At 40.2% G+C, this 72,089-nt stretch overlaps 2 protein-coding genes across 2 annotated transcripts; both read right to left on the bottom strand.

Annotated features, from left to right (window-relative positions):
* Nucleotides 1-17,814: 17,814 nt before the first annotated feature.
* On the bottom strand, nt 17,815-18,504 carry olig1 (oligodendrocyte transcription factor 1). The gene has a single exon (XM_033986471.1). It carries the CDS (start codon nt 18,502-18,504, stop codon nt 17,815-17,817), a length of 690 nt encoding a protein of 229 aa, XP_033842362.1.
* Nucleotides 18,505-41,256: 22,752 nt separating this feature from the next.
* olig2 (oligodendrocyte lineage transcription factor 2) lies at nt 41,257-42,501 on the bottom strand. Its single transcript, XM_033987233.2, has 2 exons — nt 42,435-42,501; nt 41,257-42,277 (listed from the first exon to the last, which is right to left on the bottom strand). The coding sequence occupies exon 2, from the start codon at nt 42,266-42,268 to the stop codon at nt 41,501-41,503; it is 768 nt and encodes a 255-aa protein (XP_033843124.1). The 5' UTR covers nt 42,269-42,277; nt 42,435-42,501; the 3' UTR covers nt 41,257-41,500.
* Between the last annotated feature and the right edge of the window lie 29,588 nt (nt 42,502-72,089).

Here is a 72,089-nt window from a genome sequence, read left to right as displayed (position 1 = left end):
GAAGATCCCGCTAAACCGGGGTGGGCTGTTATTTTAACTCCGGGGCCATTTTCAAATCCAAGTATGTGGCGGAGGGCGTTTATTGGCGTTACAATTGCTCATATTTCAAGTCAAATATAGACAAAATTTCCACATTTGCTCTGAATGACAATTTTTCCTATTCCTAATACTACTACTGCTATGTCTAAGATTAGTATTATGCTATTTAAACATTTTAAAAAGGATGAATTGTCTTGTTCTTACATCCAATAGTGCATAGATTCGAGTTTATGGTTACAGACGCCATTTTGGGGACTTTTGATCATTAACGATACAAGAGAATGTTTTGTTTCAGATCCAATCTTGTCTAAAAATGCTCAAAATGAAACTCCGATAAAAAAAAAGAACGCCATATTAGCTTTGATAAATCACTACAGGGGGATAACTACATTTAAACTTGATAAAACAGCAAAGCAAACATGGTACAGGCGCTAAATTAACATGTTAAGTGAGCACCCACATTGAAGCCCTTAGATCCCCCAACCAAATCCCCATAATCCCACTCTTAAATTGCATAAATACAGCCTTTAAAAAGTGTCTTGCATCATTCTCTTTCCATCATAAAACCTGCTCCTGACCGCACCTGTCTGCACCTATCCGTACCGCTGCCGTGTGTATTTTGTGTGCATCTTGTGTGTAGGCTGTGCACCCCGCGTCCTGCGCAGAGAGAAGGGCACAGCCTCTCCCAGCGGGTGTCATCGGACCTCTTCATTTACATACATTAGCATTAGCGTTAGCATCGTGTCAAACAGAGGCCTGACAGCTCACACCACTGCTCCCCGGCCGTCCTGGACCACAGCCCACTTCTGTACGCGCACGAAAACTAAAGAGAAAGAGCTGCTGATGTCATTATGTGGATATTTTGTTTTATAGAGCTGCAACTAACGATTATTTTAGGAGTCGACAAGTCAAACGATTATTTCTGTGCGTGGGGGTGACAGTAGCTCAGTTGGTGGAGTGTTTGATCTGAAGGTTGCCGGTTCGAATCCCGACATAAACATCATTGGTTGAGCAGTCAGATGCACTGAGTCACAGGTCGGCGGAGCGATTCCAGGTCCCACAGATGAATCCTGGTATTGTGTCCTTCAGCAAGACACTTAACCTCCTTGATGTAAAGTGCTTTGAGTGTCTTGAAGGTGGAAAAGCGATATATAAAAATGTAATCGTACACATTGACATTTTAAAATATATATTATCAGCCAAATAAAGATTGAAATATGGAGACTGAAGATTTTTAAATAGACATTGATTAAAATCCGAAATGGTTTATTCTTTTGACATTTAGATTGAATAATGATGCCGTCTTTGTCATGTGCGTTAGAGTCTATATACTCCACATAACGATTACCATTGTCAAAATATGTCTACTGTTATTTTTATAGTCAAATAGTCACAATTATATGTTTATATTTTTGTTAATTATTCAGTCCGATGAGCCACTCTGGCCTTTTGTATAGATTATTATATTAAAGCTTTTGTATCTGTTTGTACGGCCAATAGAACCTTTCATCTTTTTTCTAATGTGCACCATATTTTAGTTACATTTTATACCAATCCAACCTTAACCAATTTAAATGTTTTATTAGCAGTGGTTTTGTTACTTAAGTAAAAGTGCATATACCAAAGCAAAAAAAACCCCAAAAAACTCACGTAAACACAAAAGTATCACATGAAAAAATCTACTATTAAAGTATCTGTTTAAAAATGTACTTAATAGTTAAAAGCAGTATTTGTTTTTGTACAGATTTTGAGATCTAATAAAATTTGTATATAAAAATGTAGTGATTTTGATAAAGATTTGTGCTGAAATTTGTTCAACCGAAAAAATTGATGTGATATTTTTATTCTCCCTGTTTTTATTTGTGTATTTGTTGGTATATTTCTTGGTACTCAGACTTTTCAGCAGATCTCGAGCAGTAATACAAATACTTTTACTTTTCAGTCCTGTTAAAAAATGTAGTGAAGTAGAATCTACAGATACTGCTCTCAAATATAGTGAAGTAAAAGTAAAAAGTATCTGCTTCAACATTAACTTAACTACACTTTTGCACATTACTAATTTTACTTGATTACATTCCACCACTATTTATCAGCAATGTGTATTATTCTAAATTGGATAATGTCATAATTTCAGACAGAGGACAGAGTAACGCTATGGGAAATTTGCAGTTTTTGTAAGAAATCTCGAAAATGATGATCCACAAATGTACCGTGTATGTACGTGTAGAACTGTATATGGGACTGGCTCCACAAACTTGCCATATTAATTGTATTTTTATTTTTTTATTTTTTTTTGACAACAATCACATCTTTGGACTTGAATATTGGCACCACTTTCTGAAGTTGTTGTGAAGAAAAATAAATGCAACATTTTTCATTTTTACTTATACTGACAGAGAAGACGTTGAACTTTGTGTCAGTTTTTGTTTCATGTGGATTGTCTCAGTAATTACAGAGATCTGAGCCATAAACCAGGTCAACAAATCTGCAATCTAACAGTTAAACAGCACAATTTCACCATCTGACCTGTCCTCCAGCTCAGTTTAAAATATTCATGCGCTCCAGCTTCCTGTTATGCGGCACCATTTTGAGGACGGGTGATCATTCAAAAGATATAATTCTTTGTTTAATTGTTAATCGCTATGCTAATCGTGCTAACTTTTCATCAATCTGGACCCACAGATAAAAAGTTAAGATACTACGTGCGCACTACCTGAACGTCTTTGTGAAATTCATATCATATTTTTCCACGCTGAACCAACCTGCCGCTGTACAGTTGCCCATATGTTTGCAGCCCTGATCGGAGGCGGCCATGTTGGAACTGTCACCTCTCTGCGAACGTCCACAGATGGGACTTTTTGCACGGTGAAATAACTTTGGACCAAATCTCCATAATCTGCCCGATTGTCCTGATTAAACATGGAGAGTTAGCGCGCGGCTATTAGCATGCTGTCAGGGAGAAGTCTACGGGTCTGTGTATCTGACCGAGAGCGACACCACCTCCCACTGTCGCTACAGCTAACGGTAAACAACAAGTGTGTTTGGAGCAGCGGGGGATACATACACCTGTGGAGAGGAGAGACGGAGAGAGGGAGGGAGAGAGGTGAAGTGGAGGGGTTGAGGATGGAGAGGAGGGGAGAAGGGTTGGAGAGATGAGATAAGGGGGAGACAGAGAGAGGAGGAGAGACTAGGAGAGGAGAGGTAGGAGGGAGAAAGAGGAGGGGGGCATAGAGAGAGATGAAAGAGAGCAGAAAAGGGGAGAGAAAGAAAGGGGTGAGAGAGAGAGGTGAAGTGGAGAAGAGGGGTAGAGGATGGAGAGGAGGGGAGAAGGAGGCTAGAGGGGGTGGAGGGAGGGAGGCGGGGTAGAGAAAGTTGAGAAGGGGAGAGAGATAGAAAGAGAGAGAGAAGATAAGTGCCAGGAGAGGAGAAAGAGCACAGAGAGAGGATAAGAAAGCGGGAGCAGAGAGAGAAAAGGAGGAAAAGAGAGACGGAGATGGAGAGGTGAAGAGAGGGGTGGAGCATAGAGAGAAGAGAAGAAAGAGGGAGAAGAGAGAGAGAGAAAGACAGGAAGGGTAGAGGGGGTGGAGGGAGTGGGGAGATGAGATATGGGGTAGACAGAGAGAGGAAGAGAGTGTGAGGTAGGAGGGAGAAAGAGGAAGGGGGCATAGAGAGGGAAAGAGAGCAGAAAAGAGGTAGGAGAGAAAGAAAAGAGAGGAGTGAGAGAGAGGGGGAAAAGGGGTGGAGAGGGGGGTAGAGAAAGTTGAGGAGGAGAGAGAAAGAGAAAAAGAGAGAGAAGATAAGAGGCAGGAGAGAGTAAGAAGAAAGGTGGAGAGATGAAGGAGCAAGAGGGGAGAGAGGGAGAAAAGTGAGAAGGATAGAAAAGAGAAAAGGGATGGAGACAGCAGAAAAGGAGGAGAGAGAAAGAAAGGAAAGGGGTGGGGGGAGTTGAGGAGGGGACATAGAAGAAAGAGGGAGGAGAAGGAGGGAAAGAGAGAGAGATGGCAAGGTGAAGAGAGAGAGGGGGCACAGAGAGAAGAGAAGAAAGAGGGAGAAGAGAGAGAGAGAAAGAGAGAGAAAGATATGGGGGCATAGGGAGAAGAGAAGAAAGAGAGAGGAGAAGGAGAAAAGGGTGGAAGATGGAGAGGTGAAGAAAGAGATGGGGGCACAGTGAGAAGATAAGAAAAAGGGAGGAGAGAGAGAAAGATTGAAAGAGAGAGATGGAGAAGTAGAGAGAAGAGAAGAAACTGGGAGCAGAGAGAGAAAGAGAGAGAAAGAGACAGAGAGGTAGAGAGAGAGATGGGGCACTGAGAGAAGAGAAGAAAGGGAGGAGTGAGAGAGGGAGGGAGGGAGGGAGGGAGGGAGGGAGGAAGGGAGGGAAAGAGACAGAAAGATGGAGAGGTGAAGAAAGAGATGAGGAGCACAGAGAGAGTAAAAGAAAGAGGGAGGGGAGAGAGATGGAAAGGTGGAGAGAGATGGGGCATAGAGAGAAGAGAAGAAAAAGGGAGAAGGGAGAGAGGGAAGACAGAGAGAGAGAAAGATGGAGAGGTAGAGAGAGAGAGATGGGGCATAGAGAGAAGAGAAGAATGAGAGAGGAGAGAGAGAGAGAGATGGAGGGAGAGAGGGAAAGAAAAACTGACCCTGCCAAACCCAGTGGGGAGAAACAGAAGGTTAAGAGCAGGGGGAGGTGCATTTTACAAACCTCAGCTTCACTTCACCAAGTTTCAAGGTTAAAGAGTTAAACTGATTTATATTCACACCAGCTCTGGACTCTAGTGCAAGGTTATCCAACACATCCACCCAAATACTACACACTAACTGACATTTAACCATTCTTACATTATTATTATTATTTTTTTAATAATGTATTTCTAGTGGAGTAGTGGACCCCAGAGATAACGAATGATTGTCAGATGCAGAGGACACATTTCAGTTGATTCTTGAGTTTGATGATGTCAGGGATAAGACACAGTTTTCTTTATTGGTATAATTGAAATCTGACATAATATCCATAATATGTTTAACCGAAACCCCCGAACCAGTGGTAGAAAAAGTACTTGAGTTTGTGACTTAAGTAAAAGTACAGATACCTGAGCTAACAAAGAAAATCTCAAGTAAAAGCAAAAGTACCACCTGAAAAAAATCTACATAAAAAAGATCTAATAAAGCTTCAAATGTTTTGATTTGGATACAATTTGTGCAGAAGTTTGTTCAACAGAAACAACTAAATTGATAGTTTTTTCCTGGCTGTTTTTTTATTTGCATTATTTTGTTTGCTCAAATTATGAACTTAAAAATAAACAAAAATAATCCTTCAGCCTTTTTGACAGGTTTTAGACAATAGACTAATAAAAATACAATAATTTCCAGTCCTGTTCAAAAATCTAGTATAGTTGAAAGTACAAATACCTGCTCTCAAATGTAGTGAAGTAAAAGTTAAAAAAAAAAAGCTCTTAAGTAAAGTACAGGTACCTAAAATTAAGTACAGTACTTCCCCAACTCACTATATTACAACAAAAATCTACATTTTCAATCAGCAGTATTACTTTTAGCCGCCCCTCGTCCATATTAAAGTAGACATATTATACTTGTTCAGTTTTTTAGCATTAAATTAGATCATTATTTAACATTTTGTTCATTTTAAATTGCAACATTAATCAGCTAAAACGGCTAAACAAGTCCATTTGTTGTTCAAAACTGCAGACGCAAACATCAATCAGTACTCCATTATAACATGGCTCAGAGTTGATAAAAGTTGATTTTACATGATACTTTAAATACTATTATTGTATAGAATGTTGTGATGCCATCTGAAACCCAGCCAGAGCAACAATAATACAATCAAGTAGAATACATTTAAAACCAGCCCGTGCCACCTACTGACCCACTGCCTTTAATACACCACATGCATTTACTTACATATTTTCTATTTATAATTTCATCAAAATTCCCCACACTCTCCATTCTCCTTGTTCTCGTGAAGTGTTTTGACTGGCGCGGTGACCCTGCCTTCTGCTTTTGGCATTCGACCCTGCCCCTCCCAAACCCTCCGTCCCCCCCCCTGGCACTCCCCCCCACCCCCCCATACCCCTGTCCCATTCACACACGCGGCCTGCCCTTGGTCTTAACTGTCCCGTTCGCACTGGTCAGCAAAAGCTCGCCTTCTGCTAGCACGTCCATTTGGGGGTTGTAGCTGTCAGTGGGGTCCTTAGGGTGCGGCGTGGAGGGAACGGAGGGTGAAGTCTAGTGGCTCCGATCCAAAATGGCGTCAGACGGTGATCTTAAAACCAGAGCGGGAGGATTTTAGCAGCGGTTAAAAAAAAAAAAAAATAGTGTTTTTGTAGATTTTGTCCTTGGAGCAGACGAGCAGCAGATGGACAGGTTCAGAGCAGCGCCAGGAGAGGTAAATACAAACAGAAGGACGAATGTAAAGTGAGTGACAGGTTAGACTGCGCTTGATTATATTAAAGCTTTATCGTGTAACTTTTTAGCTCAGTAAACCACTGAAATAAAAGCATGTTTTTATTGCGCTGATAAACAGAGGAGGGCCTAATCATGCTGTTTCCAGGCAGATGTTTCTTTGGCTTTACTTCATTCCAAAGTCTAGTTTAAACTTTCTGTTTCCATGGAGTCACTCAGAATGTTACACAGTGTTGCTTTAAGAGTCAGTGAGGTTCATAATATTACTTTCTGGTTGGACATGAACAGCATATGTGACTTGTAGAGATAATAACTCTTATGTGTTAATGTGTCCCTTGGGCTTAAAGTATCCCTGCTTTTTGGATGTTTTTTTTTTTTTTTGTTAGGGTTTTTTTGGTAGGCGTACTGATGACATGTGAGATTTCTTGCATTGATAATCCCTGCTTTTTTTTACCTTCACCTTTAAGATAAAAAGGAAAAGCAATAACAATCGATATCAAAAGATCAGACCTGCTATGGATCACACCTGGACAGCTGAGGAATTACACAGGTAAAAGTTAATCATATATTTTGTTGATCATAACGTGATTTGTAATAAAGCCCATGTTTAATCCATTGTAAACATTGTGGTTTGACTATAGCTCTGTCCTGTCCACACTGAAGGTCTGTGTGACTGATGGTCTCACTGTGAGTGTGTGAGTTTGCTCAGCTCTTCAGCACCGCTACAATGATCTGCAGACAAACACTAGACTCTACACATGTTATAATGGGACACACACTTCACATACTTTTAGTGATATCAACTCTGATGATTTAGTCTTAATTACAACAATAATAATAATAATAATAATAATAATAATAATAATAATAATAATAATAATAATGATGTGAAGAAGAAGAAGAAGAAGAAGAAGAAGAAGAAGAAGAAGAAGAAGAAGAAGAAGAAGAAGAAGAAGAAGAAGAAGAAGGACTTGTTTTTATAATGAGAAACACTGGACATGAATCTCCATACATTTACTATTATTTGGTCTTTCATTATTTGTTACTGCTTATCATTTAATGTTCCACAGTGTGGCATTATCTATCTTAGAATTATTCAGTTACTGTTATTAATATTACTGTGGCATTTCTTCTTTTTTATTGCTCAAGAAATGCATTATTACCTCTCCATAGATCTGACCTGTAACTTGGCTTGGTTGTGTCACCTGCTTGTCTCCATAGAGATAGATTGGTTCATTGCTATAGTATGAAACTGTAACATCACCATGGACACAAGCAAGTGGCGAATACTCCACCAGAAAAAGTGACATACTGCAACTTTACATTATGAGCAGAAAAATATTCCACACGGGTCGTATCCCGCTCAGAGCTGTAAAAGTATCTGTAAAGTAGATTTTGAATACTTTTTTGAAAGACATTTATTTTACGTCAAATGAAATCTTATAATGACCTTTTCACCAAATTCTACACCACTGAAAAAGAAAGCCATAAAACTTTAATACATACTACACGCATGTACTACTGTATTTGTATTTACACAGTGGTTATTGGTGGGTTTTGGATGACATCACATCATATATTTCTTAATCCAATTTTATGACTTTTACTGTAGTAGTACAAGTAAAAGTAGTAAATCATTGTAAAAGTAATTGTATAGTTTGCAATACCTCTGATACTTTAGCTCTCTCTCCCCCTCCCGCTGTGGGGCGAGTGCAGTGGAGCAGCAGTAACACTGAAAAACTAACCCGTCTCAGTGTGGGACAATGGACCCCCCTCTCACCCCCCCCACGCCCCCCTCCAGCCCCCGGGACTCCCCACATCGACGACAAGCCCGCCTGCCAAACTACTCCATTAACCCCAAAGAGCATCCCAAATACAGGGGAGGGGCCGTGACAGAGGGGAGGGGCAGTGGTGCGGTGGCTGTCAGGACGTCCCGAACTAGAATAGGCCAGAATAGAGCGGCCAATGTGTGATGTGTTAACTGGAATTCCTCTGTTCCAAGGCCAAATCGGGGCCAGAGGTGAGAGCAGGGGTTGCGGGTTCAATGCCACAAACACTAAGGAACACTGAAAGACGTGGGATTGGGCGTATTTGCAATTGTAACATTCTACAGCATAAAATTCAAGTTCAAATGTGTCTATTTTGAACCAACCTTTCTCCAAGTTTCTCACAAGTCAGGGTTAAAGGTTTACTGTCTTAAAAATGTGAAAAACAGAGCTAGTTCATTTTAAAGTTGTTCTGCACTGACTTTATTCATCCCAAACATGCTTTTCACTGCTCAGAGGCCAGACTGGAGTTTTGCTGTGACGGCAAAGCTGGCAATAACTAGTATTTTAACACACATTTCCTGATTATTGCAGAATAAACCGCTTTATAATCAGATGCAGACATTACACAGCTCTACAGTGTATCAATTTTGCTCAAAAAACAAATCGGGAACAAAGCATTCAAAGGCATTAAAAGCCTAAATATGCAGGGTTTGTGTGTTAAACATGTGTGAATAAAACAAAACACAACTTTGGCGATCATTTTTACGCTATTTTAGATAATCAAATAGCATAATATGGGCCCTTAATATAATGTGATGTACACTTTGTCAATCATCCCTGGATTTTTTGTCAGAACAACAGTGGAGTTTATAAGGTCATAAGGTGCTCTATGCCACTTGAGGGTCTGCCACTGTCTATGAAGATGTTATTCCTTTGCCTGTAATGTTCCGCAGTGGCATTAAACTTGTCTGTCTCATTTATAAAGTATGTGCGTACAGAATGCTATTGTCTGATCTATGTTATAATGTTTTTTCCTCATCAAAAACAGACCTGGAGTTGTGTTTTGTTTCATTCACGCATGTTTAACACACAAACCCTGCATATTTAAGAGAGTTCTTCTCTCAAACACTCCGTTCCACCTTGTGATGTCATGTGGTAATACAGAAAGTGTGCCACTGTGTTTTTAAACTCCATACATCTTCACTAGAATCATTTGGATTATTTCATCCCTGAAATTGCCGATCTTTATTGAACTAAAGGTAAAAGGAGCTGCTAACTTGAAAACTATTGCTACTGTACAAGACATCACAAGGTGGAATGGAGCATTTTGAGCTTTAGAGATGTAGACAGATAATAAAGGGTTACTCAAACATGTGTGAATGAAACAAAACACAACTTGGGTATGTTTTTGATGAGGTAACAGCATTCCAACATGGCTTAAAGCTCTCAAGGGTAAATTTTGCATAATATAGGACCCTTAACATGAAAGTGAGCGGTGTAGACCAAAAGCTCTGAACTTTGGACATCGGGGCTTTCAGAGACAGACGGAATATGAGCTCAGAGAGACGAGAAGTGAGCAAGTTTGAGTTTTATCCATATGTACACTTTTAGTAAGATTGTAGAACAGGGGTGTCAAACACATTTTTACAGAGGGCCACAACAGCAAAATGGCTGCTCTCAAAGGGCCAGATGTAAAATAAATCTAACAAATTTTTACTTGTTAGTTAACTGTTTCTGTATTTAATACTTATTCAAGTTACAAACTTTGCATATGCACTTGCGTAGAAGTAAAAATATGGCTGTGTAACTGCGTATCTCCTGATAAAATGATATTTTTAGACCATCATACCTTTTAATTTACCCTGTTGAGGGCCACATTTGAGTTTCACAAATGTGATGTAATAGAAGAATATAATGACATCAGATCTGTGGAGAGGCAAGTCCGTGCACTTACAGTAAGAGTGTAGGTTTTTCATTATTTGTTCAAGCAACAAAAATATAACTGAATAAATACAAGTGCGATATTTCTAAGCAGTAATAACATTTCAATAAGACAATAACAAGTGGACTCACACCAGCTTTAATCCATGCTAGGTACTTCTGACCAAGGTCCAGGCTCAGATTTGGAGGAGGGTCGCTGACAGGTTTAACCCTAACATATGGGTCAAATGCATGCACACATTTCTGCATGTCCTCCCTGAGTCTCCTCCTCTCAGTAAGGAGGTTGCAGGATCGACTCCTGATCTCTCTGAGCGGAGTGCGCATGTCCTCCCCTGTGTTGCTGCGGCAGAGTGGTTAACATTTAGTCGTGAATAGGCATTAGCATTAGTGTGGTAACTGTTAATGGCACCAATAAAACCAGTGACTAATCTCATGGGCGCTGTTTCCTTTGTGGTTTGTTTGAACAGCTGAAGTCAAAATCATTTACATCAAATTTGCACTTTCACATTTAAATGACAGGCTATGGGAGTTTGAACAGTTATTTTTAATTTGATCAGTTGCATTTTCCTATAAGAAGCTAGTCAGACTCATGAAGGAAGTGGCACCTTAATATTAACACTATTCTATCGCTTCATTAATATTTTATTCATGATACAGTTATATGTATTATTTTGGTTATATGAACTTGTACACGTGAGTAACACAGCACGGAGCAGGTGCAAACTTCCCTTTCTGGGTCACTATAGGAGCCGCTATGCAAATTCCTCTACTGTGTGTAAACCATGTGATGTCTCATTTATTTCAATACAAGATAAGATGAGATAATCAATAAAATGTATTTAAATAAAATCAAAAATATACAGAGGACTATATTTTTTCTACATTCTACATTCTAATAGTGCCTGTTGGTCACAAAATCTTGACTTTTTTAATTGCAGCCCTACACCTGAATAGTATACATGCCTATCTATGGTATTAAATCTATCTAAACTTAACGATGACACCACCAGGACAAGTTATGAGTCAGATCTGTGAAGACGTGAGCCCACATGTAGTAAGAATGCATGTTTTTCCTCGATATTTCTCAGAAATTAAAACACCTGTAATTATATAAATGCAAGATAGAAGTTTAATTCAATGTGATAAACTCCAAGCTAAGCAATGACATATCCCATGGAGACAGCAGGTGAGGGTTTAAGTTTCGTAGTACATCTTTAAATCCCTCTGAACAGTTTCCCATGTTTGGAAATCTGTCTGGGATGCGGCTGTTCGCTGGTGGGCCGCAGTTGAAATGTTTTGGCCCTCCTCGGAGCGGTGAATGGGACAGGAGGGATGGACCAGGGAGGAGGCGAACACGCTGGTTAACGAGCCCTCCCTTCACCCCAATGTCTCCCCAATGTGTCCCAAAGCAGGGGTTAAGGCCGGGCCGTGATTTAGGACTCGCCATGAATGGGGGTCCCGGGAGCGGTGCATTGTGGGTGGGGGGGCTGAATTTATGACACCCGGGACACTTCCTCCGAGGACCCAAAGGACTCCCCACGATGCCTGGTTAAGTGCGGTGAAAAGGGGCTGGAGAGGAGCGGGTTGGTGGGACAGTGGAGACAATAAGGCGGACGCATGTTGTAAAGTCAGGCTCTGATTTGGACAACAAAACAGGTCCAGGCGGAGATCCAGTTAAGACTATTCAAACGCACAAGAGGTCCTCCATGTGAGAGACCGCAGGGCACACAGTTTGGCATTTAAGTTATTTATCTGACAAATATTCAGTTACAGGTGTTTCCACTGCTCAAAAATACCTTGGATAATCAGGATGTGCACATTAGCAAGCTAGTTGTTGTTAACTTTCCCCTGACAGCTTTAAACTTTGCGCTGGTCTCTGAGAGTTGTGGAAAAAGAAAGGAGGGATGAAAACAATAACAAGCAGAGAGAGAAGGTGAGATAAGGAGAGATAGTTAGAAGAAGACAGGAAGTGGAAGGAAATGAGAAAGGAAAGAAGAGAGAGAGGGAAAGATGAGAGAGACATTCAGGACACAAAGGAGGGCTGAACTTTAGCGCCTTGAGAACAGAAGTAACGAGGCACAGGCCAGAACAGAGACAGAGGAGAACAAGATGCTTAATCCTCATCGACATAAAGCAGCTATATGTAAATGAATCTCTCTCTCTCTTTCTGTCTCTCGTTCTCTCTCTCTCTCTTCTATCTCCACTCTCTACTCTACATCCCTCTCCTCATTCTCCCCCTGCTTCTCTCCTTTCCTCTCTTTCTTTTTCTCGCCACTACTTTATTCTCGATCTTATATCACTCCCTTTCTCCAATCTGTTTCCTGTTTTTCCCGCCACTCCCTCTGCCTCTTCTTCCTCTCTTCTTCCTCCCTTCCTCCCTCATCCTTTCAGACTTTTTCTTATTTTGTACTGTCTCGCTCTTTCTCTCTCTCATCTTTCCTCTGTCTCCATCCTTAATCTACCCCTCTTCTATCATCTCTACCCTTCCCCTCTTTCTCTCGTCTCTTTTTTCCCTCTGTTCTCTATTCATTCCCCCTCGCTCCTTATTCTATCCCACCTCTCCTCTTACCTCACCCTTTTGAGTTTGCAAAGGTGCACTGTGTTATTGCTTTACCATTAAACATTAATTAATTTCATGTTGACAAGCAGGCGATGCCACCAGGCCAGGTTACAGGTCAGATCTGTGGAGAGGAGACTCTGCTCACTTCACGAAGAATGTAGCAATGATGTAATCGCATACATAAAAGATTATTAGCTTAATGCCATACGGTGAAACATTTCAGACAAAGCGTTAACATCCTCAGAGAGAAAAGCAGCTGGGGGGACTCCTCACCAGAAATGTTGCGTAGTGTACCTTTAAATGGCCCATCTTATGATATTTTCAAATTAAGTAATAATGTTGTTTCCTCATCACAAACAGACCTGGAGTTGTGTTTCGCTTCATTCACACATGTTTGACACACAAACCCTGCATATTTACCTGAATCCTTCTCTTAAACAGAAAACGCTCTGTTCCCTCTTGTGATGTCATGCGGTGATGCAGGAAGTGCTCCACTGTGTTTGTAAACTCAATACACCTTCATGAGAATCCTTTGAATAGTTTCAGCCTAATAAACAAAAGGTAAAAGGTAGTGGTTAACTTGAAAACTACCTCTTCATGACATCACAAGGTGGAACAGAGCATTTTGAGCTTTGGAGATGTAGAGAGACTAATAATAAAGTGTTACTCAAACATGTGTGAATGAAACAAAACACAACTCCTGCTATTTTTTTGTGACAGTAACAGTACTATAACATGAGTAAAAGTTCACACGAGCCAATTCTGCGTAACATATCGGACCTTTCAGGGAGATTGTGGCCGTCAAATACACAGATTGGCAGTCATCAGTCTGCCCCGGGGCATGTCCGGCTGTAAAACTCACACCAATTTTAACCAAGTGCTGAATAAACACCAAATGTAACGCGACTTTGAGCATCTTGAAAAGTGCTATACAAGACTAACGCATTATGTCGTATTGTTACAGCTGTTGAACTGCCTGGTCTCATTTTCGAGTCTCTTCTATGCGATTCATGCATTACAAAACACTATTATAAAGCAGCTATATGTAAATGAATGGCATCAAGTTTCCACCATGTAACTTTGATGTGTGGACCAGCCTCTCCTGCTCCTCTTGGGCAGAATCAAGCCTTATTTAACCTAATCTCACTTAATAGCATCCAACTCAGCTATTGTCCAACGCCTGGTGCATTCACAGGTCTCCTTTCACCCGGACTAATCCTCCTTCTGTCCAGCCAGGCCAATTATGGAGCATATTTAATCTACGACACGATTATGACCCAATGTAGAGCTTGTTGCCATGTTGAGGGAGCAAAAAACTCCACTGTGCTTTCAGTTTTTTTGATCTAGTTTGACACACTGTAAAAAAAAAAAAAAATGTGATAATAAATAATATACATAGTTAAGTTTTTTGAGTAGTTAAAATTGTCTAAAGGTCACGCTGTTGTATTTTTTTAATACTACTACTACTACTACTACTACTAGGTCTTAAGATGTTTGTATTAACCCGCTCTACATGATCATGGTATTTTTATTTAATTATTGTGTCTATAAATCAAGATATGAACATTAATAACAGACAAATCAGCTGCCTTCTTTCACCGAGGTCCCGCCCCCTAGCGTTAGCAACAGGTTTGATTGACAGTGTTGCTAAGCACCTGCTCCCTGCTCAACCAGCGGTGCAGGTGGGAAGGGGCGTTACCTTCAACAGCCTCGCTCCTGATTGGCTTTTTGGTTGCTCTGATACTCGTGGTGCGAATTCCTAATATGTAACTTGGCTCCAAATTCACCCTTATAACTGCCACCATCGATGAGCTTCGTTTGACTGGAGCTGAACGCTACGGGTGACGTCACACTCACTTAGTCCACTTCTTTATACAGTCTATGAGAAAGAAAGGAAGGAAGGAAGAAGGAGAATAAAAAGAAAAAGAAGAATAAGTTTTGACGCTGTTGCTAGGTAAAAGTTAGGGCATTACCTCTTCATCTGTCACATCTCTTGCCACGAAGTAAATTATATGTAACTTATAACTATGTTTTAGTGCAATGAGTAGTCTAAGTTGTGTTCCCAATATATTTTTGTCGCTTATTTAAATTTTTAGTACAAATACGTGACAAAAAAAGGTATAGACCTACCACTAACTAAATCCAGTCTAGTTTAAACAACCAAGCATCTTTCATTGCGCATTGGTAACACGTTTTCTGGTATAAATTCAGATCTAAACATGGAAAAACACATTGAATCCAGTCAGAAAACGTACTTCCAACTAACTCAATCTAAATCAGTTAAAACTACTCATTATTTTTGCAGAGTAGCTCATCCATCGCACATTTAAGATAAGAAAGAATATTTGCAACCAGCCAGAAAATCCAACCAGAAAATTGTACTTCCAGCTAACTCAATCCTACCGTTTTTGCAGTGCATCTCAGTCCCTGCGCATTGGCGACACGTTTTCTGGCCATTTCAACATATTGTGATTGTGAGCGAGCGGGCGCCCACATCTCCAACGACACACAGAGAAAAGAGAGGGGTGAATGATCAAAATACGTGCTCTTTCTTTGGGAGCTAATTGCAGGGTGGTTTTGATCTTTTGCTTGTTTGGAGTTTGAATGGGACTAAAGGAGTGAACACTGAGGAGGTGTGGGGGGGCAGAAGACATCTTTTCAGGGTTTTGTTGTTTAAGAGCGCAAAGAAGTGTCTGGAAATTTACACCTGTGGATTATACAAGAGACACCAGGGAGACGGACCGGGTTCTACTGGGAATATGAGGGGTTGACCTGTCATGATAATTACTGTATCAACTTAGAGTTCAATATATGAAAGCTGGAACAATATTTTTGGGGGGGATCAATTTATTTTTTATTTATTTTTATTCTTTTTTTTTTTGGTAATTTATTTATTTTCTTCTTATTTGTTTATTGATTTATTTATGACTATTTTTACAGGGTAACCCAATGAGACCACTTGGGCTCTCTTTTTCATGGGCGCCTTATTTAAAATGCAAGACAAGCAAAAAAAACAAAAAAAACAACAACAATTAAATAATACCATATAAAGTATATATATAATTCCATATAAAGCATTAAAGACAAAGTTTGTTACCAGATTATGAAATTGCAATTGTGTCACCAACATATCCAGTTTTGCTTTTCCTTCGAGTGTATTCCTTTTTTGTGAAGAAAAAAACAGCCAAAAGCCCTCGTTCTTGTCTCAGTTTTGGTGCGGCTAGTGCTTAGCCTTATGCAGCCTCGTCATGTGTATATTTTTTTTGCATGACTGGAACATTTTTGGTATTTTTTTGGCTGTATAGTAAAATTTAAGCCGTAAAAAGGTTGAATAAATAACTTCTATGACTCATTATAGACACAAACTAGGTACTATAGTGTTTCATTCTGCTGTCCGCTCATGTTTTTTAATAATATCATAAATGGTCACATGTTTATATAGCGCTTTTCCACCTTTTCAGGGCTCTTAAAGAGCTTTCACATCAAGGAACCACTCACCCATTCACACACACATTCATACACCAGTGTACACAGCCATTGGGGGCGAGGTGGGCTAAGTGTCTTACCCAAGGACACAATGACAGCGTTCATCTGTGGGAGCTGGAATCGCACCGCCAACTTCTGAGTTAGCAGATTGAACAGCTCAGATTGAACCTTCAGATCAGTGGACAAATACTCCACCAACTTAACTACTGTACACTTTTTGGGGGATAATCCTGCATTATTATTGTGTCAGTGGTATAAATGAGTTTCAGTATTATCGATTATCGTCTATATTTTCTTCATTAATATATCGAACTTCAAAATTTGTTATCGTGACAGGCCTATTGAAGGTGTATGAAAGGCGATGTAGAAGCAGATCATGTGGCATTCAATGTATTTGTAATGGTCCAGGTTTGGTCTCACTTACATTACAGTCCATTAACAGATTGGAAAGATATGGTGCATTTTTAGCAATACAAACACCTTTAATTACCTAAATGCAGCATATTTCATTTGAATTCTGTACTCTGCAGCATTAGGCAAAGCAACAACATTTCCATGGAGACAAACAGGTGACTCCCTCCACCAGAAAAGTTACATATTGTACCTCTAATCCTATTTACATCAAATGAAGTATCCTGTCTAATTTAAATGTGTAATCACTATGCAATATAATATTATGTTACATGCCATTTCCATCTTCATACTGTTTTTCTCATGTTGTTATTTTGTCCTTGCACTAAAAAATAAATATTAAAATGATATGTGCATACTTATTGATCATTCAAGCAGACAATTAAGTTTGGATCAATTGGAATGAACAAATATAAAGCATTATAGCAAGACAGAGAAACTTGGATGGCACAATATTTACTCAAAGAAAACAAGTTTATTCAAACATATTAATCACAAAATATAAAAGTATAAATGCAGTTTCAGTATTTCATTTGAATTTAGCACCATTTCATATTACATTTTTTCCAATGGTCTTAGTGTTATACATTTTTTACAGCACTTCAAAGAGATTAACATTTTAACCCTGTTGCATATGAAAAATACTATAAGAATACATGTAAACAATAGATTAGTAATTAAAAACATTAAATGAAATCATAACTGACAAAAGTAGTTGGTCTTTTTGGCCAGTGTCAAAAGTTCAAAGAGTGCCCATAGTCCTTTTGTAATTTGCTTTCAGACCACATTCTTGTAGTGTTTAAATCAGTATTGTTTATTTTTCAATAATTTAATAATGCAGTAATGCAAGATAATAAACGCTGCCATTGTAAAAGAAAAATTCAAATCTGTCAGTGGGGAAAAAAGTTGTAGGAATAAAGAAGTGTCCACCAGTAATCTGACCAGAACTGAAGAAGCCGCGAAATGTCTTCACTCAAAACTTTTTTCTAGTTTGAATTTTTCTTTTACTCTAGATAGATACCTGGAACGACTGAGGGATTACACAGACAAACTTTGCCACTGATATAAATGATTAGATTCAACAAGGGTGTATGTCCTTTTAGAGTCTTATAATAAAATAACATATACGCTAAAAAGGAATACTGTCTCCTGTCTCCATGTGATTAAAAACATAAGAAAAAGTTTCAGTCTCTACTTTGGAAATCTCGTTGGTGACGTTGCGTGACTAAACCTGGGCAGTCTGCAGACTCCGCACGGACATAGACTCCCCCCTGCGTTGCCCCACTGACCTGGGACGATCATAGCCTCAACCTGACCAGAAGGAGGCACTATCACTGGACATTTCCCATTGGACGAAGGCGCATTGGACGACTGCGCTATAAAAGCCTCTTGAGTTAGCAGAATTTGCGCCGGATTGGACACTACCGGCCAGCAACCGCCCGTTAGCAACAACCTTGGTATGGGAGTAGAAGCTACCCCAACGCTGCTAACCTCTCCTAGCAGTCTGCGCATTTCTTGCAACGAAGATCCCAAAAGCAAGATGTAATTCCTCGCCAAAACTAACGTTGAAATTTTGGACAGTCTTCTCCCAGGAGTTTGAGAAGTTGGGTTTGTCGCGTAGGGAACCATGACCTCTCGAAGAGCGTCCATCGCGACGTTTAAATCTTGCATTCGTTTTCGCTCACGGCTGTTGATTTTGCGACGTAGCTGTAGTTGCTCTTGTGGGTTGAGATCACGATGGGGTTTTGGAGGGCGGTGGAGACCGACTACCGGAGAGTGGTGCAGGCGGGGGTCCAGTGAGAAGCCAGGGGGGCAGTGAGGGATGGTGGGTAAGTCTCGAGGGGGGAGAGGGTGGCCTGGGTGGCCCGGGTGGGGGTTCATGGTCCAATAGCAACGTGCTGGTCTTCTATATGGGAGGGAAGTATTGCAGATTGATTTAAAATGGTCAAATGTAGCAAAAACTTTTCTCTTTTAAGACTCAAAATTCACTCAAAATTTACACAACAAATTTCAACTCATTCAGAGTTTTTCCATGGGTGTTTTATACAGTTTAAAAAGTCAGATTCTTCAGATAAAAAGGCAGATTCTTCAGATTTAGTCAGATTTTGTCATCTTCCACATCAAAAGTAACAATTTAAAGATGAAGCAAAAGCAAAAAAATTGAAATGTTAAGCTATCAATGCAAAAATAAATATATAAATAAATATATATATTTTTCCATTTGAGTTGTATACAGTTTAAAAAGACAAGTATAACAAAAAAACAAAAAACAAAAAAGTTCAGTTCAATGGCAAAATCCCAGTATGAAGATGGAGCTGTAAAAGTCTTTAAACTGTCAAATGAATCAAAACATTTCTGAAGGGTTCAAAGCAAAAGTACTCATTACAAAAAGTCCTCAAATAGTTAAGAGTGACTGTAAAAACTAGTAAAACAAAAATCATTGCAAAAATATGTCATAATTTCCTCTGTGAAAAATATCTATTCCCCAGACGCCTTCAGTGTCTTTAGCGGGAGAGAGAGATGAGCGGGTCGACTCCTGGTTTTATCTCAAGTCGGGGCTCCCAAAAGTGTAATCAGATCCAAAGCATCTCCTAAAGTGGCCCCAACATCTCAGCTCCTCCCATCAGAGACAAAGAGTTCAGCAGCACACACAGACCATCAACAGTTTAAAGGATCAGGAGATGAAACTTTTCTGGGTCACCTGATTATAACTGTGATTATGTTCCATGGTATAGCAATAAATGTATAGCTCATCTTCAGTAGAAACAGGTAATACTAGCCGGCAAAGTTATAGGTCAGATCTGTGGAGAGGTGACCCCATTTGTAGTAAGACTAAATGGTAAATGGTCAAGTTTTTTTATACAGCGCTTTTCCACTTTCAAAACACTCAAAGCGCTTTACATCAATGAACCACTCACCCATTCGCACACACATTCATTTACTAGTGTACGCAGACACTGGGGGCGAGGTGGGTTAAGTGTCTTGCCCAAGGACACAACAACATCATACATCTGGGAGTCGGAATCGCACCGCTCAACCAATGAATTCAGGTTATTCAAGGTATCTTAAAAGAAAAAAAGTTGTATATGAATAAAGATAGCAAGATAGAAAAGTTTAATGCAATACTGCGAAACATTCCAGGTCATATCTACCACTCCCCTAGAGAAGTCCCATTATGTTTAAGTATAATCCATTCATAGATTGTCATAAAGATTTCATTACCTGTAGTATTGAAGTACACAGTATTTCTTTCTTTTTTTTGTTGTATTTTTTCATCTAATAAAACAATTTTCTTACACCTTTAAATATATATCTATTGTGCTACTACAAAACTACTAGAAGAAAAAAGTGGTTGTCTCAAGTTTTGCAATTCAGGAGCAAAACTAGTTAAAAAAAAAATGAGGGTCTGGAAGTATTTTGCATTGAAATTTGGATTTGGAATTGAAAATAGTTTCTAATTAGGTGTATAATGAAATGCATTTTTGCTGGAATTTCTTCAGTAACCTCGTTTTTGTGTGTTGCACGTCCATACAACATCTACTTACACTTGACAATTTAATTCAATTTACAACAACGGTGAAGCTTTTAACTCCTGCTCCTTTTGTGTGCTCCAATCAGGTGTTAGCCACATTAGCTTCGGCGCTAATCGTGTCAGAAAACTGTTTTGGCAGGCTCTGAATAGAACCTGTTGTGTAAATGGGTGGATTTGAGGTGGTTGTTCATTTATCGTCCATAAGTCACGGGCACGGCTCCATGGCACCACAACGCCGCCATTCAAGCCCAGGCACAGGTGAAGCTGCTGGGGCACTGCCAACCACAAACCTCCCCATTGAGAGGGCATTGTGGAGGTAGGGAGGCAGGAAGGACGGCACTCGAGCCCACAGAAAGCACCTTGTTTTGGGGTGAGCAGACAGGGTAGGTGGGTGTCCGGCTGGGTTCGGTTTGAATGGGGAGGAAGGCAGAAGGACCAGGCACCTGCAGAGAAACAGAGGATGAATGAGAGGGGTATTCATGATACAGGGGTTAGGGTCAGGTCATTGGGCAGTGATAGTAGTCTAATTGCTGTTTAAAGGATGTATCTAAGGAATCTTTCTAAGGTATGTGTCTTGTCAAACCATAGTATAGTTTTGACTTACTTCCTTAGAGAAGACATACTCTTTCTTCAGATATTAATGCTTTTGAATGTAATTATATAGCTCATTATTTTGCATTTTCTTCATTGTATCCTGTATGTTTTATTGTTGAAAAATAGCTATGTGGCATTGTTGAGCCTTGTATGAGGTTTTGGTGTGTTTGTATGTATGAGTCTTTGGAGAAATCACAGTAAATCACAGTATAATATGCAAGTGTCGTCAGTTAGTGTCTTGTTTATTTGCGTCTGTCGACCTTGAATAGTGAAAAATACTGAAAATAAATGGGAAAGGGGCTGGATCACTATATTTATAAAGAGACATCCATTTCCCCGATCAGACAGACGGTTCTATACCCGGTGGGTCATGCACCTAGGGGATACAGGAGGCATCTTCCATTGTGGAGCACCAGCTCTACTCCAAGCTTCTTGTGACTGATTGAACTCTTCACTGTGTCTCTGCCCTGCCACTTTGCGGGGGAAATTCTTCAGGCAACTTCCAGCACTAAGGTCACTAGCTACCATAAATGTTTTATAAAGGGCACCATTAAATGAAAGGGCACCATCACTGCAATTTCCATTCTAAAACAAATGTTTTTATTAGCAATGAATAAGATAATTTCACAATTTCAACGTATACAATGTGTGAAAGAGTACATGTTCTGCTTTTTCCCCTCATACCTGCAAAACACAATATTTTAACATAGAATAAATGTTGATCTAGTTGAATTTCATTGGAATATCCGTTGAGCAGTCAGACATGATAAACAGTTACAGACTCCCTGGTTTTGACTGGCTGTAGATCCGGTTTCCTTACACAAAATAGTGACACCTGCACGTCTCCCATCACATCCAGAAGTCGGGTGAAAGAAGGGGGTGTCCTATGATCCCTCCCCCACTCCAGAGCATCCGGCCTGGGCTGTGAAAAGAGCCAGGCTGGGGCAGGGCTGGAGCAGGGGGAACAGGGCCGAAGAGTGGTGTCTTTATGGCCGGTGGTCCACTGTCCATCTGGAGAGGCCTGTCCCAGAAAGGGGCTGCACCTGGAGCTCAAAGCCCAGCCTGTGTGCACCGTGTCCGGGTCTGAACAGCAGGAAGACACCCCGGCCAAAAACCTGGAGCATCAGTGACACAGGCAAAGTGACTCTATGGGCTCATGAGAGAGGCTTCTGTCTGCGGCTGGATCCACACTATCAAAGCAGCTACATTTATCGATTGTTTTTGAGCAGAAATTCTGAATAAAAAGTACTTACCCAGGACTTGACCCATTGGCTCAATGTCATTGACCACAAAGTACAAATGTGACTGGAGGACACTGTGTTTTTTGTCTCCATAATAACGCAAATTTTGCAGCATAATAAATATAAAAATAATGCCACAAATCAAAATACTGTAATTGAAATATAAAAATGGGTTGTCTTAATTTTTTTAATTTTTTTAATTTTATGTTTTACTAAAGGTTAACATTAGCTTTGAGACAGAAACACTATCCACACCTTTTATCTTTAAATGTTTCAGTGACATCGACCCACAGCTCACTATTTACTGCGTTATTTTGGGGGATTTTTGGCAAACTTCGCAAAAATCACAAACTGCAAAAATGGAGATATAAAAGGAATGGAAGTAGTGACACTAACAGAGTAAAACCAGTCTAGTTTAAAAACAGATTTGGACTGAGGACCTGTCTCCAAAACTAACCCAATACAATCCAATGACAGCTCTAAAGAGGTGCACCTGCTCTCTGCCCCACCCCTCCCTCACTCTTTTGGTCCATCTCTCTCCTTACCCATCCTCTCTTTCTCTATTTTAGCCCCTTTCTCTCTCCCTCTCTCTCTCACCTCCCATCCTCTACCTCCCTGCCCCCCTCTTCTCTCTCTAATGTGAAGTTAACAGTTGCGAGTGACTGCTCTGCTCCGTTCTGTCCTCTCTAAACAGGTGCATTTCTTCAATAGCTCGCCCTCCTCTGCTCACCCAGCCCAGGCCAAGCACATGAGAAGATCACAAGCTGTTAATAAGGTGGAACTGATGGCCACGAGGTGGGTCTTTGTGTTTCCCAGCATGCTTTGGGGGCGGCTGGCCTGGGAGAGCTGCAGGGTTCGGGCTGATCGGAGCGGGACGGGGGGAGGAGAGAGGAGAGGGACATGGAGACTAATTACCATGAAGTCAATCAGTATTAAAGGCCTATACAGTATTGTGATTTGTGATCTATGGTATAATGATGTTTCCTCATCACAAACACCTGGAGTTTTGTTTCATTCACGGATGAAACAAAACTCAGACTTCATATCAGATACTTTCTACTGACAAACTTTAGGGATGTAGACACCTAATAATCCAGGACAACACAATTCTGGTATGTTTTTGAGAAGAGAACAGCATTATAACATTATTAAAAGCGTTAAAGAGTTTTGTATGTAGAGGATTTTTAAAGGTACACAGCGTAATTTTTCTGGCAGAAGGTCCATCACGCTTTGCTGAAAGGTCCACACTAAGTTTTTCTTTGTTATAAAACTTAATGACTTTTGTTTTTGTAGTACAGAGATTTTTATTGTCACAAAAGACTTGGTTTTGGTGGAGTCCCGTGCTCTCCATGGAGATTCAGTTTTATTTCATTTTGTGGAACATTCCTTGTAAAACAGCAATGTCTCCGCAGAGAAAAGAAGGTGTTGGGCCCTCCACCAAAAACAGTGCCTTTTTTAAATAGTAAGAACAATGCACGTCTGCTGAAGAGGTGGCCGATTAAAACAAGCAAAACATCTCTGCTAAGGTATAACCTCATTAATTACAAAATTTGAGTCTAAATCTGCATTATTCTGAATTCTAACTGTTGGATATGTTTGAAATTACCATTATTTATGCATTAATAATTATAAAACAACGGTTATAGACATTCAAATCTTGAACAGTGTTAAAAAAAAACATTGCATTTTTTAAGCTATATTACCTGACAATGGGTATGATAAAACTGGACTTTACAATAGATAGGGCTGAAGATTTTTACATCTTGACAGTTGTATTCATTTACTCGCTGTTGTTTTTTTTAATTGTTTTGTATTGTATCTAAAACTGAAAAAAAAAAAAAACAGATCTCAAATGGGACTAAACCAGGATGATATTAACACCAAACCTAGATTTAAACAGGTTCAAATGACATTCAAACCAGTTCTGAGGCAGGACTGAGGCAAGTCTAATTCAGGACTTATCAGGACTAAACCAAAAAGAACCAAGAAGACCAAAGCAGTTTTAACCCAGGTCTAAAACTGGACTAAACTAAACCAGGTCCAGAATGTTCAAATGGCAATCAAACCAGTTCTGACCTGGGACTAAGGCAAGTCTAAATCAGGACTAATCAGGACTAAACCAAAAAGAACCAAGAAGACCAAAACAGTTTGAAACCAAATCTAAAACTGGACTAAACTAAACCAGGATGATCTTAAGAGGAAACCCAGTTCAAACCAGTTCTGAACCAGCTCAAATCTGGTCTAAATCAAGTCTAACTCAGGACTAGACCACAGTTAAGCCTGTTCTTAAACTAGGTCCACAATGAACCCAGGACAAAACCAAGTATAAAGTTGGCCTAAACCACTCAGAAAAAGCCATGAAACTGTGCCAATCTCATTATCCATTTAAACTGTCATAAATGTCAGCCTGGGTATTTAGCAGCAGTTAGCACGTGTTAGCATAATGTTGGCACAATGTCAGCGTTGAAAGTGTGCGTCCACCATCTGCTTTTTAACAAACCGTGACTGAACTGGCTCTGTGTTTCCTTTTAGCTTCACACCCTTTTGCCCCTCTCCTTTCTCACTTCCACCCCCGTCCCGCTCTAATCGCCCCAAACCCTGGGCCAGCCGTCCCAAAACATGCTGGGAAACACAAAGACCCACCTCCGACCAATCAGCTCCGCCTTGTTAACAGCTTGTGATCTTCTCATGTATTTGCGGAATGGCAGTCAAATAGGAAACAGTGGTATATTCTATTTGTATTCAATTTTTGTGCAATTATTGCTCACCTGATTTAAAAGATATTGAGTGTGCACACAGATTACTCCCCATATTCTGATATATGGTCGTCCACCAAATCAAAATTGGGGCTAAAATGGGACGGAACAAGGAACTAAACCTGAACAGGACCAAACCAGGGCTGGAATAGTGCAATGCATTTACGCTCCACAGAGACAAGCGTGCACTGAGCGGGCTTGCATCTCCACAAACCTGACTTTTATTTGACTTGGAGGAAGGTCCCCTGCTGTTTTTGTTGTTTTTTTTTTTCAATACAAATGTTTTTCCTTTGGCTATAATCTTCCACAATATGTTATAGAATTGTATATCTCCCTGTAAATGTTCCAAAGTATGGTTTTAACTTTATATTTCCATTCCACACACACACACATTCACCTAAAGGATTATTAGGAACACCTGTTCAATTTCTCCTTAATGCAATTATCTAATCAACCAATCACATGGCAGTTGCTTCAATGCATTTAGGGGTGTGGTCCTGGTCAAGACAATCTCCTGAACTCCAAACTGAATGTCAGAATGGGTAAGAAAGGCGATTTAAGCAATTTTGAGCGTGGCATGGTTGTTGGTGCCAGACGGGGCGGTCTGAGTATTTCACAATCTGCTCAGTTACTGGGATTTTCACCCACAACCATTTCTAGGGTTTACAAAGAATGGTGTGAAAAGGGAAAAACATCCAGTATGCGGCAGTCCTGTGGGCGAAAATGCCTTGTTGATGCTAGAGGTCAGAGTAGAATGGGCCAAGTGATTCAAGCTGATAGAAGAGCAACGTTGACTGAAATAACCACTCATTACAACTGAGGAATGCAGCAAAGCATTTGTGAAGCCACAACACACACAACCTTGAGGTGGATGGGCTACAACAGCAGAAGACCCCAACGGGTACCACTCATCTCCACTACAAATAGGACAAAGAGGCTACAATTTGCACGAGCTCATCAAAATTGGACAGTTGAAGACTGGAAAAATGTTGCCTGGTCTGATGAGTCTCGATTTCTGTTGAGACATTCAAATGGTAGAGTCAGAATTTGGCGTAAACAGAATGAGAACATGGATCCATCATGCCTTGTTACCACTGTGCAGGCTGGTGGTGGTGGTGTAATGGTGTGGGGGATGTTTTCTTGGCACGCTTTAGGTCTCTTAGTGCCAATTGGGCATCGTTTAAGTGCCACGGGCTACCTGAACATTGTTTCTGACCATGTCCATCCCTTCATGACCACCATGTACCCATCCTCTGATGGCTACTTCCAGCAGGATAATGCACCGTGTCATAAAGCTCGAATCATTTCAAATTGGTTTCTTGAACATGACAATGAGTTCACTGTACTACAATGGCCCCCACAGTCACCAGATCTCAACCCGATAGAGCATCTTTGGGATGTGGTGGAACGGGAGCTTCATGCACTGGATGTACATCCCACAAATCTCCATCAACTGCAAGATGCTATCCTATCACTATGGGCCAACATTTCTAAAGAATGCTTTCAGCACCTTGTTGAATCAATGCCACGTAGAATTGAGGCAGTTCTGAAGGCGAAAGGGGGTCAAACACCGTATTAGTATGGTGTTCCTAATAATCCTTCAGGTGAGTGTATATACAAATTGGTTTTCAAATGGATTATTTAAATTAATAATCAATGTATCAAATTTCAGTTAAATAAACACAGCAGAAAAATTCACATTCAGTTTTATCAAGTGCCAAAATATCAACTACTTGTTGAAAAGGTAAATTGAACAAGGTTTACCATTAGCTATTTTAATATATAATAGCTAATGGTAAACCTTCTGCGGTTTACGGTGGGCCGGACTAATAAACCCAAAGGGCCATGTGTGGTCCCCAGGCCTTAGTTTGCACATGTCTGTTATAGTTCTTTCCTCTTCTCATTTACCCTCTTGAAGTTGTTTTTGGAGTGATTCATGCATGTTTTAGCTCTTTATCGCTTATTTTCAAGACGTCATATTACCAGTCAATCCCTGTTTTCACCGTCACTGGTGCACACCCACTGCTCTGTATTTACTTCATTCTTCAATTTTATTTTCTTAATCAGTGATACACATAGTATTTGGCAGCCTTGCATAGTCATTTTGGTACAAATGAAAAAAAAAATCTGCTACTTGCTATTGTAATGTGCAACTATACATAGGAGGGGCTGACAGCTCCATGGCTCTTTTTGACACATGATGTTTGTGGCGTCATCAGCTCCCATTGGGCACCGCAGTTTTCTAACAAACTTGTTTCTTTTATTAAGTCATTTTTGATGAATATTGTGATTTAAAATGTCCAAATTATAACAATGATCCACGGGATAAATTTTAACTATATAGCAGACACAAACACAATAGGTCTTCTTTAAATAAACATAAACACAAAGAGCCATAGTTGAAACGTCTGATAACAGTTACATTTTTCATACATTTGTCTGAATATTTCACGATTATCTTCAGTTATTTTTTGACTTGTCTTATCTTGACAAAGCCTTTTTTGATGGGCTGTTTCCTCTCATTATCTCCGTCTGAAGTCTGTCACAGTGCTCATTTATCAAGCTGCCCTCACAGCAACACAACCCCAAAACCAGCTTCCTCCTCTGGGCATAACCTCTGCTGCTCCCCCCCGGCCCCCCACACAACACCCAGCAACCCCCAACTTTAGACTTGAACCCAAACCAGTGGATAAAAAAAAAACTATAGGGAAAAAACAGGGAGGACATAATGGAGAAAACACAATAGGGTGTAAACCAGGTCTTCTGATTCAAATAAGAGTCTTTTTTTATAAGTCTAAAGCAGGACTAAAATGAGACTAAACCAGTGCAGGTTGTAAGGTTCCAAAGATAGTTTAATTAAAGGTTCTGTATCTTTCTTTTTTCCATACATTTGAGCAAAATTTGTCTCTATTCCACTTTGTTGTGATATGTGCTTATAAACTCCTTATCCTTATAATTAGGATGCTCTGAGTGTATAAAGTAAGTGAGGAATAATATTAGACCACTGCAAACTGCTTAAAATGAACTAGTTTTGTTTTTTCACATTGTTATGGGCAGGTAATTGGGCACAATTGGGCGCTAAACTGGGACTAAACCAGGACTAAAACCATATCTGAAGCAGGGCGAGACAAACAACAAACTTTGTCTAATCCAAGTCTCAAAGTGGAGTAAACCAGATCTAAAATAGGACTAAATCAGGATCACCAAATTTAGATTAAAAAAACAGGTCTAAATTGCATTCAAGCCAATTTTAAATGAGGGATAATCCAGTCTAAATTATGCCTAAATCAGGTCTGAACAAAGATTACCCATTATAAGGGTTGAAATAATGGACACAGTAAAACAAGGTCCAAACCAGATCTAAACCAGGTCCTCCGATTCCTATAAGAGGTCAGTTTTTATCGGTTTAAAGCAGAGGTACCAAAATGGGACTAACCAGAACAAAAAACATATCTGAACCAGTAAAAGCAAGACCAAACCTGGTCTAAACCAAGTCTAAAACTGAGTCTAAAGTCTTCAGATTCCAAGAATGGATCTATTTACTAAAGTGGGACTAAATCAGGTTTAAAACTGGACTAAGCCACATCCAAAATGGAACTAAACCAAACACCAAATCTAGACTAAAATAGGTCCAAATTAACGTTCAAACCAGTTCTGAACTAGGAGGCGAGAAGGCAAGTTTAAACCAAAAATAGCCAAACACCAAAACAGTTCTAACCCCCAAGCCCAAAACTAGACTAAACCAGATCTAAAATAGGACTAAACCAGGATCACCAAATCTAGATAAAAAGGGGTTTAAATTACAGTTTTGAATGAGGGATAATCTAGTCTAAATTATGCCTAAATCAGGTCTGAACAAGTATTACCCATTATAAGGGTTGAAATAATGGACACAGTAAAACAAGGTCCAAACCAGATCTAAACCAGGTCCTCCGATTCCAATAAGGGGTCTTTTTTATAGGTTTAAAGCAGATGTACCAAAATGGGACTAAAAGGGACTAAAACCATATCTGAACCAATAAGAGCAAGACCAAACCAGGTCTAAACCAAGTCTAACACCAAATCTTCAGATTCCTAAAGTGAGACGAAACCAGGTTTAAAACTGGACTAAACCAAGACCCAAAATGGAATGAAATCAGGATGATATTAACACCAAAACTAAACTTAAACAGGTCCAAATGACATTCAAACCAGTTCTGAACTAGGAGGCGAAAATGCAAGTCTAAACCAAAAAGAGCCAAACACCAACAGTTCTAACCCAAACTCTAGTTCTAGACTAAACCAGATCTAAAATGGGACTAAACCAGGGTGATCTTAAGACACACTACATCTAAACCAGGCCTAATTCCGGCCTGAACCAGGAAGCCAGGAAGTTAGCAAACCAGAATGAACGCAACATCATTCCCCAATTTGAGTCAGTTGCACAATTTGCGTCAGTCATGCTCACCATTACCTTGACTTTATTTTCATTATTTTACTCGCCCGAAACTATTCAAAATGTTAACGATCAGTTGAAACCTTAGTTCGTCATTCATTTAAGTTAAACAGAGTTGGCAAATAAAGTTTCATAATGTTTATCTTCAGTAAAACACTCAAAAAATACTGTAGCGTCATGATCGCACAACAAAAATACTACACTAAAGTCAGTTAACGTCAGTGATCTTTGTATTCTGGGTTTTGTTAGTTAAATATGATGATTACATGTCAGATTTAACATATATAAATAAACTTAAATAATCAAATGAACTGATAGTGTATTACAAATTCAGCTCTGACTCAATTTGAGGAATGAGACCCAGGACTAAGCCAGGTCTAAACTGGGGTCTCATCCTCTCTGTTACGTTTCCTAAAGTCTGTCATGTCCCTCATTTATCAAACTCAGACTAACCCAACCCCGGCTTTTATACTTGAACCCAAATATAAAGACACACTTGTACCTCTGAGTCCGTTTGGTGTCTGAATCCATCTTTGTCAGTGGTAAATAGCAGAGTTTATAGGGTTAACCAGCGCTGTCTATTAGCCCAGTTCAAATCCCCAGGGGCTTTGTTTCAGAGTGGGACATCTGCCACAACAATACACAATCACTGCATTTGCTGTTTGGATTTAAAGTCATTTTATAAAGGTTTGACTGAAGACATTTCTGGAGGAGTCAGGTTTGTGGAGATGCAAGCCTGCTCAGAGTAAGGACACATGTTTTTCAGAGAAGTAACACTACCAAATTGAAAAAGAAATGAAAACATGCCTTCATCTTAGTCTATTTTTGCACTAAAAAGCTCTTCTATAGCTTTAAATGTGCATTATGTAACTTTTCTAGTGGGTGCTATGTAGATATGTCATTGCTTTTCCTGGAATGTTCCTCAGTATGACATTAAACATCTATCTTGCATTTATTCATGTTGTTATTGCTCACAAAAATAGCTTGAAAAACATGCATTCTTATTCTTCTTGAGCAGGGTCGCCTCTCCACAGATGTAAAAAGTTACATTTTTAGTTTTATTTTTGTTTTTTACATTTTTAGCACTAATGGGGGGAGCATATTAGAGTGAAGCCACTGGGTGAATATCTCTATTAAGTCCCTGTAGTATTTGATAAACTCATTATTAATATTATTAGCCTGGTGCCAGATGGTTGTCAGTGTAACTCTACTCTGTTTGAGGTGGTCACATCTGTCCCTGAAACCAGCAGCTCCACAGTTCAAACCCCTGACCCCCAGAGATTACCCACGATGCACCGCTCCCTCCTCTACCTCCTGTTGTGAACCTGCTCATGCATATATCTTAACCAGCCACAGCTTCCCCATTCAATCCTCACTGATCAAACTGAAGACCATTACTGAACCAGGACTAAACCAGGACTAAACCTGGACTAAACCTGGACTAAACCTGGACTAAACAAGGACTAAAACAGGACTAAACCAAGAGTGAACCAGGACTAAACCTGGACTAAACCAGGACTAAAACAGGACTAAACCAGGACTGAACCACGACTAAATCAGGACTGAACCACGACTAAACCAGAACTGAACCAGGACTAAACCGGGACTAAACCAAGAGTGAACCAGGACTAAACCTGGACTAAAACAGGACTAAAACAGGACTAAACCAAGAGTGAACCAGGACTAAACCTGGACTAAACCAGGACTGAACCAGGACTAAACCTGGACTAAACCAGGACTAAAACAGAACTAAACCAAGAGTGAACCAGGACCAAACCTGGACTAAATCAGGACTAAACCAGGAGTAAAACAGAACTAAACCAAGAGTGAACCAGGACTAAACCTGGACTAAACCAGGACTGAACCAGGACTAAACCTGGACTAAACCAGGACTAAAACAGGACTAAACCAGGACTGAACCAGGACTGAACCAGAACTGAACCAGGACTAAACCAGGACTGAACTGGGACTAAACCAGGACTAAACCAGGACAAAACCAGGACTGAACTGGGACTGAACTGGGACTAAACCAGGACTAAGCCAGGACTGAACCAGGACTAAACGAGGACTGAACTGGGACTAAACAAGGACTGAACCAGGATTAAACCAGGACTAAACCAGCACTGAACCAGGACTGAACTGGGACTAAACCAGCTGTAGTTTAAAACTCATTATAACAATTCTATCCACAGGGAGCTCTTAGACTTGTTTTGTACCACTGGATAGTTATGAGCGGAAGGGCATTTAATGCTGCGCTATGCAACTTTTCTGTCTGCCACCTTCTAGTCTCCATGGAGATGTTAATGCTTTGTTTAGATGCTCCACGGTAAAGTTACACCATAAGGCTATGTTATGGATCAGATCTGTGAAGAAGCATCCACGCTTAATGCAAGAATGCATTTGCAATAAAAACACCTGTCATTGAAAAGAAATGCAAAACAAGCCAAATGCTTCAAATACTGTGGAACATTCTAGGCAAAGCAGGGAAACATCTACATAATGCACCTTTAATTTAGAATGTAGAAAATGAAAAATGTCATTCAATTGAACTAAAAAGCATTAATGTAGATCCATTTTTGCCTGGACCTGGTTTAGTTTTCATATACTGTCCTCCTTTTTGGTCCTACGTTCTGGTTATTCCTAATTGTCTGTAGATTTTTCTGATTTAGTTTGGGTTATTTCAGGATTTAAAAAATGAAATACTGACCAAAGACTAAACCAAGGGCTATAGGAGCATACTAACCTAACCAGGACTATACAAAACAAGCTAGACTGATTCCACGAATAAACCAGGAAATAAACTACAACTAAACCAAGAACTAAACCAGGAACTAAACCAGGGCTAAACCAGGACTTAACCAGGGCTAAAGCAGGTTTTTATTGCTGTTTTTACATTGCAAAGTGTGAGTAGCTGGTGAAGCTTGGAGTGAGGAGATAATCTGATTTGAACTGGACTCAAGGGGAGCACCAGACTTTAGACATATGTTCCACAGAAACATGAGAATACACTCACTGTCCTGATTAAAACATGTCACCAGATCTAAACCAGGACTAAACCAGGACTAAACCAGGGATAAGCCAGATCTAAAACAGGACTGACCCAGAACTAAACCACAGCTAAGCCAGGACTAAATCAGGTCTGAATCAGGACTAAACCAGGACCAAACTAGGAACACCATGTGACAGAATGACCACATTAGCAAACACATATATTTTTGGATTGTCTGAAAACTCAAAAATACAAAACTAGATTTAAACAATACATTTTCAGGACCCTGTGATCAATATGAGTGTTCCTGGTCGAGTGTAGGAGTTTTGATCTCAAAAAAGGTGAGACTGAATAACTGAAAACTGTTGGCTAATCCTTTCTAGCTACAGTAATTTGAGAGGGACTTGTTTAACAGTGCAAAATCAGCTCACCTGTTCTAGCTCTAACTAAATCAACTCTTTATGATCAGATAGTGTTAAAACAAAACAGATGAAACTCTTAACTAGAGTTACAGAACTTCAGACAGAGCAGTGCCTCCAGTTAGCTTCACTTCCCCAGGGAACGCTGATGACATCAAAGTATCAAAACTCTTGTCTAGCCCCTGAAAGTTGTGAAAAGTGCTTATGAGCTCATCGTGGTGAATAATTGTGATGCTCGGAGTGAACTTTGAACCGCTGCAAACCGTTTAAAAGTAATCAGTTCTATTTTTCACTTTTTAAGACCTGGCATTTAAAAAATCTGATATATTCTGAGTTAGTATTGAGAAGCACCAGCCTAGCGCATGTATACATCTCTATGCATGGTGTCCTCTGCTCTTGTTTGAAGTCTAATCCTGTGTCATGAATATCCAAAGATCTAAAATTCAAGATAATCCTCTTCTCAAAGGGACAATGGACCCTCTGCTACTCACTTTAGTCAGTTCACTTTCTTTAGTTTAAATTCACTCTCGCTCTTTGTCCCAAACCACTGATCTGACTGAAACAACTACTATAGACACCAAGCAGCATCACCCGGGCTTTACAATTACATTTAAACGTCCTATATTATGCATTATACTGGCTCGATTTTTGGAAGATGACATTATTAATCTCTTCAAAAATGTCCACAGCAAGGACATCTGGTGTAAAATCTTTCAAGTCACTTATTCATTCATTTATTTCGTAGGGAGTATTATGCTAAATTAACTTGTTTAAGCATTCTACAGTGTTATAACTTTGTTTCCTCATCCAAACCATGTCTGAAGTGTTGTTTTTCTTTTCATAATCCATGCATGTTTGAGTAAACTTTGTGGTCTCTCACTGTGTTTGAACCCTACTTTCGATTAGGCATAGGTTTGTCTAAGGCTCCGCCCACAAGCCATCGTAACCAGGAAGTTCCCCATCCTCCCACCGTATGACCCCGAACCTTTTTAAGATGTTGTTTTTGGTGAATATAACATTTTTGAAACCACAAAAGGTAACATGGTGATTAAAACAATTAATACCCAATAAAGTGTAATTCCCCTCTTTAAAACAATGACCAAAAGAAGGCAGAGGTACATGGTAAATGCCTTCCCCGTTCACAGTTAGCCTTTGTAATGACATTAATCATAAAAGATTTAACATGAAATGTATTAAAATATGTCTTAGCTCTAAACCAGAACCAGGACCAAACCAGGACTAGACCAGGACTAGACCAGAGCTAGACCAGAGCTAGACCAGGACTAAACCAGGACTAGACCAGAGCTAGACAAGGACTAAACCAGGACTAGACCAGGACTAGACCAGAGCTAGACCACGACTAGACCAGGACTAAACCAGGACTAGACCAGAGCTAGACCACGACTAGACCAGGACTAGACAAGGACTAAACCAGGGCTAGACAAGGACTAAACCAGGACAAGACCAGGACTAAACCAGGACTAAACAAGGACTAGACCTGGACTAGACCAGGGTTAGACAAGGACTAGACCAGGACTAGACTAGGACTAGACCAGGACTAGACTAGGACTAGACCAGGACTAGACCAGGACTAAACCAGAACTAGACCAGGACTTGACCGGGACTAGACCAGAACTAAACCAGGACTAGACCAGGGCTAGACCAGGACTAGACCAGGACTAGACCAGGACTAGACCAGGACTAGAACAGGCCTAGATCAGCACTAAACCAGGACTAGACCAGGACTAGAACAAGCCTAGACCAGAACTTAACTGTGACTAAAACAAGAACTAAACTAGGAACTCCATGGTGACACAATGACCACATTAGCATACACATACATTTTTAGATTGTCTGAAAACTTAAGAAAAAATACAAAATGGATTTAAACAACACATTTTCACAGTTAGCATTTGTAATAACACTAGTCATAAAAGAATGTATTGAAATGTGAATTAGTAAACAGCAGAACTGCAAAGGTTTAATTTAACAACTGGATAGAAAGAAAGTGCAAGACCTCACTTGGACTTCACCCAATTGGTTACTGGAAACTATTGACTGTCTTATCTACAAATGTGCCCCTAGCAGGGTCCTAGCAGATTATTCATCCTACATTTACACTGTGGACAGCAGAAAGAGCGTTCAGTTTTCCTTCTGTTAATCATGGACACTACTGCTTTGTTTCTGCTGCTGTGGGTCCCCTCTGTCCTGTCCACTGAGGGGGACTCCACACACGACCCTGTAACAAACGTGGACCCACTTCACCTGGGCAAATGCGATACCGACGCAATACTCGTCGCGATGAGTGCTGCACTGGCGTAACAGAAAGTGAAGACTGAATATCTGCAAGCACAAAACCAGGGTAAAACTCTAAAGTACTGTTTGTGTTTAAAGATGGGGTAGTATGCTAAATCAGGTATAGCAAAAGACTAAGTTTAAATCTGTCAACTGGACAAATTGTTATGGATCAGACCTGGACGATTGAGGGATTACACAGACGTAAATCAGGTATATTTAGGTTAGGTTTTATATGTTATCCATGCAAGTTTGAGTAATGTCTTCCAGGCACCATTTGACCTGTACGTCTACTTAACTCATGCTCCTGCACTGCCATTTTTCATAAATATTAAAAAAACAGGATACAAAACAATACACTACAGCTACACAATCCTAGTGCGATGTGCATAAGCTTCATCTGCGCAATGAACTCTAATTGTGTTGTGACAGGGGGAGTGATTTAGTGCACGGATCAAAAGGAGGGGGGACTCAGAGCTTATTAAACATTGTAACATGTTGGTTTCAGTAATATTTGCATACTGTATGTTTTATATCAGTCTGGTCAGTATCGTCAGGCCACACTCCAACCACAGCCGTGCAATCAGATTTGTTTATTTCAGTGACAGATCAGTGTTTAGTGCTTTGCTCATTGAGTCTGCAGAAATACATAATGTTTTTTGGTCGCCTGTAATATTTGTTTTATTCTTTTACAGTGGTGAAAGGTAAAAAGTAAAGTAAAGTAGTAAAGTGCTTAAGTAGAATGTTACAGTGGATGTTTTTCACTTTTACTTCCCTACATTTGAGAGCAGGTATCTGTACTTTCTACTTCACTACATTTTCCAACAGAACTGAACAGTAAAAGTACTTTTCTTGTGTTTGAGGGTTGGTTTTTTTTGCTGTGCTTGTGGTAACATCTTGGCTAAAGTTTTCGAGTTCAAGGTTCGGCTTTGAGCAAACAAAAATAAACACACAAAATTTATCAGAAAAAATTGCTACATTTACACTAACAAATTAACAACACTTGTGTGAAATACTTTTACTGTTTACTCTTAAAGTACATTTTTAAACAGGTACTTAAATCCTTTTACACGTGATTTTTTCATGTGATACTTTTACTTTTACTTGAGTATCTTTTTACCCCTGTATCTGTATTTTTACTTAAGTAACAAAATTGATTACTTCATCCACTACTGTTCTTTTATATGAATGGAGCATGCATGTCCCTGATTGGCTAATCCACTTGTCAATCAAGATTCAAGCTTCACGATTTTATTGCCATTGTCATAGAAAACAACAAAATTATGTTTAGAGCATGAAGCACTGCATAGTTTTGATGTAAAGTGCAATACAAAAGAGCCAATTCAATAAGCCCATAAATAACCCCAGTGTAAACATTGGCACAAAAACGACGTCCGTGCAGCACATGTGTAACAAACAGAAACAGCAGCAGCAGAAAGGGCATCACAGGACATCCAGTCAGATTTATTTAGGTCACTATGCAACAATGCAAAGTCCAGTTCAATGTTATTGTATTGGTGGATCTGGTTACTGTCCATGGGAGGGGAGCAGAGAGGGGAGGGGGCACTGTCCAGAAGCCTCACACTCAGAGGGTACTGGGTGCTGGTCAGTCTGGTGGTTCTGGCCTGTATGGACCTGTACCTTCTAACTGAGGGCAGCAGGTGGCAGCAGGAAGAGCAGGATGGTGCCCGTCACACAGGTTCTCCTCAGATGTAGATGTTACTGATCTCTCCTCAGACAGTGGTGTAGATGGCACAGTTGTAGAAGTTGACCATCAGTGGTCTGGGGATGTTGGCATTCCTCAGTTTCCTCAGGTAGTAGAGGAGTTGTCACGGTCACCCCCAGGAATTTAATGTTGGTCACTCTTTCTACCACCTCACCCACCAAACACAACCATCTGAACTTGGGGAGATTCACCAGTGACTAGACTCACATCTGGGTAAAGTATTGGAAAAGTGAGTATTCTGAATCCCAGGTGCAGCATCGCACTTCGAGTTAGAAAAAACACAGCGCTGCCTCATGTTTGTGAATATTTAAACCTCTGAGAGAAATTTGTGAGGTGTTTTTGCTTCTGGTGCAATTTCCTAAAGTCTCTGTATGTTCTTTTGACCTGCAGCCCAGGAATCCAGACTGAAAGCAGCAGAGACCCTACTACAACAGCAACAGCAGGATTTCAAGGGTTTGTTCATGTGAGAAAAGTGGTTGTTCTTTAAGGCTGAAAAGGTTTGGGCTAACATAACTCTGTGTTAAATTAGCTCTACTACATTTTTGAACAGTACTGAAAAGTAAAAGTGTTTTTCATTATTGTTTAAGACCTGCTGAAAAGTCTGAGGATCAAAACAGCTAGAAAAAAATATTGATTCAATTGTTTCTGTTGAGCAAAATTCAACATAAAACATTATCAAAACCAGCCAAAGCCATAAGACCTCAAAATATGCCTCAAAAGTACGTTTTACTCTGTAAGTACATATTTAAAGGGGTACTTAAAGACTTTTTCTGAAGTAGATTTTTTCATGTGGTACTTTTTCTGTAACAAAACTGAGTACGTCCTTCACCACTGATAAAAACACAAGAAATAGTGTTATAGTGTCCAAAATGCAGAGACAATTTACAAGCAATGAAGCATTTTTTTTAACAGTTTAAGCAACAAAATAAAGGTATTGCAATCTGTTTTTATTTATCTCATTTACTATTTTATAATTTACGTTTTGGCCCTTGTTAACATCATGGTTGCTAGGTAACAGTTGCAGAATTACATCTACATATGTCACATCTGCTGCTTATGTCCAACCAGGAAGTAAATTGATAAATATACTAACCCTAGTCTCACCAGAATTAAACTCCAGGTATAATTTTTTTGTAAAATCTTAAATACAATGATGTGAACTATTTCATATGCACTTTAAGGAGACCACCAATGTAGCCCATCTCTTGCATGTTGCACAGTTGCAGTAAACTCTGATCCCATGGGAAACAGTGACCCTCCGTCTCCTCTTTACCTCCCTCCAAATCCCTTGTTATTTTGCTTTTTATTTTCTTGTCAAAGTTAAATCCTTTTTTTGTCTCATGCTGGTTGAATGTTTGTGTATCTCCTCTGTATTATTCCTCCATAGACTTGGTGCTACCTTTGATGCCCGCTCTAATCTTTTGGACCAACACAAGCGAACACAACACGGTGCGTTCGCTGAAAGGCTGTACATCTGTGCGCTGTGTCGTCCGCGGAGATATGAATATTTAAGACTGTAGCGGATCAGGAGAGGAGCAGCTGCCATTTTGAAAACCCCAAGCTGTCACTGCTCCGAGGAGGTACAACTTATTTGACTGGTCCAGGGATCACACAAGTCCTCTGTCTGTTGTTTAATCCTTTCAAATGTATTTTTTTTGGCATGCATAATTCATTTTAAAGACAATTCCCACATCTCAATCAGCCTATTTTTATACCATTGGAATCTATAACAAAAATTTGATTATATTTCTCTGTAGCAAATTGATCTATGTAGTTATTTTTAGGGCGTATACTTGTCCAGGTTTGATACTTGCCTGACCAGCCAGTCCCTTTTACATCCTGTTCAGATCATCTGTGCTAATCATAGACAGTATAAATAAATGGACATAGCTAACCTGCTAGCTTAGGGCTCCATCGGCTCTGGCTCCAATTCACTTTCTATTGAAAAACTGTGGCCCCTGTCTCTATAACTGCTGCTGTCAGGCTCTTCACTTTGGTCTTAAAATGTTTGTAGGTGATCCTTGTGTTTTTATTTAACTATTTTGTCCACAAATGAAAATATTAAGATCAATATCAGACCATTGAGGTATCTTCTTTCCTTGACGTTGTTCCCACTAGCGTACGATACAGGTTTGATTTGTAGCATTGCTAAGCACCCACTCTTTGCTAAACCAGCGGCGAAAGGGCGTTACCTTCAACAGCCTCGCTCCAGATTGGCTCTTGGTTGCTAGGATACTTGTGGTCGGGATTCCAAATATGGGACTCGACTCCAAATTCGCTCCATAACGGCTATCCTCAGTGAGCTTCAGTTGAGTGGAGCTGAACGCTATGGCTCTCTTAGTTCACAGTCTATGGTCCTAACTTGGGACTGTCCAATCACAGCCTCTATCATGTGTCTCTCAAATGCGGAAGACATCTCCTTTCGAATCAGAACAAATTATCTACTTTACCTAAGATAAATAATAGTTTGGTGCTTTAACTGTTGATTCTGTAAAAGTCTATACTGTTTCTCAGACCTCTGCTTCATCCCTTCCCTCGTCCTCCCTTTTTACACATAAGTCGCCATGTTTGTTTTTGACACAAATGGTCCGTGCAACTCTGTGATTGGTTAATCGGACGGAAATCACACATCATTGTCAGATTTGTTTTGTCAAAGCTTGTGGTTTTGGCTGGTTTGATCCCAGTTTAGTCCTGATTTGGTTTGGTTTTGGTCTTCTGGGGCGAAAGCTCTTGCCATTGCCTCTGTGCCTCCATATCTTTTGCATTTGACCCATCCTTCTAACCCACAGCAATGAAGGACACAGCAAACTCCACATAGAAAGGTTTGAGAATCGAACCGAAGACTGCAGATATATTTTCATTTTGCTCACAGCTCAAATTTACATCAAGTCAACCCATTACAGATGAATTTAGTGGCATATATGTTCAAATTAAACACAATTAGCAATTCAAAGTGTTATACAGAATAATAAATCAGTTCAAATCACTATACAAACAAACAAATGCCGATACCATATGACTTTACTACTAAGCCAACTTAAGCCAGTTTATACCATTTAAAACTATACTCCAAAGTGCTTGTTGTTGTGTTCCTGTCTCCTCTAAAACGCCCTCGCCCTGCACTGGAGGACGGTGAATAAATCAGATAATGAGTCAAATAAACAAATGTGTGTATGAATATTCAGACTCGCTCACAGAGAGGAGACAGGAAGTCAGGGAACATGGACCGAGCGTGGGCAAGCTGCTCTGCATCTGCTGCACTATGGAGACACGCACACGCCTTCACCCTGGTTTCAATCTGACGAAAAATTAGGATTGTTGCCATAGCGATTAACAATTCAAAACAAAATATTATATCGTTTGAACGGGGGAAGAATCTGACAGTGTTTTTTGCATATAACAAGAAGCGAATAGAATAGAATAGAATGTGACTAAGAGGAAGGATAGAGGATTTGGGGAAAAATCAAGCTGTTTTTCTTTATATTGACTGATAGGCAATTTTGATTTTTTTGATTTTTTTTTATTAAAAACTAATGAAAAATAGAAAAACAAATCTTGTCTTCAAAAGCTAAGTGAGGTTTGGTCTTGGATGGGAGACCTCTGAAAATATCAAGTGCGACAGTGGCTCTTGTGTGTACTGTTGTGTCCACGGGGGTTGGAGAGGCCGATGGCACAGATTAGCAGCCTCACTTCTGCCAGTCTGCCCCAGGGTTTACCACAACCGCTGTGGACTGAATAAATAATGCACAAAAATGAAACGTGGGTGACACTAATTCATTTCTATTTGACATTATGGTGAAGTTATAATAATAATTGTACCATTTAATTTTGTTGAAATCCAAAACTCAAACTTAGGCCTACAAATTCTATTATAAATTATATTATATTACAGATGACAGGCAAATAGTGTACTTTCAAATTTAGCACCGTCTAAAATTAACAAATTAAATCTGGGATTCATTTTTTGAAATATAAACAGCATCAGAACAAGTCTGAAATATAGACGTCTTTCCTGTCTTCATTTAAATTCATTATACCTGCATGTGGCATCTGAGCACCTAAGTCACTCGCTGTTGTTCTGCGGCTAAAACCCATTCATACAAGTGCTTCAGATAAAACTCTTTAAATACTTGCCTTTACCAGGTTTGCCTAGAATGTAGTTTTATTCAGATTTTTTATTTTTATGTTTGTTTGGGTTTTTTTGGCACAATAATCGCTAATACATTTTCAGATTTTGTAGTTCCCAGTATTTGTTTTTAAGCATATATGGTTGTTGTTTTTTGTTTGTTTGTTTTAATAAAAATTCCTATAGATCGATAAAAATAAGATTCTCTGTGTTTGTGTGCCAAAGTCTAGAATACTTTTACATGCAAAGTCTGGAATGAATCCGGTGATATTCGGCCAAGTGTAAAATGCAAATAAGTAAAATGTGAATGAGTAAAAATTATGGAATAAAGTTTTTCTTTAGCAGCAACAGAAATAAGAGATTTGGTTATTACTGAATCACACTGAGCTGTTTTTAGGCCTACATATAAACAAATTGTGTGTTTTTTATGGCAAGAATACAACAAGGGAAAAATTACTTTAGTTAATATTTTTTATTTCACATTTCAGTCCCAACATGAGAATCAGAAATCAGTCCAAAATAAGTAAATAAATATCTTTAAATGTATTTACAATAAAGTCCATCAGAGACAGACGGTGATGGAGAAGGTGCGCGTGAGGCGGGCGCGTGACTCTAATATAGAATATCTCTATAACACTCTTCTAATATATACAGGTCTATGTGTGCGCGCGGGCCTCCAGCTGCACAGTCTGTCAACAGTTTTAAAAGTTTTAAATTAAACCCGATCCAAGGTTCGAGCAGAGTCCGTCAGTGCGCGCGCGCAGTCACTTGGAGTCCGCGAGCCGTGGCACGCTCACGCTGCCCATGGAGGGCACGTGCGGCGGCGGGACCTGGCACATGCTGCACGGGCACGGCATGCCGCTCACGCCCCAGTGCTGGAAACTGCTCGCGGGCGGCGCTTTGAGAAGTCCGTGCGGAGGTCTGACCGAGGACACGGAGAGCGGGGCCGACAGAGACGCACTGGACACGGGCGGCAGCAACGGGTGATGCACCGCAGGGTGAGAGGACGCAGGGTGCGTGGGCACAGGGCCCGCGTGCGTCATGGTGCCGCACGCGGACGGGTGGAAGGCGCCGTGGTGCCCACTGCTGCCGTAGATCTCGCTCACGAGGCGCTTCATCTCCTCTAGAGAGTTGCTGAGCATCAGGATGTAGTTCCGCGCCAGCAGCAGAGTGGCGATCTTGGACAGTTTACGCACCGAGGGCCCGTGCGCGTACGGCATGACCTCGCGGAGCCCGTCCATGGCCACGTTCAGGTCGTGCATCCTCTTGCGCTCGCGGCTGTTGATCTTGAGGCGGATGGATTGCAGCTCGTTCTCCGACAGAAGTTTGCGGTCCTTTTTGGACATGCGCAAAGCCAATGCGTCCTCCTCTGCAGCAGAAAGGCCGCGCAGTCCCACCTCCGGAGAGTCGCTCTGCGTGGATGACACGGTCCCGGAGAAACCGTGCATAGACTTCTTTAACGTGGACATGAAGATGTCGTCCACCTCCGGAGAGGACGGTCTGCTGGACACGCGGCTCGTGTCAGACTCCATGGCAGCGGTCTGTAACAGAGGGACACGGGGTTAGGACGAGGTAACGGGACTCAAGTAAAACTAGGCCTATAAAAATGTAAGTTCTGAGATAAACTAACAGTCAAACTTTAAATGTGTGACCGTATCACAAGCGGACAGACGCGCGGGACAGAGAGAAGGTCCTTACCGGGAGAGTTGTGAGGCTGCTGAGAAACGCAAAGGGCAAATCCACCTGTTACTCCAGAGCGCGTGTGACAGCTGTTTGGCACGCCTAGTGAGCACTGGGCTTTTATAGCGCGCGGAGGAGGGTCACGAGAGCTTGTTCTGAATGCAGCTTAAGGACCAATCAGCAGCGGAGGAGAGGAATGGGGCGGGACCGGGGTAATCACAGCATCCCACTGTGCTCAGACCCCTTCGCGTGCACCAGACCCCTCCGCGTGCACGGCCGTGTGCAGGCGCATGCGTCTCTCTGACTTTCAGTTAAACTGATCCGAGTCTGGGGGAGCCTTTATTCAGCATTTAAAACTCTGCTCCCCAGAGTGTCTATGTTTAAGATGTTCAAATGACAGACCTAATAACCCCACGGTTATTTGTACTTTTGTTTAAGAGATTTTTTTTTTTTTTTAATTGTTATTATTTTAAAAAAAGGCCTGCTACCAGTACTATTTGTGTTTTGTTTTTTGTTTGTTTGTTTTTTTCCAGTAGAACGAATAACTACTGTTCCCGTGTCCTCCTCTCGGCCTGGCCCCGGACCTTGCGCACGAATCTATACAATATGTTTGTTGGTTGTGTTTGTGTTTTTGGCGCCGCGTGCGCAGATGCCGTTATATTTAACGTTAATTAATGAAGTGTGCAAAATTGTTTTTAACGGTTATGATCCGGGCATTTCAGTGATGAGGCTGCGCGCGGCCTGCTGTGGCGGACATAAGGCCCGCGCGAGGCCAGACATGAATAGAGCTGACAGCTCCTTTGTGCGCAAATATGGCGCCCGCTGCCGCAGTCACACACAATCAGCGCTAATTACCTCCAAACTGACGCAGACAGCAGACAGGAGTTATCCGATAACCGGAGATAATTATCAAAACACATTTTGGCACATTTACGCACACATGTACCATTACGCACAGCCCGCGCACGGTCAGTGTCAGTTGCTCAGAGCCTTCTGTCAAATATCGTTAATGAAGCAGTTAGACACGTGAGGTGCGATTCATCTGACACAGTTTCCCCAAAGGTGCAGCGCTGCTGCAGCACATTTTATTTGTAAAGCTGATAGTGTGTTATAAACAATCTGATGATAGATCCAATATTTTGAAATTCAGATCTGGGGAAAAAACACACACAAAGGTCTGTCATTTTTATCATATATTAGTATTCTCCTCAATCTATCTGTAAATGCTGAAACAAAGAAATCAAACTTCTTCTCTAGAGCTACTTAAAAACTTGATCTTACTTAAATGTTTTTCTCTGAGTGAACGGGACGAAGTCAGAAGGTCTCTATCATTTTAAAATCAGAATTCTCAAATTTGTCTTTTAACTTTTAGTGCATCACTGTATTTTATGATTAATTTCATTTACACATTGTTTGTTTTATTTCTTTAAACCAGTGTAATTGTCCCTTGAGCTGTGCAGTGTCCGGAGCTCTAGTGGGCCCTCTGCTGGCGCCTTAAGGCCTTAAACCCCGGCACCGTGCGGAAAAACGACACATTAATTTAGATCAAAATGAAATGTAACTTGCAACTTTCATCAACTACTCTCAAGAAAAATAAAAATAAAATATTTTGAAAAATAACTATTTACTCAATCTAATCATAAAAATGGACAGGTGTATTGATAAGGAAACATCAGCAGTTCTTTTACCAAATGTTTTATTCAAAGGTTTGCAGGTTTCCAGGTTTGTAGTTTGATGATAAACCATTTTCATACTAATAATATGCACATAATTGTAAACTTTAAAGACTGTCTATATGTCAACTGCAGGAGGAAAATGATTGTCTCTCGTAAAGGTGCTCTGTGTAACTTTTCTCATCTAGTGTCTGCCATCTGCTTGTCTCCATGGAGATGTTAACATATTTATCTCTTAGGAGACAAGTGCAGGTGACAACACTATATGCTATGTTTTCTGAGCACTAAAACAGCAGTAACGGAATAAAAGACAGATACACTTAATGCCATACTGTGGAACATTTTCAGACAACACATGGAGACAAGCAAACTGCGGACCCTCCTCTCTCTCTCTCTCTTTCAGAATCTTTCATCCCTTTCTCTCCCTCTCTTTCCTCACCACCGTCCCTCTTCCTCTCTTTCTCCACCTCTCCCCTCTCCTTCCCCTTTCTCTCCTCCCTCTCTCCTCTTTTCCTTCTCCTCCTCTCCTCCCTCATCCACCTCTCTCCTCTCCCCTTTTTCCTCTCTTCCCCCCCATTTTCACCTTCCTCTCTCCCTCTCCCCTCTCTCCTCACCCTCCTTCCCTATCTCTATCCCTTGATCTCCTCTCTCTTGCCTCCCTCCCTCTCTCCTTTTCTCTCCTCTTTCCTCCTCCCTCCCCCCATCTTCCACCCCTCTCCCTCTTTCCCTCTTTCCCTCCTTTGCTCTCTCCTCCCTGAATACCACCAGTACAGAGCATATGCGGGCCATACTTAATCCTGCTAATCTCGCTCCGAAAGCCAAAGAAAGGGAACAAAACGTGAGAATGGAGAGAGGAGGAAGAGGAGGAGGAGAGAGTGACCAGCCAAGTCCAAATGCGGCCACACAAACACACAGATGCCCTCCCGCTCGCTCTCTCTCCCTCTCTCTCTCTTTAAACCTCTTTTTCACAGCTCAAACTTGGATCAAAATGAAGCAAACGTCCTTTTGTGCAGATTATGGTGAGGTTGCAGTGCGCTACCGTTGCCACTGTAACTGTTACATTTGATAGACTTACGGCTAATACAAGACTCGTTCAGAAGTATTTAAGCGGGATAAGGATTGTACCGGAGAAAAGAACGATTGTGTAAATTGTGTTAAAAATCTCTTAATCTCTCTCTTTTTTTGCATTTGGGATTTTTTGGGGGGATTCAAGAAAGTCTGGAGATTTACAAATGCCACACACTTGAATCAATCAGTTCCTTTTTTCCCACCAAGATCTGTGAGAATGAACTTGCAGCAGTCACCACTTGAAACTTATTTTACATAAGTTTTTACAATATATTTACTCCCAACTCTTCTCCATTCAAACGTATTTATTTATTTGAACTGCAGACGGCAAACAGCTTCAAAATATAGTTAGTGATGGGACTTTTGGCTCTTTTATGGGATCCGAATCTTTTAGATCAGTTCATTTCCGAGAGCCGTTCAAAAAAACTGGCTTTTTTAAGTATTTGTTTATATGACAGAAGCCAATGTGAAAACTCATTTTAACAACAAACTAGTCACAGAGAGAAATGACCAAGGTTTAAATGTGTTTAAAATGTGTTTAAAGCTGAAAATGGGAGTGTATTTTGAAGTATGCATCTAAACAATCATTTTAAAGTGTGATTTTTGTGCACAAAGCTCTCACTTGTGTCATCTGCTCTGCTTCTGTGTTGATTCTTGTGTCAGTTCAGTGTTAATAAGTACAAAAACACATATAGAAAGAAAAAAATTCAGCTCTTTAAAAAAAAAAAAGAGATCCGGATTCAACCGTTCACGTTAAGGAACTGTTCAAAAGAGCCGACTCTTTCACAAACATCACATCATTAGCTGTAGTTAAAGCTAAATTTCAAAGTGTGCACTACCAGTCAAAAGTTTGGACACACTTTTTCATTATTTACATTGTAGATTCTCACTAAAGGCATCAAAACTATGAACGGACACATAGAGAATGTAGTGAACAAAAAATAAACTCAAAATAATAACTGTTTTAAATAAAAAAATTTAAAAAAGTACAAATAGACACCCTTTGCTTCGAGCTCTGGTTTGCACTTTTGGCATTTCCTGAACCTGACAAGGCGCAGCTGTGAAATAAAAACCATTTCACAAAACTTCATCAAGATGCTCACTGAGAGAAGGTCAAATGTTTGCAGCGCTCTGACTATTTTGCAGATTTAAACATAAACCATATTTGGTTGAGTTATATATATATATATTCTTTCCTAAATAATTCCATATATCTGATGTCTTACATATGTATATAAAATGTAGAAAGTAGTCAACATAAAGAAAAAAAAAGAATGAGAGGGTGTGTCTTTTGACTGGTGGTGTACATTGATCATATTATATTCATGCAAAGAGTATAGAGTGTAATGGAACTAGTTTGGATTATCATATCAGCGTTTAATAAAGAATTTTTCATCTTGTTCAGAGTATACAGAGCTGCACATATGTTTTTCTAACCTCTGACCTTTAACCTTTCAGGTCCAGTCTCTCCTTAAATATAGTATCGACATCTTCACAAACAGAGTAGTGCATACTATCAAAACCGTCTCAATACCTGTGATCATAGTTATCGGCTTGGGGTTTTTAAACAACAGGTCGACACAAAGCAGTTACGTGGAAGAATGGATTGTGTGTTAAATGGGACTTCAGTTGTGGGCATTCATTTGAGAAAAAAAATCAAATTGAGAATACAACAAATTAAAGTTAAAATGATTTATTTTTGCCATGACCACCCAGATTCTGTCTAATCTCAGAAGCTAAGCAGGGTTGGGCCTGGTTAGTACTTGGATGGGAGACCTCCGTGAATAGCAGGTGTCGATGCAGTAGTTACTCTATAGTGCACACTACTGCTGTGTCCTTGAGCAAGACACTTCACCTGTATTGCCTTGTGTGAATGTGGTGTGTGTGTGTGTTTTGGTGGCTGGTGGTGTTGACTGATACTAAAAAATCAAATCTACCCTGTGTGTCAGTTGAATATTTATTCAGTAGATTGGCCTAAAAATATGGTATCTTGGCTGAATATTTGTTTTCTGGAAGCCACACATTGTATAAATACATCATGGAAATCAGAAATTCCTTGTACTGCTTCTCAATGGTTGGAGGAATTAAACAAACTTGACAAATTTTGGGAAATATGAACAATATGGTACAATTTTCCTGTGAATAACAACATATCTGTGGATGGCTGGGTAAATAATACTGTTAATTCATTATTATTATTATTATTATTATTATTATTATTATTATTATTATTATTATTATTATTATTATTATTATTATTATTATTATTATTATTATCATTATTATTATTATTATTATTATTATTATTATTATTATTATTATTATTATTATATTTAATTACTTTTTGGTCTGGCCCCCTCTTCCTCATTGTGTTTTATTTTTATTTTATTATCATTATTTTAACTACTAATAAACCTTTTTTTGATTCATACCACCTTTATTATTATGTCTTTGTACCTTGTTTGTTCTTTGTTCATGTTGTGAAATAGAAATGAAAACTCTTAGTTTAAAAAAAAATTCAAATCTACAAAAGTCTCATTCAAAGGACAGAAATGAACCTTTCCTGAATAGCTTTAGAATTTTCTTGAGCTGTATTGGAACATGAAATATACCTGGACGACTGAGGTATTACACAGATATAAGACCACACGGTAATATAAAAGAAAGTACTATGATTGTCTAAAGAAAGTCATCGTAGTATCGGTATTGACCGTCGAATCGATTCCTCAGCATCGAAATCAAGTCGACAAAGCCCGTCTCTGCTCCTCTGCCTCCTCTGCCTCCTCTCTCTTCGTCTCGTCTTAACTCCGTCAGGTTTAACACACTGGCTCCGATCCCCACCACCGCTATTAGCAGCTCATTAAGCCCTAACACAGATGCCCTCCCGCCGATACTATAACATCACCCCAAATGGGCAGCTTACAAGACCCTTTACACGCCCTGACAAATTGAATGCAACTCGCGGGATCCGGCTATTCTTCCCTCTACCCCATCTGGCTCTGAGAACATAAAGGAGAGGATTTCAGACACCATGTTAGGGACTTTTTCAGGAGGAGGGAGGTGAGGGGGTGTGGGGGGGGGGTTACTCTTTTTTTTTTTTTTTTTTGGGTGCAATTGAACAGGGGAACGCAGATTTGCTTTAGTCAATCGCTACAAATGTTTCGACAAGCGTAGTCTGTGATCCTGCCGGGTCAAACTCTCGGGGCAGGGATCTACAACTCTATTGAGACCCAAGGCTTAACAATAGCAGCATGTTGGATGAATATATTTAGAGTTAGGGTGCGAATCCCCCCCGACGAGCCCGTATGTGGTAGAGGATAAGCGGGGCAGGAGCAGCTGGGGTATAGGGTAACTCTATGGGGCCAAGTTGCATGGGACAAAACCAAGTCACGTTCGATGGAGAGGACCGGGACTATTGTCAGATGGGGAAAAGATGGCTAGCATTCAACGACAAAAGCTTTGGAGAGATTTTTGGAGAGCTGATTGAAAAATATGAAGTAGGAGCCATTGTGGACAAGATCGAAACGTCCAGTATTGATTTTTACTTCAACTGTTGATGAAAGAAACGTTTGAGATGGTTTAAAGAAGACCTTTTGTGCAAAAACGACTTTTCTGAGCTTTTAACCGTGTTATAGTTGTTTTCCCTTCTCATTTACCCTCTTAAGTTGTTTTTGGAGTGATCCGTGCACGTTTGAACAATCTTAATTCATCTTTGCTCTGATCAATCCCCGTTTTCGTTGTCGCCGGTATACGCCTACTGCTCTGTACTTCTGTTCTCCAATCGATGATACGCTTAAGATTCGGTAGAGTCGCATAGCCATTTTAGTACAAATGAAAAAAAAAACTACTGCTCACTAGCTTAATGTGCAGCTATCCATACGAGACAGCTGCACGGTTCTTTGTTGTGATGACATTTACGGCAACATCAGCTCCCATTGGCGCGAACACGGAAGTCTGCGATTTTTTTTTCTTTTACCAAGTCGTTTTAGATCAATATTGTGATTTTAGATATCCAAATTATAGCATAATTATCCATGGGTGTCATATTTTATAACGATATAGCAGACACAAGCACAATATGTGTTCTTTAAAGTGAAATGACAAGTTTTTACACATATTTCTCATAGTTATTGGCAGTTTGTTGGAAAAAAGTTGAGAAGAAAACTACAAAAACACAAGAAGTATCACTGAAATCTAAAACACAATACCTCTACCTACAAGAAAGGCACTTTTCTGGCAGTTTAAACCTTCATTTAACTAAGCAAACGTGATGCAATTGTTTGTATTAATAGTAGCCTAGTACTAGTAAAAGTAGTAGTAGCATTAGCCGTAATAGTCTGCAATCATCTTGAACTGTGCGATTTGACAAGATTTGAATGGTTACCTCAATATGATGATTTTTTTCAGATTTAAACCCAATAATTATGGCCTTAACTTATTCATTTCATTATATTTTCAAGTATTTCACTTTTAAAATGTGTCAAATTCCTCTGTACTCTGCCCCAAACCACACCGTTGTACTGACAGAGGATCGACCGTAGACCTCTCCATTAAAAACACCCAATCTGATCGCTGAAAATTAGCTTGTTAATTACGCCAAGACACTCTAAGCTTCTACAACAAGCTACTTTGAAACTAGACTTTGTGGATCCCTTTGTTATTGTCCTGTCCCTTCTGTTTAAAGCCATGATACCTCTACAGTATCCTTAGCTGCCCATTCAAAGGGGCTCTAAATACTGGGATGTGCTGCTCCTATCTCGACAATGGGCTCTCACAATAGGCCGTGGAATTACAATGGCGTACACAAGCATTCAATTAGCGTCATATGGAGGGGCTGAGAGCAAGTGGGCGGCATTCCTACACTCTTACAGCTCCCCGAACGCAACACATCACCCTCTAACAAGAGACAGGGCAAGGAGGACCGGGGCGTGTTAACCAGCTGTCAGCCGCACCAACTGGAGTGGCCAAGAGTCCTTCTTTATAGCGACTTTCGGGCTTCGTTTGAACATGTTGACAGTCTTCTGATAGGTTCTGTTGGGTTTGTTTCTGAGCGGTATTTTCATGTCACAAAAGATATGATTTTTAACCTTTTTTCCAGGTCTGTTTCATAAAAATAGGCCCTGTAATGACTGAAATACGGCTGATAACAGGTGATTAAAGCAGTTAAGTGTGCTCTGCTCTGCTAATTTGTGCATCTCATGAGCACTTGATCAGCCATGACACTCAATTTTTTTTTTTTTTTTATTTATATAAGTGGAGCTAGGGATGCTTGTTTTGTTTTTTTCCCAAAGACTTGTTGCTCTCTGAAATCTGGCAACACTGAAACCACCTATTAAACTTCTAAACTTACCAGACAGCAGGAAGAGAGAGAGGAACCAGACCAGAGAGAGTGTAATCTGCTACAGAGGATGGTTTGTGATTTGAACCAGTAAAAAAATCTAAAATTCTTCTGCATTATTCCAGTTTGCTCTTTTCTGTGTTTATTTGCTAGACTGTTTTGGGCGTCTATCCCATTTAAAGGCCCATATTACACTATTTTCCATGTTATAATGTTGTTTCCTCATCACAAACTTACCTGGAGTTGTGTTTTGTTTCATTTACACATGTTTTACACACAAACCCTGGATATTTAGGCTGAGTTCTTCTCTCAAACAGAAAACACTCCATTCCACCTTCTGATGTCATGGTAAAACAGGAAGTGCTCACTGTGTTTTTAAACTCCATACACCTTCAGTAGAATCATTTGGATGATTTCATCACTGGAATTGCTAATCTCTACTGAACTAAATGTAAAATGTAGCTGTTAACTTGAAAAACCACCACTACATGACATGGAACAGCGCATTTTGAGCTTTGGAGATGTAGAGTTACTTAAAGAGTTACTCCAACATGTGTGAATGAAACAAAACACAACTCCAGGTGTGTTTTTGAGGAGGTAACAGCATTATAATATGGCTGAAAGAGTCAATTTGGCATATATATAAATTAATACTTAAATGAATAAATGAAACTGGATGAGTTGTAACTTTTTACATGACCAACTGATTTGAATATTGAACTATAAATTAAAAAATCAACAAAGTCCTTTTTCATTTTGGCTCATGGTTACTATTGACAAATGAAGCTACAAAATCCACAGATGGAATGTTTAATAAGCCATTATCTACTTTTTTGTGCAAAATTTGCAAACTGTTTGATATGAAAAACTGTGCCATTTGACAAGTACAAAATTAACATTGGCATATCAGACAAGTCCACTGCTTTAAAAGTACTGAAACATTGTATGGGAGGGACAGGTCTTGGAGGGTCTCTTCTGGTCATCAACAAGTCGCCGTTTTAAGAAAAGCTCTAAATGAGTCCCATCCTGCTCCCATTAAACCTACACCAGTGTTTGAGCAGGTCACTCCTCACAGAATGCACCAGGCTTTTGTGAGAACCAGGACCCGGCTGGAGCTGAGGGTAGGCCTGTTATGACTGCCCTACTTCTGCCTGTAGAAGAGGGGGGTGTGAGGGGTGCTGAGGGGGTATAGGGAGGGGGGCAGTTTGTCAGTGTGAATCAGCACTAGGCGGGTCACTCCATTGAACACGGCCCCTCCCCTGTTGTAAAACAAGCTCCCGTGGGCCTGTCGCAACACTGTGGCTTTGTATGCCCCCCTCAGAGGAGACATACCACCCAAAGAGCTGCTGCAAATGCCCCCATCACCACCACCAAGCACCCATACACCCATGAGGGCATACACTGTCCGGGACGTCCTGTTTCCTAAGTGCTATAGCAATGTACACAAGCCAACTGTGCATGACCATAGTATCTCCATGACGATAGCATTGCTTTGCCTGGAATGTTCCACACTGTAGGTGTAATGTTCCACATTATGGCATTTGTCGATCATGCATTTAGTCAATCACAGGTGTTTTCGTGCTGACACAGTATCTTATTGTGAGTGGGGTTGTCTCTCCACAGATCTAACCTGTAACTTGACCTGGTGGCATCATCCAAAGCAATAATATGTCTCTAGAGAAAACAAGATGGCGGAACATCGTAAAGAAAAGCTACACAGTGCACCTTTAAGTGACAGCAGCCACTAACCCTGAGAAGTGCTTTTTTACACTCACATCCACTCCACAATTTGGAAAGGGGTCGTCCTAATACCTTAAGATTTGTGCTTTGCTCTAGTTTCAGCAGCGCACACTGTTGTGTCCTTTAGCAAGACACCTCGCCCACACGCCTATATATAAATGCAATGTGTGAGTGAGTAATAGGAGGGGTCGGAGAGGCCAATGGCACAGACTGGCAGCCACATCTGACATCTCTGTTACTAAACCTCTGAACTAATGCCCAGCACTGGAGAGTGTCCAGAACAAAATCCACTTTGATGCATTCGTATTTTTATTAGTTATATACACACACACACACGCACACCCCCCCACACACACACACACACACACCCCCACCCCCACCCCCCCCACACACACACACGCACACCCCCACGCACACGCACACACACTTGTCTAAAAGGGTCATACATTAACACAAGCAAAATAATATTGTTTATAACTTTAATGATTGTTTAGTATGAATCTCGTTTATTTTTAATTCTCTTAAATGTGATATATTTATTCATTTTTCTCCATTTTACAGTAAGCAACTATTTGAATCTGTCTAACCCTATAAACCCTTTTATTGTGCTGCATTTTACCCCATTCACAACAGTTACAAGCGCTGGCATTATGGCCTTTGTGCACTGCTGCTATTTACATTGTATGCAGTGCTAAATCTTCCATTGACTGTCGTGTCCTGGTTTTGACAAAAGCTACATTTCTTGACGTCCGGTTTTGGCCATCAGACTTTTGGAGTGGGCAGAAGGAGGTCCAAAACGCTCCCAATTTTTCCCATTTTGCTCTGAGGGCGTTTCCTGGACCCTTTCCGTAATATGTCACCAATAATGGAAAGATTGATGGATTTAGACAAGTGGACAAAACCTGGAGGAGGTGCTAAAATGTAGAGTGGGGGGGATAGTGTGAGTTGAATAGCATCTTGTGGTTTGAGCAGGAACTTTAATGGCGTTTCTTGTTGGGGGGCTGTGAAGGGGTGTGGCTGGTTCGCTAATTACCAGGGAGGTCTCCAAAATGGTGTCCGCATGTCCAGTGTGAAGGCTGGGAGAATGGGGCCGAACAGCAGGTTAGAGCGGGTCAATGCTGGCCACCTAAGATGAGACACACCCAACGCCATGTGCTATAAATCAGAGCTGTGGGTATCGTTTGAAAAAGTTAGTTAAATTCGACATTACATTTAACAAACTTGCACTACTTAAGTAACTGGATTAGATTTTATTAGATAGTCAGGTGTATAAAATCATAAATAAGAAAATAACAATCTACATTTGGAAGAATAAAAAAAAATTATAATAAAAAACAACTGTTAAATGTACAAAAGTTACAATATTTGAGATGACATTTATGGTTGTTTTCCAATTATTTTAGCCAACTTTCTTAACAATTGTGCAATAAATACTGGCCTTCGCACTATGCATCAGCCCAGACAAAACCGAACAGGACTCACAGCTATAAATAAACCCGGTCTTAAAGGGTCATCATTTAGCGGGGGCTAGCTCTCGTACATGTCCCTGCACTGGGGCCCTTAGGTGACAGGGGCCCTTGGGTGTCAGAGGAGAGGGATGTTTTAGGGTGGGGGGGGTCCTCTGGTTTAGAGAGCTCTGGAGAGGATAGACACACAGCCTGAAGACGACACATATGTTAGCACTGCAGAAGAGCACGGCCAACGACAGCGACGCCTCTTTGTTAGCATCTGCTGCCAAATACACAATTATTTGTAAAACTCTGGAAACAATGGACTCATTTACAACATGGATCCTGTTTACCACCTGTTGTTTCCGTGGAGATGTCATTGCTTTGCCTAAAACTTTCCACGTGGTATAAAACTTGGAGAAACTGTGCGTGGACTTGCCTCTCCACAGATTTGACCTGTAATCTGTAACTGGCATCATCTGCTTGTCTTCATGGCGATAGATGAGTTTGTACTGTGGAACATTCCAAGCAAAGTGATCTCCATAGAGACAAGCAGAAACGTTGCATGGTGGCGTACTGTACCTTTAAGTCGGTCAAAGTTACAGTTTAGGTTAAGGATTACAATTTAATAGTTTAATTAATGTCATATTGTGGAATATTCCAAGCAAAGCAATCTCCACAGAGACAAGCAGACGGCAGACCTTCCACCAGAAAAGTTGCGTGGTGTTCCTTTAAGTTGGTCAAAATTATGGTTTTGGTTAGAGATAATTTTTGCTAGTGCCATATTTACAATTGAGACACTTTTGAATCACCTTACATCATTTAATGTCATACTGCGGAACATTTGGAGACGGAGACAAGCTCATGGTTCAACTAGCTCATGGCTGGGTTCAACAGGTTCCTACAGTCATTCTGGGACATTTGAAACAGTTATTTTCTGCTTTGTTTTTGATCCATTCAGTGTTGTGTCCATCTGCTCCTCTGGCACTGGACACGGCCTCAGCAACATCACCTGCACAAGACTCAAACACACTGACAAACAAGAGGAAAGAGAGTACACAAGTACAACAAGTACAACAAGTACAACTGGGAACAGACAGGAGCAGAGAGGAGGAGAGGGAGGAGAGTAAGAGAGAGGGAGAGAGGGGAAGAGGAGGAGGATACCAGTGCAACAGCCAACAGACAGGAGGGGAGAGGAGGAGTGGGGAGGGAGGGAGGACAGTGAGAGAGAGGGAAGAGGAGGAGGATACCAGTGCGATGGCCAACAGACAGGAAGAGAGAGGAGGAGAGGGGAGGGAGGGAGGAAGGGAGGGAGGAGAGAGAGAGAGAGAGGGGGAAGAGGAGGAGGATACCAGTGCAAGGCCAACAGACAGGAGGAGAGAAGAGGAGGGGAGAAAGAGGAGGAGAGGGAGGAGAGTGAAAGAGAGAGGGGGGGAATTGAGGGAGGGAGGAGAGTGAGTGAGAGGGGAAGAGGAGGAGAGGGGAGGAAAAGAGGGAGGGAGGAGAGTGAGGGAGAGTAAGAGGATACCAGTGCAACGGCCAACAGACAGGAGGAGAGAGGAGGAGAGGGTAGGAAAGAGAGAAGGAGGAGAGTGAGAGTGAGAGTGAGAGAGAGAGAGGGAGAGGGAGAGGGGAAGAGGAGGAGAATACCAGTCCAACGGCCAACAGAAAGGGGGAGTGAAGAGGAGAGGGGAGGAGGAGTGTGTGTGTGTGTGGGGGGGGGGGGGATATCAGTCCAACGGCCAACAGAAAGGGAAAAAGAGGGAGGGAGAAAGAGAGGGTGGGAGAAAAAGGGGGCGAGAGGAGGAGGAAGAAAGAGAGAGTGAGAGGGTGGGGAATAGAGGGATTCTAGTCCAACGGCCAACAGGGAGGGAGCGAGAAAGAGGGAGAGAGAGAGAGCGTTACTGTTTGGACCAGCCAAATCCTGGTCCAAATACTAACGCTGTGAAAGAATGGATCAAAACAGAGACAGAAAGAGAGAAGAAGGGGGATAGGGACGAATAAAAAGGAGGAGAGAGGGGGAGAGAAGAGGAGGAAGAGGAGGAAAGAGAGAAAGAGAGAGGGGAAGGGGGAAAAGGAGATACGTGTCAAACGGCCAACTCTGCCTGGTCTTGGCACGACACTGCTCTGGTCCGTTGCCATCACGGGGCAGTAGAAGGGGGCATGTAAAGGGCACACAGGGTGCAAAGGGGTAAGTGGTGAAGGAACCTTTTGAAAAAACTGGTTCTTATTCATTACAAAATATTGACTGATGAAAGTTTTAATTGTTTATTTAACCAAGATAGTTCCACTGAGTCCTCCCCCGAGGAGGAGCCTGATGTACATAGTGTTGGTGCTACACAGGCACAAGGAGAACATGAAAAAAGCCTCATGCCACCCAGTAGTCAAACCCAGGACCTTCTTGCTTTGAGGTAGCAGCACTAATCTCAACTCAACCATGCTACAAGTTTCACACAAAGAATTAGGACATTTGCAAACCTAGATCGATCTATGTATCCAGTTATATCTGTCTGTCTGATTACTCCAAACAGCTCCGCACTGTGTCTGTAGCACAGTTGTTTTCACACCTGTTTAACTGCGGCTCCATTAAAACAAATCAACGTCCCGCAGGCTGCACGCTCGGGCTGTCCCTCTGAGCATTTGTTTGGGTTTAACAGATACTTGCTAACGAGCTGACTATCTCTCTCCTCTCCCCTCTTTCTGTCTTACTTCTCTCTCACTCTTCCTCCCTCTCTGTTTCTATCTTTTTCTGTCTCTTCACCTCTCTCTGCTTTCTCTCTCTCTACCCCTCCCTCATCTTCTATCTCTCTCTCATCCTCTCCATCCCTCCCCCTCTAACGAGTACCTTAGCTAAAGTGGCTAATGGCCCTACAGTGGCTAATAAGCAGTAATTATAGTGTGTTTACGGAGGACGTGTTTGAAAAGGTTATATTCTCTGTGCTGCTGTCCCTCCCGCCGATACGATAAACACAACACAGAGGAGCAATGATTGACTTAGGAACATTTTCCCTGGTTTCACATTATAATTAACCTTCTGCAGTTGAGTTTATTTGGAATGGGGTTAAGGAAAATGAGTGTATGAGGATCATTTTGGTGTAGTAGGATAAACATATAGTGACTTCTGGGCTCATTATAATAATTGGATTTATATTTATTTTTCATTTGCATATTTGTTATGAAACGGTGTGAATTTTGAGAATAAAGTTCCAGGGTATGATGTGGCAGTGTGGCAATCATTCTGCTTTGATCCAGGTTTAGTCCCCATTTTGCCTTAGTTCTGGGTTTGGTTAGAGTTCTGGCCTAGTTAAAGCCACACTATGTAATTTTAACAAAAAATAATAATAAAAGCATGTTACTTTCAAAATTAGACCTTTATAGTGAGTGAGCTTGCATCTCCACAAACATGACTTTGGCCTGGAGGAGGGCCTTGCTTGTTTCCATGGAAATATTTATTTGGCATTAATATTCCAGTATTGGAAGTATAGTTTTAACAGCTGACCAGCTTTTCCAGCTGTGCGCAAAGCCAGGTCAAGACCAGAGGTGACAGAGGCTTTTCTGTGGCAGCATCCACACTATGGACCAGCGCCCTCTGCCTGCAGTTTAAGACTAGACTGAGACTCTCCTCCCTGGCATTTAATACCAGCTAGAGGATATCTTGGTGTTTTATTGGTGTTTTATTGCTTTACAGTTCTTTGCTTGTGTATCATATTATCTGATTATTGGGGGGGGTTTGTGTTTTTTTCATGTACTTTTATTTTCATGTACTTTATTTTCAAACACTTTGGTCAGCTGAAGTATATAATAAGTAATTCTATTTGTATGATACATATATTATGTAGTATATTATTATTTTACATAATATTGCAAACACTACAGTGCACACATTTACAAAATTATATCAAAATTGCTATTTTGAAAGTATTCCAAGCTAGAATATTGCCAATAAATATAAAAATATAAAAAACTCAACTCTGTCCCCTGCAGTTTGGTCTTCCTGACAAGAGCACAAAGTGACACATTTCTGCACTTCTGTGGGTCATTTTATAATCTACTGCTATACAATATATTGCAAAATCAATGTCACAACAAACTAAAAATACCAAAATATCAAGATTTTTCATTGGATATGTACTGTTTATAAATGATAAACATATTATTTTTGTTCACCATGTCTTATAAATGTGACATTAACCTGCTTCCATATTTGGACATATTGCCTGTCCTTATGGTGCAATATGCAAATGATCTGTGTCACGGTGCGCTCCTGCTCGCTCAAGCGCTAAATGTGCACTGCTCCCAGCGTCTGGAAACAGAGAGGATCATGGGAGCTAATGGGCCGGGACGTGGGGTCAACAAACCGGTCTGTGTATGGGCCCGACCAAAACAAGACCAGTCCAGATCCAGGCAAAGCTGTCTGAAAGATGTCCTCCTTATGAATATGCTAATCCCATGTTAGGATACTCAAAAATACCCATTAATTAAACAGTAACAATAGGCCTGCTTTAGCATAACACACTGGTGAGCATTGTGTGTGCGTGAGACCACATTATAATCCAACACGAAGGTCATTAACTTTCAAAAATTCATTTATTGGCGGCGAGTTGTGATTGGTCCAAAGGTTCGTTAGGAAAAAGTAAACAGGAAGCAGACAGGGACCAGACACGCCAATGTAGGAGGCGAGGAAGACTTAAACTGGGAATGTTGGGAATTAACCTACATTAAAATGAATCATTGCATTGTTTAAAAATGTACATTATGAAAAGATTGTAGGACTGAAGCTGCTTTATTCAATACTATTAGTATTATTAGTACTAATATTAGTATTAGTTATTAGTAAATAATATTTTTATTAAAGCTGCAATGCGTAATATTTGTGGTATGAGGTATGCCATTTGCTTGAAAATGTTATTGATTTGCCTAGAATGTCCCACAATGCATCATTTCTCTGAATGGTGAAAAGCAAGTGGTGTCTCCAGACCACGTTACAGATCAGATCAGTGGAGAGGGGACACCAGAAACCAAATTAATGCTAGAAGAAGCACTACTGTGTCTATCTCCACGTTGACATGCAGTTATGCAGCTTTTTATTAAAAATTATAATTATGATTTCAGCTAATTTTATAGATCTATGCTTTTTTTAAGACATTTGTTATGACTTATTGACTTGTTATGAAGACAAAAAATTTTTAAAATGATAAAAATACAGATACTAAATAAATTCAAAAGTGTGCAGATCGAAAATCCTCGAAAAAGCAGAAATAATCCATGATAGAGCATTAAAAGACTAAATGTGCCTATGTACCACCCATACCCAACCATATGCTTAAAATGCACACTTTTACCAATGGCATATTCTGGACCAGCTGATTATCATAAGTTGTATGTTAAGCCATCCGTAACCCTCATGTCTCTGTGTAATCACCCTAGAGCATGTATAGCGCCCCCCTGCTGCTGTGCGCGGGACCACATTACATTTAATCCGGCTGTTCCGTTTTAGAATAGCGGTTTTGTGAAAAGAGAGTTTTCTGGTTACATGGACACATTGGAGCAGGATCAACCATATGCCAATAGAAACAGCTCAGAGTGAAAGGGATTGGGTTAGTAGCAAAAAGCCTGCCCCCCACAACGAACACACAGCAAAACAGCAAGAAATACAATATATAAAGCTGTTGACAAAAAAAAAAAAAAAAAAAAATCTTCTTTAAGCAATCACTCAAATACCTTCATATTTAAAGATGGACTATTTTACTTCTATCTTACTTCCCCTCTCCCTTTGCTCTCCATGCTAAGTCGCTCCCCCTTCAGAGCACAATCAGCATGTATTCCGCTAATGAAACTACTGCACATTGGAGTCGTTGTTTATATATATATATATATATATATATATATATATATATATATATATATATATATATATATATATATATATATTTTATATTTATGGAGAATTGTCGTGTGAGTGCATAGGTGACATAGGACTGGAGGGTTCGATAAGGGACGTCACAAAAAACATACATGAATGGCATCTAAAATGTCTTCAGTCGTGTTTTAGAACAACAGGAATAATTTTATAACATGGTAAAAAATAAATAAATGAATGTTTTATGTATTACCACCTCTTTAAGTTGAGTGAAAGCGAGATCGTTTTATTTTTTCTCATTTTAGATCATTCAAGTATTAATAGTAAATGTGTTAATAGCAGTGGTGGAAGAAGTACTCCATTTTGTTACTTAAGTAAAAGTACAGATACTGGAGCAAAAACATATTCAAGTAAAAGTATGACATGAAAAAATCTACTTAAGTAAAAGTATTAAAGTACAGGTTTAAAAAGGCACTTAAGGAGTAAAAAGTAAAAGTATTTCATGCTGATTTTGATATTTTTTTTCAACAGAAACAACTGAATAAATCTTTTTTTTTTTTGTAGCTGGTTTTATTATTTATTTTATTATTATTTATTTTATTATATATTTTTATTTATTTTGTATTATTTATTTATTTTTTGCTCAAGTTATTGTGTTAAAAATAAACCCTCAGTCTTTTCTGCAGGTCTCAAATAGTAATAAAAATTCCTTTACTCCTTTTATTTCATTACCTTCCACTACGGGTAAATAGTAGTTATACAATGAAAATCTGGCTTTCACTGTAAAATATTTTTCCGACTTCAGCACAAATAACTTTCTCCTTTGCACAAACAGAAGTCTCTCTTGATAAATCCTCTAAATAACTTTGCTACTTGCACTTCACCTCATCTCTTCTTCATCTCACCTCCATTGAAACCCGCGGGTCTGACGTCATTCTCCTCATTCCTCCATTGTTCTAGACACAACTTATAAGCACTAAACTAATGCCACTCCATCTCCATCTGGGCCACAGAAGCAACCCGCCTGATCTCCCCTACCCCGGCACGGTGGCCCGAGAGTGGGATAGAATCTGGTGGAGTGCCCCTGACTGTACCAGTGGAGAGGCTGATGCGTTCGCCATATGTCCCGGCCCTGGTCAATAGGATTACCTCCAGTACCTCCACTCAATCAGGGGCCGATTCTGCTCAAGTGTACCCCCAGATCCCCTTCTCGTCGTGGGCAAAGGGAGAGCGACTGGGGCAGTGGGGGTCCTGGAGGATTAACATATTCAACGGAGCTGCAGATCAAGGCTTTTAATGGAGTGAGGACACAGAAGGGCATTGTCCGGTGCACATTTGGGATTGGGAATGGTGTAAGCTGGATTTGCAGTTATTGTCATGGTAAAACAGCACAGGGCTCTTGTTTTGTGGGAATTTTTTTAAGCGAATGGACAACAAGAGCAAACAAAAGATTCAAAAATGAGGCGATAGGAGCAACATGTAGAGATGCAACTTAACACGGTGAAAGCAGTGGTCTCGATGTGTAGTAGGGTTAGTGTACAGAAAAGGAAACTCAGAATACACTGATGTAAGAAAGGTTTACATTACGTTGTTTTGGCGCCATGTTAATTATTTTAACTTAATTTTAATAGTTGCCTTGTGTTGTAGTTTTGGACCATTTCTGAACCCAACTAACCCAAATACTAAACCAGGACCCAGGACTAAACCCAATAATTTATGGACATTTTTGGTGCTGTCGGACCCAAATCCAAAATGGTGTTAATGAATATTTTACGTAATAGATCTCTTATTGCTGGGCGTACAAAACTATTGAACTGAAAATGCTGTAATATTGTTCAAACGCAGATGTTATTAAGTCAGACGGAAATAATTCTCGAACAACTGACTAACATCTGTGAAGGTTGGTGGTTCTACTCCCATCTTCAGTGTAGTATATGGTCAATGTGTCCTTAAGCCCGACACCTCACCTCAATGATCTGTAAATGTTTTAGTAACTGTGTGATTACTGGAGTAGATTAGCACCCACACTTCTGGCTCGCTGTCTTAGGGCACCTGTGGCTGAAACTGACAATTGAGTCTAAAAGCACTCAATAATACAAACGCAATTATAGTGATACATTCATAAACAACATACACATTTTAAGTTGGGCTAAATACCTCAGACTAAAGCAGAGAGTGAGTGGGGGGAGGAGGGGTGGGCTCTGGGGTATAACAGTGTGATTGGTCTAACACAGGGGTGTCCAAACTATGGCCCAGGGGCCAAATGTGGCCCTCAGACGAATTTTTATTGGCCATCAGGCCTTCAATTGAACTGGCCCAATTGATCATAATCAGTACTTTTTGTGATGAATTTGAGTAATCCTACCAATGTCACCTAAATAATATCACATTGTGTTGTCATACAACCCTAATATTAATATTTCAAGCCTTATTTAAAGTATGAGGTCAAAACTATGTTAAATGCACCATCTGAATTATTGACTGTATATATATATATATATATATATATATATATATATATATATATATATATATATATATATATATATATATATATATATATATATATATATATATATATATATGAGTTTGAGAGTTTGATGTGTGAATCTGTTAGACTCTAACAGATTCACACATCAAACTCTGCCCCTGTAACCAGGTGTTTGTAATCAGAAAGACCTGGCTGTAATTAGGTCAGTCATGTGTGATGTCACATAGTACACTTTTTTAACAGAAAAGCTGCAAATGTACATAGCTTGCACTCAAATCGTTTACCACTTTAATTGCCGTTCACTTTAAAGAGTCTAAAATATGTATTCATCCAATGGAAATTTTAGAATGAAGACCCCAAATACCTATGTTTTTTGGGCCTTTGCCTGAAAAAGATGACATGAAAAATGATCTTTGAAGGATGAACTTCTTGAACTGTTTTTGGACAGACATTCCTGTCTCATAGTGTGACCATGGCCCTGACTCAGCATGTGGCAGATTAAGCCATCTTCCCTCAGTCTTCTCTCAGTCCTGTTCTTCTGAATCAAAGAGAACTCCACATCAAAGATCCACTCCAGCACAGTGAATACCACCCACAAACCGCCACCATTTCATATGAGCTCGGCGCGAGTTTGAGATGGTTTTGCATAAAAACAAATATAAAAAAAACAATGAAACAAACAATAAAGTTAAAGTGGTACTGTGAAACCTTTCAGCTTTGCAGGTTGTAAGTTACAGGTGAGTTTTAAAGTGGCTTAACCCCATTTTTTCATGTGATGGGCAATAGGTCTTGCCCCAGTTCAGATATATTATAAAAGCAACTTTTAGGGTAGAAATGTGACCACTGTCTGCGTCTAATTACATTGCATTTTTATCTTACAACCAGAAAGTAATGCTGATGCACTGTTAGCATGCTAGTTGTTGTTATCTAAAGACAACCACTGCAATATATGACTTATATACACTTTTGTCCTTATGTTTACTCTAGCCTCTTCACTGCTCTCCTCATAATTAAATGATGGAGAGAAGGTGGAGGAAGAGAGGAGGACAGGAGGAATGCATAGGGCTGGAGGGGGAGAAGGGGAAGAGGAGTAGTGGAGGAGGAGAAAAGGAAGAGGAGTGAAGGAGGACAGGAGGAAAGCCAATGAAAAGAAGAGAAGAAAGGATAGGAGGATGTGTAATGTCTAAGTTTGATGGAGCAGTGGGAAAAAAGCGGAGGAAATGAGAGGGAAGAGGAGGAGGAGAGTAGGAAAGTGGAGGAGTGGAGGAGAGGAGTGTGTTATGGGACAAAGCATTCTGTGGCGCTGCAGACTGGAGCTCTGATGGATGGGGTCGTACAGAGGCTGCAGAGTCCTGGAGAGGTCAGCCCAGGGTTGGGCTCGGGTCAGGGGGGAGACAGGGGACAAGCACGACCTAAAATAATGTCCCAAATACCAGCACACGATACAGGAGGAGTCTCGAACATTTGGACATTTATTTCTCGGACCCCACAGAAGGTTCAGCTGTCAGATTATGGTTGATCCAAGTTTGGCAAGAGGTTAAAGCCATAGTATGTAACTTTTTGAATGTTTTTATTGCACTGAAAAATTGAAAAAATGTGTCTTTACTCTCAGTGGGCTTGCATCTCCACAAACCTGACTCTTATATCCATCTCTTTCACATGTATGTTTCCATGGAAATGTTCATGCAGTTGAATTTCTACCTCCAGAAAGTTACATATTAAGAAAAAACAAAACAAAACAAAAAAACTATATATTTTATATTTTTTAATCATTGAATTTCAGCTTCCTATAGTTCACTGTGTCAATACATTTTTGAAATATGTATAATACAAAATAAAGAAATAAAAATGTAAAATACCAACCTTTATGAGAAGTTAAACAATAGAATTATTTATTGCAATGAAAAGGGTAAAAAATATTCGTTCATGGTACATTTAGTGATAATCACCAACAGAGACATTTGTCATTACACAGACTGAGCAGAAAAATGTGACAGTGACTCCAACTTTTCTTTTTCCAGTCATTAACTCATTATTGTGTTTTCAGGTGACTCTTGATTGACTCCTCTCCCTCTCCCTCTCCCTCTCTCTCTCCTCCTTCTTCTATTTCTATCTCTTCTCTCCACTCACCTCTTTTTTGCTTATTAAAAGTGTCCATCCAACCTCCTCCACCACCATTTCCTCTTTCTCCTTTCTCTCTCTCTCTCTCTCTGTCTCTCCCTCTCTCTCTCTCCCGCTCCATCTCTCCTGTCATCGCTTTTCTGGTTATTAGAAATGTCCATCTAACTCTCTTCATAAGCCAGTCTTTCTCCTCCTTCTCCACCTTTCCCTTTTCCTCCCCACTTCTCTTTCTCCCTCTCTCTCTCTTTCTCTCCTTTTATCTCTTCTCTGCCCATTAGAAATGTCCATCTAACTCTGTTCCTAAGCCACTCTCTCTCCTCCTTTCCCTCCTCCACCTTTTCCTCTCTCTCTCTCGCTGTATCTCTCTGTCTCTCTGTCTTTCTCCCTCTCTCTATCTCTCTCGCTCTCTCTGTCTCCCCCCCTCTCTCTCTGTCTCTCCCTGTCTCTCTCTCTTTCCTCTCTCTGTCTCTTTCGCTCTCTCCCTTTCTGTCTCTTTCTGTCTCTCTGTCTCCCTCTCTCTCCTCTCTCTATCTCTGTCTCTCGCTCTCTCCTCCCTGTCTCTCTCTGTCCCTCTATCTCTCTCCCTCTCTCCCTTTCTCCCTCTCTCTGTCTCTTTCTGTCTCTGTCTCTCCCTCTGTCTCTCTCCTCTCTCTATCTCTACCCCCCCTCTCTGTCTCTTTCTCCCCCCCCTCTCTCTCTTCCCTTCTCTTTCTCTCCTCTCATCTGTTCTCTGCCCATTAGACATGTCCATCCAACTCTGTTCCTAAGCCACTCTCTCTCCTCCTTCCCCCCTTCCTCTCTCTCTCCCCCTTTCTCCCTCTCCCCCTCTCTCTCTGTCCCTCTCTCTGTCTCTCTCTCTTTCCATCTCCCTCTCTCTCTGTTCCTCTCTTGCTCTCTCTGTCTCTCTCTACTTCTGTCTCTCCTCTCTCCTCTCTGTCTCTGCCCCCCTCTCTCTCCCACCCTGCTTCTCTCTCACTCTCCCTCCCTCTCTTTCTCCCCTCTCATCTCTTCTCTGCCCATTAGAAATGTCCATCCAACTCTATTCCTAAGCCACTCTCTCTCCTCCTTCCCCCCCTCTTCCTCTCTCTCTCCCCCCCCCTCTCTCTGTCCCTCTCCCTCTCTCTCTCTCTCTGTCCTTCTCTTGCTCTCTCTGTCTCTCCCTATCCCTCCCTCTCGCCCTCTCTCTGTCTCTCCCTCCCTCCTTCTCTTTCTCTCCTCTCATCTCTTCTCTGCCCATTAGAAATGTCCATCTAACTCTGTTCCTAAGCCACTCTCTCTCCTCCTTTCCCCCCCTCTCTCCCTCTCCCTCTCCCCCTCTCTCTCTCTCCTCTCATCTCTTCCCTTCTTATTAGACATGTCCGTCTCCCTCTGTGTGTAACCTCTGATGGTGCAGTCTCTCCATCTCCTCGTCTTTCAGGGACATGTGTAGCCTCTGCTCCATCACGCCGCACTGGGGCTGCACTTCGTTAACTCGCCCGCTTAATGAGTGGTTTAATTGAGCTGTCGACCGGCCACCTGTCAGACCCTGGCTCATTTCCATACTAATGCAGAGAGCGAGGGAGGGGGGTAGAAAGAGAGAGAGAGTGAGGCATGGGGAGAGGAAGAGAGAGAGACAGAGAGGAAGAGGAAAAGGTGGATGGACATTTCTAATAAGCAAAAAAAGAGATAAGAGGAAAGAAGAAGAGGGAGGGAGAGAAAGAGAGAGAGAGGAAAAGATGGAGGAGGAAAAGGACAAGGAGTAGAGAGAAGAGGAAGAGGAAAATGAGGAGAAGTTATAGGAGGAGAGAATGGCTTAGGAACAGAGGCATTTCTAATAAGCAAAAAAGAGATGAGAGAAGAGAAAGAGAGAGAGGAAAGAGGGGGGAGAGGGGAAGAGAAATAGGGGGGAGTGACAGAGAGAGTGCTGGAGAGAGGGAAGAAAGATGACAAGAGAAGGAGAGTGGGAGAGAGAGAAGGGAGAGAAGGAGTGTCAATAAAGGGAAGCCAGAAGGGGGAGAGGGGAAGAGCAGGGAGATGGAGAGAGAGAAATAGATTGGGAAGAGATTTAGGGAGGGAAAGAAAAAGTGAAAGAAAGGTGGTTAGAGGGAGAGAAAAGAGAAAGGAGAGAGAGTGAGAGAGACAGAAGGGTCAGAATGGCAATTTTTTTTTAAACAACAAACAAATATTACATTATAACTCAAGAAATATTTACAGTGCAGGGTTGGTAGAGAGCAGCTGGTTAATTAAAAATAATATTCATAAACATATTTTATTTATTTATTTATATATTTGTGTCTTGCCTGCAGTCAGTCAGACACCAGTGGACTATGTAGACTATGGAACATTATTTGATGGGAGAAGGGAGAACGAAAAAACATTAAAACCATATTTTTAACACATAATTAATAATTTTTTGCAGGTCTGGCACACAAACCATCAGTGGTGGATGAAGTACTCAGTTTTGTTACTTAACTAAAAGTACAGATACAGAGGTAAAACGTTACTCACGTAAAAGTAAAAATATCACATGAAAAAAATCTACTTAAGTAAAGGTATTTAAGCACCCGTTTAAAAATGTACTTAAAGGGTAAAAAGTAAAAGTATTTCACATAAGTTTTGTTAATTTGTTGTTAAATATACTGATATTGATTATACAATTCTAAACATTTTTGGTCAACAGGAAAAATATGAATCAATTTCTTAACTTTTCTTATGAATTTTATTTATTTTTGTTTGCTCAAAGCTGAATCTTGTACTCAAAACCTTTAGTCAGAATGTAACCACAAACTAAAATAACTACGGTTAACTAAAATAATTCCTGAGATCATACGAAAAGTACTTTTAACATCTCAGTCCAGTTAAAAATGTAGTGGAGTAGAAAGTACAGACACCTGCTCTCAATTAGAAGTAAAAGTAAAACATACCAACTGTAAAATGTCTTCAAGTAAAGTACAGACACCTACAAATTCGACTTAAGTGCAGTACTTTACTAGTTGTACTTCGTTACCTTCCACCACTACTTGCAAAACAACATAGACCTTATTCTCCAGAAATCTGACTGATCCTACTGCATTTAAGAAAATACTACTCTAGACTCCCATAGACTTGTACTTTGCAGTTTGACGTTCGCTAATGTGACAGAGGAAATACGGCAAACGCGAACTGCTACACAAAAGCGACTTTGGTACCACGCTGAGCCGTACTTTGCTCTTTTACAGGCATATAACCCCGACAGCGTGCTACGTCAACACTACAATTACCATAAAAAACGCCAAATTTAAACCGCAATCTAATCATTACCGCTGCTACAATTAATCTTTTCCCAACAAAAAAACGCATTCAATCGCATTTTTAAAACGTAACCGGTCGCAATGCTAGAACGATTAGCCTCTGACCAAGCTTAGCAACTGTAGCGGCTAATTATCGTCCTAATTTGTTTTGATTGAGGTGAGGGGGGGGGGGAGGTTGGCGTATAGAGAAAGCACGATTGCTATGAGCGACGTTGAAAAGCTGTAGAGGCGTGAGGTAAAATAATAGCCGCAAATGGGGTGGTCCGAAGTGAAAGGCGGCCATGATGGACAGGGCAGAACCAAACCAATTCAAGTCCAAGCTGAATACTATAGCGCTAAACAGGCACATGCTAATTACCGTGGCTATTTAATGTGTCAAATTCACAATCGCCAATGTTGTTTCTTTATTTGGGACAGGACGCTAAACGCTTCGGACCCTCCTACTATTTGACTGAGAGGCTGCGGGTCTGAATGAAGCTCCATATTGGCGTGTGGGGCAGAGCTGGCAGCATTAGAAAACATGCACGTGCACTCACAAAGATGGACCGGCACAGAAACAGGTTTTGGACGAGTCTGATTTGTAAATGTGAAAGAATACAAGCGTACAAGGACATATGGGTCACATACAGGGCGACGGATTTAAGTTTGGAAAAAGTTACAGGTCTTAAATGCGCCTTAAACCCCAACGCGTAACTTTTACAGCACTGAAAAACATCAGTAGTGGGTGAAGTACTCTAGTTTTGTTACTTAACTAAAAGTGCAGATACAGAGGTAAAACGTTACTCGAGTGAAAGTAAAAGTAACACATGAAAAAAGTATTTACACACCTGCTGAAAAATGTACGTAAAAAGTTAAAGGTTTTCACATAAGTTTTGTTAATTTGTTGTTAAATAAACTGATATTGATTAGGCAATTATACATATTTTGGTCAACAGTAAAAATATGAATCAATTTCTACATTTTTCTTGTAATTTTGTGTATTTATTTTAGTTTGCTCAAAGCTGAACCTTGTACTCGAAACCTTTAGTCAGGAGGTAACCACAAACATGGTTAAAATAATTCCTGAGATCATATGAAAAGTACTTTTTTACTTTTATTTCAGCACAGAAACAGCGTAACTTTTATAGCACTGAAAAAAATGCGTCATTACATTGAGCAGGCTTGCATCTCCACAAACCTGACGTGATCTAGGCCTAATATTCCACCGTACAACCTAAAATGTATCTATCTCCATGGATAATGTTCCAAAGTATGGTTTTAACTTTCTGTTTCCGTGAACCATGCAAGTGTCATACCAAATACATGCTGCCCCTGTGCCGTTTAGCGCTGACCAAATTATAGTAAAGTGGCCTATTGATTTTCAGATTATAACAAAACTGAATAAACTATAAGCCTGTGGAGTTTAATGGAGATTACAAATACACAAATATGGTGAAATACTGGATCGTGTCACTCATAAAGTAAAAGTTGCGTTAAGTATCTATGTTTTATTTAAGTGCATTTTTAAGTGGACACATTTTACTTTAACTTCGCTACATTTGAGAGCAGGTGTCTGTACTTTCTACTCCACTGCATTTTTGAACAAGACTGAAAAGTAAAAGGGTTTATTTTTAACACATTCATAATTTGAGCAAACAAAAATATGCAATTAAAAACAGTTCGATCAATTCAGGTGTTTCTGTTGAACAAAAAAAAAATCAAAATCACTACATTTAAAGCCCTATAAGAGTCCAAAATGTGTGAAATACTTTTACTTTTGACTCTTTAAGCACATTTTTAAACTGATTTTTTTCATGTCACACTTTTACTTGAGTATTTTTTGGCTCTGCTATCTGTACTTTTACAAAATTGAGTATTTCTTCCATCACTGCTTGTCACTTATATATATCCAAGGTAAAGTACTATTATTTTGACATGTTTCTAATGCAGTATAGCCTACTATGATGGATACAGGAATACTAGGATGTCAAATAGCCTATGCACGTCTGTTTTTCCTTAGGTGTACGGTGTAAATTCATTCCTTCTGCTTATGGTCTTGCTCCAGTTTTAACATTTGAATTTCTACTTTTTCTACTTCTTCTCTCTACTGCCACGGGTCACAGCTGTGGTTTGAAACAGGAAGTCCGCTCTGGTCCGCTCCATGTCACGGGGCCGTCCTCTCTGATCGACAAAAGCTCTGAGCAAACAAACAACACATGCATCTCTATGGGCTTTAACCTGAGGGAGGGAGGCTGCTAATCACTCCATTAGTACTGTGTGGACATGCTAATGCTACTACGCCCTCCCAGCACTGTGCCGCTGTCACTCATTTCAAAGTGTCCTGCTTGTCTCCTATGCGTGTATTCTGAACAGGAAGAAGGACCTGGAAAGTCTTATAAAGAATTGACTTAATTTGTGAAGCTTTTGTCTCGAGACTAATTTGGCTTGAACTAATTGGGTGCTTGAGACGGGACAAGTTTTGGGGCGGTTGATAGGACTTGAGTATGTAAATGGTGTGGAAGTCAAAGGGAAAGTGCAAATGTGGCATCAAAGAAGGACCCTTATGTTGCTCAGTCTGGAACCTGGTTGAACCCAAGATGGTCACTATTCAAAAAACTCACAATTCCAAGTGGAAAACTACTACTATAACTAATTTACTACTAAACAAGTGGCACGGCGCTACCAACGTAAAGGTGAACTGTGGAACTTTTCTATTTGTGTGAGTTGCCACCTGCTTGTTTCCATGAAGATTGCACTGCTTTTTGCCTGGAATGTTCCACAGTATGGCGTTAAACTTACTTAATTACATTGAATACATTTTTATTGCTCAAAAATACTGTGAAAAACATACATTCTAACTATGGACGGGCTGATAATGGCTGTTCTCCATGGAGACAAATTTAATTCCATGCTGTTTCCAACACTTCAGGAAAAGCAACCACATCTCCATAGGGACAAGCTCCACCTAAAAAGTTACGTAGTGAATCTTTAAATATTTATCTTGTTTTGTTTTTTGATTTGTTTAGTTAAGGTCTAGATTTTGTGATTTGCTTTGGGATATGTATTTTTAAACAAATTCACTTCTTACTTGACTAGCTTTTTTTTTCTTTATTTTTTACTACTTTCTACATTTTATATATACTATACAATACAGAAGGCAGCAAATGTATAATGCAAGACATATGGAATTATGTAGCAAAATAAAAAGTGAAATATGTCTTATATTTTACATTCATATCTTCAAAGTAGCTGCACTTTGCTTCGTCGACAGAGCTGCAAACCCTTGTCCTTCTCTCAAGTCTATGGGAGTCTCAATTCAAAGCAAAGGGTGGCTATTTTATTTTATTTATTATTATTTATTTTTTAATTACCGTAGTTTTTAATCTAAAATACGTTTTGAGCTATTTTGACTTTATTTTTGTTTACTACATAACAGATGTGTCCTTCAGTGAGAATCTACAATGCAAATGACCATGAAAATAAAGAAGAATGAATGAAAAACATGTGTCCAAACTGTTGACTGTTAGAGTAGATTCATGTAATATTAACTTTGAAACTTGTCTTCTTCAACTCACCATCATCATTCCTTGTCTCTCTCCATCTCTTTCTCTCTGTCTCCCCCTCTCCCTCCCTCCTTCTCTTTCTCTCCACAAACACAGGGCACATTTTCTCAGTATATTGTTGTATAATGCAGGATTTGGGGCATCAGTGTTAATAGGTTGAGTGCTTAGTCCCAGTCTTGAGTTCATTCACCCTTTGGCCTTTGTCTGACCAACTTGGACCTGACACATGGGACCTGGGAACGTCTGAACTCCTCCACTTCTGTTCCTCAGAGTGTCTGCAGTCAGATTAAGAAGAACTGTTCATTATATAAGTATCAGGCCATATAAATGTCACAATTAGATTGACATTGTCCCATGACAATATACTTCTTATTTTCTTATTTTTTTGTATTTTGGATGGCGTCATGGCAATAGTTAGTCCTGGTTTGGTTGTGGTTTAGTCCTAATTCAGTCCTGGAAATCCATTGTACACTTTTAGCTTACTACTGGCTTGTATTTAGTCCTGTTTTAGTCTTGGTTTCTTATCTGTTTGAGTCCTATTGGATCCTGGTTAAGTCTTGTTGTTTTCCTAATTTCGTTCTGGTTTAGTGCTACTTTAGTTTTAGTTTAGACCTGGTTTAGTCCTGGTTTGAATTTGGCAGTCCTGGTTTGGTCCCATGGTTTTGTCTTGACTTAGTCCTGGTTTGCTCTTGGCTTAGTCATGGTTTAGTCTCACTTTAGTCCTGGTTTAGTCCTAGTTTAGTCTTGGTTTAGTCCTGGTTAAGTCTTGGTTTAATCCTAGTTTAGTCTTGGCTTAGTCCTGGTTTTGTTTTAGTTTAGTCCTGGTTTGGTCTTGGCTTAGTCCTGGTTTAGTCTTACTTTAGTCCTGGTTTAGTCCTGGTTTAGTCCTAGTTTAGTCTTGGCTTAGTCCTGGTTTAGTTTTAGTTTAGTCCTGGTTTGGTCTTGGCTTAGTCCTGGTTTAGTCCTGGTTTAGTCCTAGTTTAGTTTTAGTTTAGTCCTGGTTTAGTCCTGGTTTGGTCTTGACTTAGTCCTGGTTTAGTCCTACTTTAGTCCTGGTTTAGTCCTACTTTAGTCCTGGTTCAGTCCTAATTTAGTCTTGGCTTAGTCCTGGTTTAGTTTTAGT

This window comes from Periophthalmus magnuspinnatus, chromosome 21 (genome assembly GCF_009829125.3).
Source record: "Periophthalmus magnuspinnatus isolate fPerMag1 chromosome 21, fPerMag1.2.pri, whole genome shotgun sequence".
Lineage (NCBI taxonomy): Eukaryota > Metazoa > Chordata > Actinopteri > Gobiiformes > Gobiidae > Periophthalmus > Periophthalmus magnuspinnatus.
The sequence above is the reverse complement of the archived record's forward strand: the minus strand, read 5'-3'. Positions and strand labels throughout refer to the sequence as shown.

Bases quoted from the DNA above. Each gene is read 5' to 3' on its own strand.
- olig2 (XM_033987233.2), bottom strand. From the start codon at position 42,268: ATGGAGTCTGACACGAGCCGCGTGTCCAGCAGACCGTCCTCTCCGGAG.
- olig1 (XM_033986471.1), bottom strand. From the start codon at position 18,504: ATGAACCCCCACCCGGGCCACCCAGGCCACCCTCTCCCCCCTCGAGAC.